The sequence below is a fragment of the Lutjanus erythropterus genome, chromosome 23 (assembly GCF_056507025.1).
Source record: "Lutjanus erythropterus isolate fLutEry1 chromosome 23, fLutEry1.hap2, whole genome shotgun sequence".
Lineage (NCBI taxonomy): Eukaryota > Metazoa > Chordata > Actinopteri > Lutjaniformes > Lutjanidae > Lutjanus > Lutjanus erythropterus.
Window position 1 is genome coordinate 18,279,742 of NC_139339.1, and position 65,555 is coordinate 18,345,296.

General features: G+C 37.7%; 5 protein-coding genes across 7 annotated transcripts; 2 read left to right on the forward strand and 3 right to left on the reverse strand.

Moving 5' to 3' along the window:
* Window positions 1-769: 769 nt before the first annotated feature.
* Window positions 770-42,794, reverse strand: clcn5b (Cl-/H+ antiporter 5b). Of its 3 annotated transcripts, none has more exons than XM_084711876.1 (17): window positions 42,639-42,794; window positions 41,915-42,067; window positions 27,104-27,279; window positions 25,579-25,678; window positions 24,679-24,866; window positions 23,441-23,563; window positions 20,953-21,159; window positions 19,710-19,790; window positions 18,686-18,920; window positions 18,424-18,599; window positions 17,368-17,508; window positions 14,641-14,827; window positions 10,468-10,610; window positions 9,936-10,085; window positions 9,511-9,616; window positions 9,064-9,280; window positions 770-1,974 (listed from the first exon to the last, which is right to left on the reverse strand). In XM_084711876.1, exons 2-17 carry the CDS (start codon window positions 42,054-42,056, stop codon window positions 1,884-1,886), a joined length of 2,463 nt encoding a protein of 820 aa, XP_084568002.1. In that variant the 5' UTR covers window positions 42,057-42,067; window positions 42,639-42,794; the 3' UTR covers window positions 770-1,883. The 3 variants fall into 3 exon arrangements, with proteins under 3 accessions (XP_084568002.1, XP_084568001.1, XP_084568003.1); XM_084711875.1 differs by lacking the exon at window positions 42,639-42,794 and adding an exon at window positions 42,162-42,522; XM_084711877.1 differs by lacking the exons at window positions 41,915-42,067; window positions 42,639-42,794 and adding an exon at window positions 30,511-30,661.
* Window positions 42,795-45,266: 2,472 nt separating this feature from the next.
* LOC146305970 (complement C1q-like protein 3) lies at window positions 45,267-46,775 on the reverse strand. Its single transcript, XM_084711878.1, has 3 exons — window positions 46,563-46,775; window positions 46,238-46,366; window positions 45,267-45,608 (listed from the first exon to the last, which is right to left on the reverse strand). The coding sequence occupies exons 1-3, from the start codon at window positions 46,750-46,752 to the stop codon at window positions 45,328-45,330; spliced, it is 600 nt and encodes a 199-aa protein (XP_084568004.1). The 5' UTR covers window positions 46,753-46,775; the 3' UTR covers window positions 45,267-45,327.
* A 3,903-nt stretch (window positions 46,776-50,678) lies between these two features.
* On the forward strand, window positions 50,679-52,082 carry LOC146305971 (complement C1q-like protein 3). Its single transcript, XM_084711880.1, has 3 exons — window positions 50,679-50,917; window positions 51,104-51,232; window positions 51,749-52,082. Exons 1-3 carry the CDS (start codon window positions 50,698-50,700, stop codon window positions 52,027-52,029), a joined length of 630 nt encoding a protein of 209 aa, XP_084568006.1. The 5' UTR covers window positions 50,679-50,697; the 3' UTR covers window positions 52,030-52,082.
* Window positions 52,083-53,985: 1,903 nt separating this feature from the next.
* Window positions 53,986-55,221, reverse strand: LOC146305972 (complement C1q-like protein 2). The gene is made up of 2 exons (XM_084711884.1): window positions 55,033-55,221; window positions 53,986-54,276 (listed from the first exon to the last, which is right to left on the reverse strand). Exons 1-2 carry the CDS (start codon window positions 55,175-55,177, stop codon window positions 54,008-54,010), a joined length of 414 nt encoding a protein of 137 aa, XP_084568010.1. The 5' UTR covers window positions 55,178-55,221; the 3' UTR covers window positions 53,986-54,007.
* Window positions 55,222-61,380: 6,159 nt separating this feature from the next.
* On the forward strand, window positions 61,381-63,189 carry LOC146305973 (complement C1q-like protein 4). The gene is made up of 3 exons (XM_084711883.1): window positions 61,381-61,617; window positions 62,011-62,139; window positions 62,896-63,189. Exons 1-3 carry the CDS (start codon window positions 61,584-61,586, stop codon window positions 63,165-63,167), a joined length of 435 nt encoding a protein of 144 aa, XP_084568009.1. The 5' UTR covers window positions 61,381-61,583; the 3' UTR covers window positions 63,168-63,189.
* The last annotated feature ends 2,366 nt before the right edge of the window (window positions 63,190-65,555 follow it).

Below are 65,555 nucleotides of genomic sequence, written 5' to 3' on the forward strand. Positions count from 1 at the left end.
GCCAGCCTATGACTGCAGGCCGCATCTGTTTGCAGATAAGGTGGATCACTTTATCTGTCCCCCGAGGTCCTACGAACCAAGAGTTCATTTTTTTCCTGAAACCTCCTTTTCCCCTCAACCGCAGTGTTTTTTTTTCCCCTGGTGGTTTTTCCATTCCACTTCCATGTATGTATTTTTCACTAGTTTTTAATTTCTTACTTTTTCCTTTTCGATTCAATTTGTTTCCAGAGTGGGTTCAGAGTTGTTTTTAGTTTAGTTTTATTTAGTTTTAGTGTTGTTTTTTTAGTTTCAGTATCTTTTTTTCTTCTAATACAGGGCGAGACTTAAGAAGTTCAGAACAATTTGTAAGGGGGCAAGCAAAAAACGTCAGGAAAGTAAATTTCTGACCCACCTGCCCAAGCAGACAAGTGGAAAAAAAACAAAAAAACTTTCAAGTGTTTTGTGCAAATGGCCTCTGACCCTGACTGTTGTGCTGGCACCAAACTGAGTTAAATGCAGAGACTGAATCTCATGTTGTACGTTGCACTCTGTATGTGTGACAGTAAAGTTGACCTTTACCTTTCTTCCTTAGCCCTTGCTACATCCTTCCACCAGGTCTGATGAAAACCAGGGCAGTAGTTTTTCTGCAAGCCTGCTGACAAACAAACAGCACAGAAAACAAACTCTCCTTGATGGAGGTAATAATGAGAGATCTGTTAGAAGCTCTGAGCTTCACAAAATCGGCTTGGAACCAAAATGTAAACACACAGGAAATAACGGACACAAAACATTTAAGTCACTGAAATAATTTAGTGGGACAAACAATTTTACATTTACAGAAATTAAATTATGTGTTATGATTCTCTCTTTTTGTATTTTTTAGCCCTTCCACAGCAGCCAAAAAAACAGCTGAACCCTTCCATAAGGCATGACATGGTTTTTGCAGCATTGTCATTATGTGTGCATGATTTCTGAACAGCTGTTCTGAATATATCTGTTGCCAGTTGGAGGGTCTGCATGGCAGGACAACACTGCATAGTTCCCAGGCTGGAGCCTCACACCTTATTAACAAATCTCAGAGTCTATATGACAAAAAGACTGGCGAGTTCCCAGGCTGTCATGAAGTCTTTATGGAGTGTAAAGTGTGTGTATTAGATCCTCTTCTCACACTCCTGTATGCTTTGCCCTGCGGCTACAGGAAACCTTACAGGAGGAGGGAGGAGTGGCGGGGGAGGTGGCGGAGCATCCATCAGCCCAGCTCGGAGTGCTCTGTCTGGGCTCGCTGTGAGGGCTGGAGGGCAGGCACGGAGCTCCCCAAACCTCTCTTTATCTTCTTCCCTGATGTCATTATTCCTCCTCCTCCTCCTCCTCTTCTCTTGTCAGTATCTATAACAGAGGATTATCTGTTCCCCTCCTCCTTTTAAAGTGTTTTTCTCTCAGGTGTAGCAGAGAAGCGGGACGGCCAATGGAGGATGAGGTTTTTTTCTCCTTGGAGCTACTGATTTTTTCACATTTTTGAAAACAAAGGCAAGTGGAAAAAAACCAAAAGGAGCAGATGTGAAATATTCATTCACTCATTTCTCATGTGTATCTGTCCTTGTCCTTCTGGGCCCTTCTTCTTCTCAAACATGCAGTGTCAGTGAGGATGAGTCATTGTTTCTGAAAGCTTCTTTTTTTTCTCCTCAGTGGTGTAAACGCCTCCATTTTTAAAAAAAAAAAAAAAAAAATCCATTGTTCTCTAGTCGCCTGGGCAGACAGAGCTCGACTTACATGGCTTTCTCTGAACAGTTGAAGAGGTAAAAGGTGCATTTCGTTCATTCTGAGCATACGAGCTGGTGTCTTCTCATCCCCTGGTCTACAGAGGAGAGATGGAAGGATGACGGAGAGGAAAGGATGGAGGAGGTTCAGTTGAAGAGGATAGAGTCGGGGTCTCTGTTGGCAATCTGCGCCATGTGTTTCAGTATGTCCTTTTTAGTGATGATTCCCAGCAGCCTCCTAATGCCACAGAGAGAAAAGAGAGAACATGTCAGGGAAAAGCAGATTCATTTCATACTTTGTTTGCTTCGTCATGGAAAGCCAAAGAAGTGACAGAAAGCAGACGCGCATTGAATTGAGGTTTGGCTTCATGTCTTGACATTGTGGCTGAGTTCAGTTTTATTACCGTCCCAGTAGGAAACTGGATCGCAGCAGGAGATCACAGCAACAAGTAAACAAGAAAGAGTAAACAGAGTGATCACAATGAAGGCAATTACAGCTGACATTTCAATTCCAAATATGCACATGTGCACACTCTGCACAGTTATGAACAAGAGCAGAAACTAATTGATGTTATATAAAGTCATATCTATTTCCTCCAGAGTCCATGAGCTGGCAGCTGGCATAAGATGTGTAGTTGGGCTCCAATGATTGATGTATTTGCACCAAACCATTTCGTTCTGGTGCGCGTAGACTACGTGGTATCTAGATTGGTGCATGTAATACAGAACCAAAAGTCTTGTTTCCATCCAAAGTATCCAGAATGTTTAGTCCCAGGAGCAAATTTTCTTTCTTTTAACTTTACTTGTATTGTTTTTTGACAAAAACACAACAGACAGGGTCGTTGTGGGTTTAGAGAAATGCCTGACATGTAAAATGAAAGTGAAATGAATCTGGGTTATATTGCAGCATCAAAATCTGTGGGTCCTTTGTGTCCATGATTGCCTTTTAAGATCCTAGAAGTCTGTATGATCCATAACTTTGATTTGTGCAAAGCCTGAGGAAGATTTCTGTCATTCATTAATAACTTAAAAGTTGCAAGAGACTCTTTTCTTCAGACATTTTCTGGTTATTACTCTTTTACTACCTGCTCATAGTATTTGTAACTAGTATCCTTGTCCTGCTCTTTCAGCCCAATTGGTAAATTTCCCAAATACTTAACACTGAAATTAAAACAAGCTCTGTGCCAATTATAGATCTGACCTCTGTTACCACATCTATCCAACAAGAAGAACTCCCAGGGGCCACTTTTCAAGGAACTAAAAGGTTCCTTCTGCATGAGCCAACATAAATCAGTCTCAGGAGATGTCCCACTCTACAGGATGAACTGGTACGCAGTCATTTCCAACCCAGCAACCAGCAAACATGGTTGGGTCATAAACCCCAGGGATCCTACAAGTGTAACCACTGTAACCAATGCACTAATTTAATAAAGACCAAGACATTTATGGATGTTACAATGGAAGAACAAAAAGCCATTTTAAGGATAGACTAGCAGAACACAAGTATGCTATTCACACAGGGAATGTAACCTTCCCTAATGCAAAGACATTATCTGGACTTCCGTAACAGTAACCCATCCACAATACAAGTGTTTGACATTGACCACATTGTTATTAAATGTGACAAACAAAGGAAAATTAACCAATGGGAAGCTTGTTGGATTTATAAACTACAGGCTATCAAACATCCAGGCCTTAGTGAGGCCTAGATTTGTTTTTTTGTAAACATCTATTGGTTTTCTGTTTTCTGAAATCATTGCCAGTGTTTGTATTTACTATATTGCTCTATATTGTGGGCTAAAGAACGCCATCTGCTGGAGTGTTTACATGTCCACACTTTCTCTAAACCACATATCCAAGTGGAAGATTCCTTTTGTTGGAAGATGAATATGAAAGGACCTTTTGTTCCATTTGATCTGTTTGACTCCCTGATGAAGGCTTGATGCCAGAATGCATTGGAGTTTGTTTGTTTAATGGTCTAACATGACAATACTGGTATTTCAATTCTTTTAAAAGAGAGTCCCTTAGAGTTTTTTTGTGGTTCCTTCACCCTCTTGTTGGCTCTTTCCACCATGTTCAAAAGACCTGTGAAGCTTAGTTGAATTACCAAAAAAAAAAAGCAATGGCTATTCTTATATACCAGTTTTGCTCTTGATAATACAAAAATAAGGCTCGGACTTCGCCGTCTGTCCATCTCAGTCATTTGTATGCTTTCTTCTGGAACTCCATTTTGATGTGTTGAACCACAATGAATAAAAAAACTGGTTTGCAGCCACAGATTCTTAAAAATGGTGGATGAAATAAAACACTGTGAGTAATCGACCAATCAGAAATGTTCAAGCCCCATGACAAAAGTTCCTGTAGTTTTGGAGAGTACGACCCCACCAGTGTTTTTGGCATTAAGTTTTGGATTTTTATTAAAAGATAAATACAACATACATCAACATACCATTAACAGGAGCAAATAACACGAGTGATGAGAAGAAGACGGCACTGTGAGAATTCACATATTCAGTATTGGTATTTCAATATATCTGACAACACTATTACCCCCCAAGCAAAAACTCCTCAACTGCAGCACAGAGCAAAAAGGAGCAGGATTTAGGAAGGGTCAATTTGGGTTCTTGGTCTGCTGCAACAGTTGAGGAAAAGATAAGAAAGGTGTCTAGATACTCTTACAAACTAACACCCAATCATGAACAACAACAACAACAGCATTGGCACCTTTTGGTTCAATATGATCTGACAAATAAGAAAATAAATTTGTAGACTGCTGACTAATTCCAAGACATTAAGAGAAGACGTAAAACAAAGCTTTAGGAAATAAAAGATGTGGGCTGAAGGAACTGTTAAGTAGGGCCGCCTCAAAGCGAGACTATGTATCTTTTGAAGTATGAAATAACACATTCTTGCTCTTAGAAATGAGATGTTGAATTCATAAGTAATAAAATACATCCTTCCTCTGCTCAACACACTCACATTTCACTGCTGCAGCCTGACTTGGTCTGGTATGATCAGGAGCTTATGGTGGCTAATGTTAACAAACCTCAGATAATTATTCCTGTGTAAATGACAAGTTCTGGTGCTTTGACTCTCACATTACAACAATATTAAATGACAGGTGAATGATATCTGAAGTAGTGTGGGATCATGGGAGTTGTTTTCTCCTTATTGTTAAATGACCACCATTTGTGTTATGTTTAGTCACTTTTGCCAACTTCCTTTCACACTCACTTGTGTTTTCAAGTTATAGCAACTTTTTGTCTCGTTCAAGTGCAGCCTTTTTTTTCTTTTTTTGTGCCTTTATTGCAAACTTCAAAAGTCATGGCAACAAGTGGCTAGCAAGGAAATTCGCTGTTACTTAAATTATGTATATTTCTCTGCTTTTAAAAATGGCTGGAAACATTTGGGATAATGTATGTACACAGCTCAACAAAATATGTGAGATATGTCTCCTGTTTTAGACATTTGAATGCGGAAATGTTACATGTCATAGCCTGTAACTTCATGACTCTTCTCTGCTTGTGCTGCTATAACACTACATTTTACCATTATCCTGTAATGGCTGTTATTTACCAAAAGTTGCATCATGTAGCTCAAAGTTAAAAGTTTTCAAAGAAGAATTCCTTTATTACCACAGACGTGCACTGTAGTTTATTTTGAGTCAATCTAATAAACACTGTCTTGCTGCTGTGAAATATATATACATCTTTCACTTTTTAAGTTTCATATCTTCAATAGGAACCAATGTGTTTTGTGTCTAAGAGCCACAGAAAGATTAAGGATGTCACAAAAGGTTCAGAGATGGACTAACACATTGCCGTTTTTGTTTTTTTTCCACGGGCTATGATGGCAATAACAAAAATATGTAACATTACCACAGCAGCTTTGAGTTATTCGCTCAGGCGTCCTCTTGGACCTCCTTTGCTGACCAAATATCTCACATGCACAAATAATTTGACAGGGCTGATTCATAGACATTTAAGCCAGCAAATGTGAGTTTGATCAGCGTGAATAACAATTATACAGACTAAAAACATGAAACCAGACAAAATGAACACATTCATCAGAATTCTCAAGGCTGTGGGGATGTTTTTGTGGTGTCTGTCATAATTATGTGTTTCATTTCTGAGCAAAACTTTTACAACAGGCCTGTTTTGCAAAATAAATTGTGACTAAATTTAAGCTGACAAAAGAAAAGAACCACCCCTGGCAAGGAGATATGACTCCTGCCAATAAAGCGACCTTGAGCTAAAGATACTAACTAAACTATAGATAGTGTGGGAAAATACCACTGTTGCGAGTCAGAGAGGTGAAATTAAGAGTATCTATCTCACAAGATGACCGCAGATATCATACGCCTCAAGGTCTTTTTTTTCTGAGTGTGTCAAACCATTTTCATTCCCAGACAATGAGTGAAATGCAGACTCTAAAACTTAAAGTGAAAACATAAATCCTTCCTGGTCATGCAGAGAATACGATGACTTTCTTCTTGTTTATTGCCTGAAGCCCAAACCTTCCCTTCACTTCTGCCTTTCCTCCCGTGTTCTCATTTAGCCTAAAGAACATTTGATTCCATGTAAAATGTTCTGTTCATGTCACACATGGATCCACTCTGTTAAAAACCTCGTCCTTCTATTATTGGGTAACTGCCAGCCCATCTGAATCAAATGTGTGAGTGCTGCAGAAGTCATTGTGCCTTTCAGCAGCATTTAGGTCGCCATGTGTGATGGGCAAGGCAGTGAGTGAACTTCAAATTGCTCAGTCATAATTAGATGTTCTGGTGGGGAGCAGCAACTGAATACCCAAGAGGTAAACATGTTGAACTGAACTCGAGGGCACTCTGTGACAGCGGCTCATGTTCATTTTTTCTCCTCCAAGATTTGGATTTGGTTTGAATTATAGTCAATCCATCGAGCCCACTTCACCTGTGGGCTACACAGCCATCAGAGCTGCACCAAGGAACTGTACATGTCCGCTCCAACTGGCAGCAGTTTAAAAAATATGTAAAGCCATTCCACTAATTTAACACGTTAAAGTCCAGTAGTACGTGTTTGAAGTAAGACACTAATTCCAGGAGTTGGGACATTGTGTAAAACATATACTCAACTGATCTGTTTGGGTAATTTTTAAGAAAAAAAAAAAAAAAAACTCTGTTTCCAGCTTCTTAAATGTTAATATTTTCTGGTTTCTTTACTTCTTTATAACAATAAACTGAATATCTTTGGGTTGCGGGCAAAACGAGACATTTGAGGAAGTCATCTTGGACTCTGGGCAACACAGCTTGACATTTTTCACCATTTTCTGATATTTTATGAACCAAAAACAAGTAGCCAATTAATCGAGAAAATGATCGACCAGTTATTTAGTGATGAAAATAACTGTAAGTTGCAGCCCTAGTCTGATGTCCAAAAGAGAGACATCTTTAACAGACAGGAGTGGTGGAAGGAAAGATGATATCAAGTTGCATTATGGGAAGTGTAGGCTCCAGTGGAATGGAGTTGAACTTTTAACCTCTGTGACACTGACTTCGACCATTTGTGCAACTCTCTCTTCCCTCCAACATTTCTTTTCTTTCTTATTAGATTCTTTTTTCTTTTTCCAGTTCCTCTCATCATTTTCTTGCCTCAGTATTTACTTCCTTTTCTGCAAAAGCTCAATCTGCGTAGCCATGCATGACAGCCAAGTTTTCAGTGTCTAAATATAACAACTGTTTAGACCAAGACTGAAAGCTCAACAGCTACAGTGTGTGTCAGGACCAGAAAGCGACAAAGAGAAACCACAAGCTATATCATTACATGAGTGTGAACTACTATCAGCCTGTGTTTGACAGTGTTGCTAACTTACACTGTTTCTGTACACTCATGAAAATATACACAATCCCACTTCCAAATCCCAGAGAGCGGTGTGTTTGAACATGTCAGATCTTCATCTAAACAACTCAAGTGTGTATGTGTGTATTTGCGTGAAAGGCAGCAGGGAAACGAAGCGGAAAAATGTATTCTCACTGGGAGTATCTTCTGTTCTGCTCTGTAATGCAATTCTCCAGTCTGACATTGTTAATTTGTCATCACAAAGGCAGTTAAAAGTCTGACAGATGTTGGCCTTGGTGGAGCTAAAAGCTGTTTTGTGGATGGAGACAATTTCAAACAAAGCGAAAAAAAAGTTTTTGTAAATATCTTTGAGAGCTTAAAGCTTGTTTTCAATACAGCTTTAGTGAGAGTTTTCATCCAGATACAAAGCTCTATATCCTGGTTACGCAGATACTACTCACCCATCAAACAAATTACATCACCATACTATTGTGATTATTTGGGAAATTATTGTGACTTTAAATAAATACCTTACCATTCAATGTTTTTTCTTTATTTATATTTATTCTATTTATTTCTGTTTCTATAATTTTTCTAAATTGTGGACCTACAAGTGAGCAAAAGCTGTTTGTTCTTTGACATTTTAGATTCTTCAAAGTAGCCAACTTTTGCTTTGATGACAGCTTTGCACAATGTTGGTATAATGAACCATTTCTTATGAAGAATAAAGAAAAAAAACAGTGAATGAGAAATGTGTCCCAACTTTTGGGACTGGTACTGTGTGTATGTACTCAATGTGCACTCGACATGCAACTGTGCTACCTGCTGGGCAAGGTCATCATAGAAAAAGAGATTTCTTTTGGGTTTTTACCTGGTTAAATGAAGGCCAGATCAAAGAATAAAGTTCTTTGTAAGGGCAGAATCTATGTCTGAGCTGTCACATGGATCACATTAGATTGACGGTACCAAATGAAGTGGCTGGTGAGAGTATATGAAAGCCCAAAAACCATTACGTTAACAGACAGATGAACCTAGCAGTGTTACAGATACCATGTCTCAAAGAGTCTCTAAAAAGTCCTCTGTAAAGTTTATGGTAATGAGGTCAGTGGCAGTGAAGAGATTTGGGTAAATACACCTGAGGAATTTTCTCTTTTCTCTCTCCTCCCTCCATTAACCGCGCATGTCTTCCTCCTTGCTTTGCCATTAATGCGTGACCTGACAGCAGGATGACCTGAGGCTCTCCTACACACCCATCTGTCAGTCCTTCCGTCCCTCCACAAGCACAATTTCCTGAAGATACCTTACTTAAATACCTACAGGCGTGGGAGCTTTTCCAGTTAATGTATTTGTCCATCTTTCCTCCCATCTATCAGTCCCTTCTTCCTGTCTTTTTTGGTCCTTAATGTAACGTCACAGCAAATGCCACAAATGTTCTTTGGGAGGATTTTCAACCCTGACAGGAGTACATTATAGAATAAATCCTCCTTGAAAAAAAAATCAAGTTTTTTTCTCACCCGTTATGTGTAACCAGACACTGGCGTAGCCCCAGCTTCCTGAATATATCCACAGTGATGTCCATAGGTGTGTGGTCAGTGACCGTGAAGGGGCTCAGGTCCATGATACCTCTGAGGCGGAGGGGCGGCGGAGCATCAGCAGGCTGAGCTGGAGCGTGCTCAGTAAACACCACCTGGGAAGCGCTGACAACACCCTCCTGACGCTTTCGGGCGTTGTCTGATAGGGAAAAGAAAGAAACAAGCAAACAAAGAAAAAAAGTGTAATTACAATTCATACTCAGGGCAAGGGTTCAGCTTTATTACAGCAATATTTTCAAAATAAAAGCCAACTCATACATAAGATTATATAGTCTTACGTGCTATGTCTTAAGCCTTTAGCTGATATTCTTTCCTATTGTGATGGACAGCAGGTATATTTCCATGTACAGTATGAAACACAGTTCTAACCTATTGATATGAGTAGGTCTCTTCTGAGTACAAATCCCACAAGCCTCTGGGACTCCGGAGAGACGACCACAGGGAAGCCACTGTAGTGAGTGCTTTCAACCAAGGCCTGGGGAAAAATAAAATGGGATCTGTTATATATACTATGGTGCAACAACTACAAATCCACAAGAGACAGAATTATTTAGATAATTTAATGTATCAAAAAAATGCTGACAGTTTTATAAGTCATGTTATGTATCTGTTATCTGCACGTTTTGCTTTAGTATAACCACGTGCTTTCTATACTTCTGTGTATTTTATTTATTTTCTGCTCTGCATTCCAGTGTGTTATGATCGGCTGTGTGCCATTGTGTGTGTGTGTGTGTGTGTGTGTGTGTGTGTGTGTGTGTGTGTGTGTGTGTGTGTGTGTGTGTGTGTGTCCACACCTCGACCTCCCCTACAGTCATGCCCTCCTGTGTGAGCACAGCCAGTGCGGGGTCAGACCTCCTGGGCCTCATCACATCCACTGCCAGGCTGCTGTGCTCAAACTCCTCTTTAGGCTCCAGGAACGGGTACCCATTCAGCCTGATGTGAGCCTGCAGAACCATTGAAACGGTTACAGCACATTTGTAAGTGTGTGAGAAAGACTTAGAAGAAGTTGTGTTGCACCATACTGTCAGAAAAGGCTGTCTGATGACAAAGTAATATGGTGAAAACATTCTAAATATAGCGCACATTTAAAATGATAATGATTTTTTTTAGGATGGCCTTTTTATGTGGCTTTATGTGGTTTTGTCCACAGTGCTTCTTCTTCCTCCCTGCTTCTCCGTACAGGATCTGCTACTGATAAGTACCTCATACAACCCCACTTCCAAAAATCAGAACTATCCCTTCAATATAGCAAACAGTTCAGTAATACAGAAATACGCAGTTGTACAGCTACAACAACCACATCACACACGCACGCAGTTACCTCACCTCATAGATTCCCTCTCTTCCGAAAGCATCTGCCACCCATTTGCTGGTCATGGTCGCAGCCATGAGGGGGACGATGTACTCCAGACCACCAGTCAGCTCAAACATGATGACTACCAATGACACAGTCATACGAGTCACACCACCTGGAGGCAGACAGGAGGGGGTAAAATGTTAAAAAAAAGGGAGAAATGATTCATCAGACATTTACATGATAATATTACTATAGTATAATAATAGCGCACACAAAGGATAAATACTAGAGTTATGTCATCATGCTGCCATTTAATAACTGGTTCATCTGGATAGACAAAACAGCTGCAACATTTACTTCCACATAAATGAGTTTTTGAGATTTCTTTATCTGAAGGTTTTATTTTCCCTCGTCTTTTTATATGGAAAAGTTGTAGTTTTGGTCAGTGGTTTCCCTCCGAATCCAATAATAATCATCTTTATGGGTGCAGCCAGAAACCAAAGCTACACTTTCAACTTGACGATATAGCTTCTTCTCCTTCTGCGGCTTTCTTCCTCTAAACAACCAGCTTAAGTCAACTGGACATGAAAGAGTTTCATTGTGAGTGTTAAATGTCCATTTTCAGGGGGATAAAAAGACAAGTTCTCTTTTGTGAGTTGCTCAGTACATCAAAAAACAAAAAAAGGGGGTGATTATATGCTCTCAAAATTGGTCCCTGATGCTGAAAATACGCATTATGTTCACATGATTTGCAGCAAGGGAATGAAGATTACTAAGTAGGTATTGTTCAATATCCTCAAAAAGACTTATCGCTTGTGTTACAATCAATCTTTTCATGCAAAACAGTCTCTTGGCTGTGGTCAGAACTTTTTGTCCCAGTTTCCAGGGTTACTTGCTTTGAGGGATATTTTGGACAATTTGCTGTGGGGTTTTTCTTTAGGTGACCCTAATTTTAAGTGACTAAAATATATTTTGCTGCTGACCCTGTCCACAGCAGTATATTGCTTAGCTTCCATGCTCCTCTCTGTGTCTCCTGACTGGACCATCTACTGTCAGTAAGACACACTGACTACGGATGAGTATTTCATACAGCCTTACTTCAAACAACAACTCAAACTATTCCTTTAAAAGGACGATGGAGAAAAACTCACTGGTAGAAGCTAAAGTTTTCTCAGCCCGATGAGTGTCCGGAGAAAACGCTCACATTATACTGAAGATTCAGATTTAATACCTCATTCCTATTTCAATGTTGTTAACACACTCTTAGAAATAAGGGTTCCAACAGTTCTTTGAAGACTAGGGGTTCCATTAAGAACTTTTTTCATCCAGAACTTTTTTGAAATAAAGTGTACGATAATATAGAGGGATTTTCAGTACAACCTCCTGCGTGGGTTCTAGATAAAACCCTTGGAATATAAAAAAGACTCTCAGTAGAACCCCCTGAACGTGTTCTAGATGAAACTCTTAGAATACAAAAAGGTTCTCGGTAGAACCTCTTAGGTGGGTTCTAGATAAAACCCCCTGGATGCGTTCCAGATAAAACCCTTGAAAAACAAAAAGGTTTTCGGGAGAACCCAGTGTGTGTTTTAAATAAACCTTTAAGAAAAAAAGGTTTATTTAGAAAAAGGTTTTAGATAAGACTCTTTGAATTTGAAAAGGTTTTGGGTTCTAGATAAAACCTTTGGAATATAAAAAGGTTCTCAATAGAACCCCCTGGGTGGGTTCTTGTTAGCACCCTTAGAAAGTGGAAGGATTCTGGATAGAATCTCCAGAGAGGGTTCTGGGTAAAACCATTACACCATAGAAGGGTTCTCTGTAGGGGAATCTGGGTGAAACTTTCCACAGATGGTTCTATGGTCAAATCCTTTATGTAGGGTTCTAAGTAGAACTTTGTGAAATGATTCCAAATGGAACTTTTATAAAAAAGTTCTACCAGGAACTAAAAATGTCTCTTATGGGGACAAGATGAACCCTACATAGTTCCAGTTAGCATCTTTATTTCCAAGAGTGTAGTAATTTGCTCTGGTGAGCTCTCATAAAACAAAAACCCCCAGGACATCACACACACCAACTTAACTGAGTCATAAAACAAGTGCTGATAGAAAGACATAACGACCACAGCCTATAATAAAACCTTTATATATGAAAGAATAATATGATAATAGATAAACAAGGGTTCCCATGAGAAACTATATATATATATATATATATATCAGCACAGTGTCTTAAGGACAAGAGTGATAACAACACATTTATAATTTAGGGATTAAGGCCTCTGGATAACTGTTGTTGCACTTTCACACTCTTTTTGAGAGCTGGAAAATAAAATTATAAACAGACAGACAAATAGTAGAGTTGTAAAGTGAAAACAATCTTCGGCTTTGAGATCTACTCATCGCTGGAAGTGACTGTTGGCTGCTCACATTACATACTACTTTTACGAGAGCAATTATGAAGCACAGAATGTACTGAATGGGGACAAAGAAACACATTAATATATCAGTAACATATTTCAGAAACAAAGAAATCTGACTTAAAACTTTGTCCCAGATCAACTAAACAGACAAATGTGGTTTGTTACCCTGAATGCTCTGAGTAGCTGAAACCCTCCCGTCATGGGAGGAATTCAGTACCCATCTGTTTTCATACAAAACATTTCCTGAGTGTGATGAAACGAGCCAATAATCTGTTTACTGCATTTTGTTTTTAGGCGTTGATGAAGGAACTGGAAGGTAAAAGTGAACACATCATTTTCGTCATCCATCAACACTTAGGAAATAGCCACAGCGAATATGAAAAATACTCTGTTTGGTTTGGCATGTTCTAGTAATCTCACCACAACTTTTAGAATAATGTGTATATTTGTTTCCAATGAGTGGGGTTGTGTCAGGTCTTATCAATACTGTATTGTCTACAGTAGATGAGCAGGAGAAGCAGAGATGGGCGCCAGCATGGAAGATAAGCAAGGTTCTGCTGTGGACAGGGTCAACAACCAAACATATTTTAGCCAAAAAAAAAAAGATAATTAAAGTCATATGTATGAGACAAATATCTATCTTTTCAAACTAACCAGACTCCTTAAGAAAAAACAGCAATCTTACCTCACAGAACATGTGAGTTGCTGGTCTACTGCTGTCAGTTTGTTGTGTTCTTATGTAACTTTTGTCCATTAAAAGGAGAGTACTCACTCACAGAAGTCACACAACAACACAAACTATCAGATTGTGACAGCCGCAGGGCAGCAACTCCTGTGTTCTGCATGGTAAAATTACAAACTTTGCCTATGGAGTTTGGTTGGTTTGGAGACCGCGATATTTGGCTTATATAAGGGTTGGTTTTTCGGAGACAGAAAAAGCTGTCTGATGGCAAAATAATGTGTTGAAAACATTCTTAGTGCACTTTTAGATGGACCTTTTTCAAGTGGCTAAAATAACTTTTGTTGCTTAGCTTTCGTGCTGGGAGCGTGAAACCAACCGTCACTTCTTTTCACACGATATTGTGAAAGCGTACTGCAAATTACCACTTTATTAAAGCATTTCTGTCTATAACCGAGTCCTAAAAACCTAATAAAAACAAAAAACAAGTAAACAAAACCTGCTCATTATAAAATACTTCAAACCAGATGAAATACTCTGTTATTTTTTAAGTCTTTAGGGACTTGAAACTACTTATGGGTCTGGTTTGCAGCGTACTCAAATGGACTGGAGTAGTCCAAATAACCCTCTCCCCACCCACATCCAGCTGCTCCCTGGACATCTGAGACGTTCCCAAATCAAACTGAATGTGTAATCTTAATTCCTCTGGCATGTTGCCAGGTGTATGTGCTCAGAATACCACTATAGGGAACATACAAGATTTTATCTATTCCAGGCTGCTTCTGAATACCTGAGCTCCTTTCACTCTTTTCATGCGCTGAATTAAGGATTTAATTCGACCAATCAAGAGTTGGTGAATGTTGGAAGAGTGGACAGACTACAAAGATGATTTATGTGAGTTTTACATGTGTTTCTGTCGAGTTTAAATGAAGTGTGTTTTATGAGGACTTAATGTGCCAATTAAGCTTGTCTTAGTTTGTTAAGAGAGAGAAACGTAAATCAGTTGGAAAATTTTCACATATTGCACAACCCTGTTAAACTCTACCAATCAGTCTGTTCAAACAAATCAAGTACCAAACCAAACCCTTTCTGTCAAACGCGTCTCACCTAAACATGCGGCGGCTCCAACCATAGCATAGAGCCCCGGCGTGATGCAGTCTGCTCCTGGTGAGCACCACCCTTTGAAGATGAACGAGTCGTGGTTGTAGTAGGCCAGCTGCTCCATGCCGACACCCAGCAGCCTGCCAGCGATGGCTCCCACTGCCATACTGGGGATGAAGAGACCGGAGGGAACCTGGGTGGACAAGAGAAGATATAAGTATATATAATAATAATATATAAGTATAAGCCAGTCATTCTAAGCAAAAATCACTACAACTGCAATTCCAAAAAAGTTGGGGCTTTGTAAAACCTAAGTAAAAGCAGTGATTTGAAAACCATTTTCAACTTGTATTCAATTGAATGCAGTACAAAGCCATCAGGATTTACAGCAACATATGCTGCCATCCAGATCTTTTTCTGAGACGTCCCTGCTTATTTCAGCAAGACAATGCTGAGACACGTGTTACAACGTGGCACCTGAAGTTGTTTATCAAGCAAGAATGAGAAAGATTTTCACTTTCAGAACTTCAACAGTTAGTGTCCTCAGTTCCCAAACTCTTACTGAATGTTGTTAAAAGAAAAAGGTGATGTATCACAGTGGTAAACATGAACCTGTCACAACTTATTCACTTTGAACATTAAATATCTAGTCTTTGTACTATATTCAATTCAAATCTTTGCACTCTGTTTTTATTTCTGTTTTATACAATGTACCAACTTTTTTGGAATTGTAGTTGTACTTGTTTTGATTCTCAAAGTCATTTGGTCACATGTACTATTTGTGAGACTGACACTAACATAGAGAGAGACGCGCAACATGTTTTTTTAAATAGGTACTATTAATTGATAATTCTTGGCTTTTCATGGCCAATAACTTCACATTTGTATTTTAAAAAGAGAGTTCATATGAGTTCACCTGTTTGCAACCATTGTAAGTCTACAATCAGTAATTCAACACATTCTTTGTAGTCATGCAGTAAACTTTATACATATTGTAAAAGCATCTTTCATTGTTTTTCAGAGGCCTTTGGGGAGCACTGGGAACCTCATCCATTCATAGCTATTCCTGGAAGAACCAACTCTCTATCTTTTGCTAAAAATTATGTTTTGTTTGGAATGGTGACTGCAAAAAAGTTGATCTTGTGAGTATGGAAACTGGACTGTACCCATGTATGATTTGTGGCTGGGAGAAATGGCAAACAGACTACATCTGGAGAGACTGAGATTTTATAATGACAATCGAGGAGGTTTGTTCACTCAGATCTGGGACGTTGTACTGAATTTTTTTACAGTAAGGACCAATGTGATTTGTGTCAGATTTCCTAGGCACAATTTGACATGAAGCTCTTTCTTACCAAATTAATGTTAGCTTAGCTCATTAGGCTAACACAAGAAAGACAGTAACAGTGATTAGCTTAAAAAAACCCCAAAAAAACCAAACATATTAGCTCGTATTGGTTCCATGTTGGTTTTGTTCTTGCAACGATTAACCAATTATTAATCGATAATCAAATTAAATATCAATTATTTTGATAACTGATTAATTGGTTTGAGTAATTTTCTAAGAAAAAAGTCAAAATTCTCTGATATCAACTTCTTCAATATGATTTTTGTTGTTTCTTTACTCCTCTATAATAGTAAACTGAATATCTTTAGGTTGTGAGCAAAAAAAGACATTTGAGGATGTCAGTTTGGGCTTTAGGAAACACTGATAGACATTTGTCATCATTTTCTGACATTTTAAAACAAACAACTATTAACTGATTAATCCAGAAAATAATCAACTAATTAACTGACTATGAAAATAATCGTTAGTTGCAGGCCTAGATCAAATGCTATTTTTCCTCAAAACACATTTGAAAACAAGATTGAAGTTAATGAAACGTCACAAAACTAATGTTGACTTTATAACTCCAGTCAGTATTTAAGACTTCAAACTCAACTTAAACTCAAAATCTTGTTTAAGGCATTTTAAGATATTTACAGGCCTAAAATTGAGATCATTGGATTTTAGACTCTAAATGGACCTGTGGAAACCCTGTCTTTTTTAATGTAGGGTATTTTTCAGCAATTATTATTGACCACTTATTCAATGCTTATATACTGCTTATAAATGCTACATAGGAGGATTTACAATAGCATGTTCCTTCTTGACCGCTTACTGATCGCTGTCTGACAGAACAGATAAGACAGAGAAAAATGTAAATTATGCTAAAAACCACGTCCACATGCATTTTTAGCCAAATTACATGAACGTCACTCGTTTTAAAGCTTCTGTAATAAAACAAATATGACATCAGAGAACAATCTGTCTTAATAAATATGTAAACCCAACGCTCAGTAATTTAATCTTCCAGAGAGCCACATGACAGTGAGTCATGCTGCTGTGACTCAGCATATCAACCATGCAAAAAGGCTCCAGAGGTTCGATTACACTTCATCTGAACTGCAAAATGGGCCAGAAGAGCAATTTCAGTCAATGAAACTATGACGCTGCCTCACAGTCTGGTTCCAGACATGTCGGAGAAACGTCCCTGTGGTGATTTCACACGCTATGTTGCTGAGTTCGCCCAAAACGGCGCCTTAATAACAAACCAGCATCAGCCAAAAACACTATATCAATAAGTGCTGTATTTGTAATGTTTCTGTGTGTGTGTGTGTGGGTGTGTGGGTGTGTGTGTGTGTGTGTGTGTGTGTGTGTGTGTGTGTGTGTGTGTGTGTGTTGGGACCAACCTTCATGCCAAAGGTAATCACAGTGATCAGCATCTTGAAAACTAAGGCCAGGGCGAGCTGCCACAGAGCAGTGTACAGCCCCGCTCCTGCTGGACGGTCAGCCAGACTGTTACCTACACCTGTTTCTGATGTGTTGGTTGGCTGGAAAGTATGAAGACAATAGAAGAGACAAAAACAGCAATGTTAAAGGGATAGATCAGATTATTTCAAGTGGAGCTGTATTAAATACTTTTTGATAATCAGTGTATTTTGTCTTTGTTGGTGGATTTAGTTGGCTGAAACCCTCACTCACCTGACTAGTAAGTGTGTTTCTTAGTGTCTATTTGCTTATTGTCAGAATTAGTATTCTAAATTAATGAGCAAGTTCGTGTTTATTTGCCATTAAATCATTTTCTTAGTTTTAAATTGCAGGAAAAAAGAAGAATCTTCAGCAGCCATGGGTTCAACTCCTGCCTACAGCCCTTTGCTGCATGTCATTCCCCATCTCGCTCTCCCCCTTTACCGTGCAGAAAATGGGAGTTGCTGTTCTACCACAGCCTTGATCTGTTAGTTTGTGTGTTACTGTGTGACTTTTTTAAGTAGCTAAAATACATTTTGTTGCTGACCCTGTCTATGTCAGGACACGGCTCACCTTCAGTGCACCACTCTGTGCTTCTACAAACTGGAGCTGTGCACATCATCATTTACTGCAGGTAATACACCGACTATCAATAAGTACCTCAAACAACCCAAAATCAAATTATCTCAACTTTCACTTTAAATGTATAGAGGGATTTAGAACAGAAACAAAACTAAAAAAGTATGCATAAAATACATTTGCCATCACTTAACAGAGTTAAAAAAAAAACATACTTTGTAAATGCACTAATTATCTACAACGTGACACCATTTAATTTTAATCAGATGCTCTAAAGCCCTGCATCTGTTAACTGTGTGGGAATAAAAATGACAAGCCACAATTCTCCCTCCACACAAATAAATCTTTCTCCTCCTTTCACCACACACACACACACACACAGTTTCAACCACCACACACACAGAGAGGCAACAGCTGACCTGTTTGTAGCCACAGAGCTGGGAGGAGTCGAGCAGAGAGCAGTCGTTGAACAGCTCAGAGATGAGCTCGGCTCCACTCATCCTGGTGTAGCTGTTCGGGTAAGCGATCAAGGCGGTCAGAGCGGCCACCACCAGCACCTCGATGACGGGGTAGTGACCCAAACGAGTGGATTTACCTTTAAAAGACATATATACTGGGGTTAGAAATGAAAGGAAAAAGGTTTCATTTAAATCACACAGTCTCCATGACTTCACTACTCACGTCTCCTGCACCAGGCGATGTTGGCCTTAATGAACAGCGCCCCCCAGAGGCCCCCAAATATTCCCAGCAGGATGAAGGGGGCCAGCTCCACCAGGTGCCACGGGGCATGAAACTCCACATAGAACAGCACCAGGCGGCTGTTTCCGAACGGGTTGATGGAGCGCAGAGTGAAGGCTGCGACCAGGGCGGCGAAAAATGACCGCCACAGTGTCTTCAGAGGGAAGTAATAACTGACCTGAAGGGAAGAAAAAGGGAAGAACATACATCAACAACAACAAAAAAAGCTCTATTAGTTAAGACAAACCTGTTTTTCTTTGCTGATATAAATGTGTATAGGGCTGCGACCAGTGATTATTTTCGTTACTGATTAATCTGCCAATCATTTTCTCGATTTGTTGTTCAATTGTTTGGTCCATAAAATGTCAGAAAATGGTGACAAATGAAGATCACTTTTTCCCAAAGACATCCTTAAATGACTTGTTTTGCCCATGACTCAAAGAAATTGAGTTAACTGACACAGACAACTAAAGAAGCCAACTGCGAAATGTTATTGTACATCATTTCACCCAGAAATAAATCATCAGTTGAGTGTGATGTTTGGTTTAAAACTGCTCTCTGAACTGGTCAAAGTAACAGTATCCCCATCCAGAAACTTTCCAGGGACTATAGCTCAGCATGGATTATGTAGATTCTTTTATTTCCCAAACAATCACTGCAAACACATTCTCGTTATTTGTCAGGGAAAGTGATTACAAGCCCGTTCAGATCAGTTTGGTTATCTGGAACTGGTAAAAAAACTGGCACTTGTTCTGACGCGAAAACAACATTCTGTTTGACTTTGCTTTGTGTGCTTCACTGTAATTAAAACAATTCTGTGTGTGTGTTTTTGCATACTTGTGGTGGATTTTTAGGTCACATGTTGCATCAGATATCCTCTGATTAAACAGATGCAGACAATGGGGAATACAAGACAAATGACTGAGACTGTTTAATCAGCAGTCGTCAATAAATAATTGAAACTCACCTCCTCCAGGCTGAACAGGACTCCTCCTATGGGGGCGCCAAAGGCCACAGACACACCAACTGCTGCTGCTGCAGATAACACCTGCAGGCACAAAAAACAAACGTCTGAATACCAATGCCGTTATAATCCAGTCAGGATTTCACCAGTAAAGTCACCAAACCATTTATTAGAAAGAATTTGATTCTGATTTTGTGAACAGATGATCTTTGGTACAGGCAATGTACCAGATAGGTGAGAGAGGGCTAGTCTGATCAAAACCAGTAGCTCAGATCATATACAACCACAGACCAGAGAGTTCACCTTAAACTACATATTTTTCCTCTAAATGTGGTGATATCTATCCACTTTGTTGGTTTTGGTGTGAGTTGCAGAGTTTTATTGGCCATAGAGTTGTCTGCCTTCTTTTGAATCTAATGGAACTAGACAAAAATACAATCATTATTAACCCGAGGACCATGCAGAAGGAAGCGTGCATCTGGTCAAGGAGGAGGGGCCCATGCACGTGACAGCAGGAAATTTTCAGGTTTCAAATTGAGCCATGGCAATCATAAGTTTGGGAATGGCTGACCTAAACGGATAAATACAACTACAGCAGGAAAAATATGTATTTTTGATGAGGGAATGAATTGTCCTTTTAGTATATTCTTGTAATATGAAATTAAAAAATTAAATAAGAATTGATATTTGAAAATTATCTTTCCTCATCAGCTGCTCTTTCTAGGATTTCAGATAATACACTCAAACATCATTCTTTTAAGTCACAGTGACATAAACAAACTAACAGATTGAGGCTGTGCTGAGGCTGAGCTACTCAAGGTAGGTGGTGAAAATATTCTAAATACAGGACAGACTTAAACCGATACTGATATTTAGGTGGATCCTTTTTAAGTGGCTAAAATTCCTTTTGTTGATGACTCTGTTCACAGCAGAGCTTCCATGCTGTTGCCCCTCTCTCCTTCTCTAAACTGGGATTGTACAAGCTGCCACTGACTGTAGCTAATACACTGACTATGGGTCAGTACCATGTCTATATTAACTAGCCATTTAACTCTGTTGTTTGAGAGAAAAACAAAACAAAACTGCAAACATCCACTTTCATTTAAAAGTGACTACCAATACAATAAGACATCTATTTCATGATTATCTCCCTCCTGCTGAAATGCCCCAAACTAGAAGACTGAACCCATAACTAGCAATAAAATCTTATTATTTATCCCCTCCCACCATCTGCTTCTGATCTTACCTCTCGCCGCTTGGCCTCATTCTTGCGGTACTTGGTGAACAGATGACACAATATGTTAGCGCAGCAGCATGCCACGTGCACCAGAGGGCCTTCCTTCCCTAAGCTTAGCCCGGAGGAGACAGCCAAAACCAGGGTGATGGTCTTAATGATCAGGGTCCACTTCCCCAGGTAGCCACGGATGATGAAGCCACTGAGGATGGTTTTAATCTGAGAAAAGACAGAGAGAGAAAGAGTCCATTTGTGCGTGTGTGGATTAGTTTGTGTGTGAAGAGACAATGAGGATGTGTTTGTGATTATGTGTGTGTTTATGTTAGGAAGGGATCGATTTAGATGTGCATGTGTGACAAGGAATGAGAGTGCACAACACTGATGGCAGGGAGGGAGAGAAGTAAGTGTTGTGGTTATTTGTCTTTCAAATAAGCAGTTAATCTTGCGTGCATGAGCCTGTCGACCACTGTCTGACCTTTTATTTAAGACCCATGAAATTAAAGATGAGAGCCGGAGCGAGAGAGAGACAGTTTATGTGTGCAGGGAAGCGCTGTATTTGTGTGTTTTTGTTCTGTATATATGAAATGGGTGAATCAGTTTGGACATGTTTGTGCTTAGTTGGATTTTCCACTTGTATTTCCAGAGTGTAAGCAAATCTTGAGCTTTTCACTTCCTTCGAAATAAAGAATGAAAAAACAGAGATGAAGAGAAAGTAAACACTGACAGCAGGATAACAGAGAGGATGGAGGGGGACTAGGCTGGTTTCTAGAGGCTGTTTACACCTGGTATTAACATGCGTCTTGGGTGATCCGATCACAAGTGAAAAGCTCTGAGTGTATGTTCACACCTGGCGTTACAATGTGTCTCCACATTGTGCTGCGATCCGATCTCACGCAAATAAATGGGGCACAACGTATTCATACAAAGAAAGAAAAAACTTCCTGAAAATCATTTACTGAATCTATAATAAGATACAAATAATTAAGAGTTTGTCAAAAACATTGTTTCACAAAGTTTATAAAATTTCCCATAATTCAACAATTCACAAAACTGCAAGATTTCTTAAGGGAGTCTGGACTTTCTTCTTGCACGACAAAGACGTAGCCTTTATTCACAACAATTGTACTTGTAACATCTGATGTTCACTGTCAATAAAGGGTTGTATTCTTTCATAAATTTACCGTAAATTGTAAAATAAAATGTGACTTTTATGATTTAGAGCAGTGATTCCCAAAGTGTGAGCCATGAAGAACCTGCAGGTGAGCCTTGAGAGGTCATGAAAAATTTTATTTATTTATTTATTTTAAAGTTACAATTTTGAAAGTCTGAAATCACCATAAAATATTTCTTATTAATTTTCTACAATGTAATCAGAACTAATAAATTAAAGCCATAGAAATTTAAATTATATGTTATTTTTCATTTATCTTACCTAGTTTAACAGGCGTTACACTGTATTTGGTGACCTGTCACATTAACACATATCTTATATCTTGTCATTCGTACAATTAGTCTTGTGTGTTCATCAGAGTTCGATTAAAGTCTTGGTGCACAACATTTTCAGATTTCAAATTGCGCCTTAACATTCATAAAATAGGGAAAGGCTGACCTGGAGCCTTTACAGAAAATAAATTATGAGCTACTAAATGATTGTTACCATTCATTCTGTTCTGTTCTTTTTTTTCCCCGTTTGTCTGTATATTTTGTTTAGGGTAGTATTTATTCCTTTGCGTGATCATCTGTTTTGTTTATTTGGGTGTAGGGGGCAGAGAGAAGAGATGAGCGACATGAGGAAACTCCGTGTACTTTGTTATGCTTATATGTTAACATATTGGAGCTGGTTTATGGTACACTCTTCCGTTGTCAAATTCTAGCTCTTTTCAAGAATTTTCAAGCTTTTCCAGCACCTTATAGCTGTGGTAAATTACATATTTATACACAAAGTAACTATTTAAACTCTTCATCATATTACATCAGATGTTATTGTGCTATAAACAACAAAAAAATATATTTAGAAACAGCATTCTACAGAGAGGCGACAAAATAAAGGAAAACACAATTAAGTTTCACGTTTCAAAATTGTAACCTGTCTGTATGTAGACTTGGCATCCTGTTATAACATGGCTCAGCCAATGACTCAGACAATTACTAGACAAATACCTTCAATTTTAATTTATTATGTTTCTTTTTTCCTCAACTTTTTTTTTTGTTAATCTCTTGCAAACAAGCAAGCTGAGTCCTTTTCATTTTGTGTGAAAGGCAAAAGCATTTAGGCTGTCTCTGACTTACTTTATTTCTTAACTAAAGTAATGCATTACTAAAGTGAGCAATAAAGAATTAAATATGTAATGAAAACTAAATGAAGAATGAAATGAAAAGTCAGTGCTTGGCATAAGAAATGTCTGATTAATATGTCAACTGATGCAGAAATACATGAAAAGGAACTCAACACATTGATGTTGCTGTTTTAAATACATTATCACTTGGAGTGCAGTTTTACCTCTGGTATTCCTGAGCCACATGCGTACGGAGCGAAGGCCCTGACCAGCGTGACGGCGAGGAAAGAGAAGAGTAACGCCCAGAAGATGTACATCAAGTAGTTCACTATGTAGGCGAACGCACCCTGCGGAGACACACAAACACACGCATACATATTTAAATAAGCAGATGTCATCATCTTAGTTAATAAGGAGAGCAGAAACATTTAAGTTATAAATTATATTTGATTCATTAACATCCAGGCTCTGCTGTGGCGTTATCTTGTGTCATGACAGCTTATAACCAGTAGATGGAACCAAAGTACTATTACATGATCTGCGGGATGTGAAATGTTAGTGCAAGTGTTTGCATGGCAGTTATTATTTATCTGAATTTATCAGTGAGAGAGCCGGAATGTATATGAAATCATGAAGAGTTTCACTGGCTCTCATGTGTAATCAAAAACTTCAAGCACTGAAGAAAACAGTGAGACACAATAAAACAGGCAGTAGTTCATAATCCTGGATCATGACATGGAATTCATTCAGTTTTCATGCTTTATTTATATGGAGTCATAAGACTGCCATAAAGGATAAATCTGTAAAAGAATAAGAAAACAAATGTTGGAATATAAAAGGGACTAAATAAAAGAATAAATAACTAATTACTTTTTTAAATGGACATATTTATTGCTTTTAAATAACTCACTTTTTTCTGTGTATTTTTTTTTATATTTATTTCTTTTATCCCTTTATTCTTTACTATTTTTATGTATTGCTTTTGCTTTTCCTTACATATTTATTTATTATATTTCCACTATTTACTTATTTATCCATTTAGTTATTCCTCTGAATATGTCACATTTATTTTCTTATTCTTTTACAGATTTATTCTTTTTTATGGCATTCCTATGACTGTAATCATAGGCTTGATATGTAAGCCCATTTCTGCTAATGTGATAGAAAGCCATTATAATGATAAACTTTCTGGAATAACAGCTTAGTATCTTAGTATATACTAAATAATACTTAGTATTTCATAATAATTAGTAACTCCAAATAATAATCAACTACTGGAAATAGTAGATTTTGAGATATTAAAGTTCGTATATCGTATATAGACTTACAACATCTTTTTTCATAGCATTGATGGACATGTGCTTCTTAAGCTTCCATAGCTTAAGACAGCTTGGCTGCTACATGTACAATCAATGGATCTAAGTTTGTACTGTAGCAAAGTTTTTTTTAAATGTCCTCCTACCTCTGATGTCCCCGTTATGAGCTCACCCCAGCTCTGCCACTGTGGACACCGGTCCCTCTCCTGGAACGTTGTCTCACTGGATGTCCAGCAGCAGTGCTCGTGGTTGAACCAGAAGCCAATGAGACAAACTCCATCCTTCATGTCTGTCAGCCAGTGGGCTGCGATGTCGATGCCACCGGCGAGAGCGCCTGGCCGAGAGAAGGACGAGTTCAGGGCAAAAACGACAAAGAAAAACATGCAAGTTTTAACTCTGTTCAAATGCTGCAGAAGCTTTACAGGTTACTTTTACCTATGTGGTTCAAGATGTACCAAGCAAACATCCATCATCAAATGTCACGTGCATCCTTCCTGGTCTAAACTGAACTTTTTGGCTTGCCAGGTGAAAAGAATAAAATGATGGTTGTTGCTAGCATAATGAATACTTGAGCAATATGTCACCCTGCCTATTTTCAGTGCAACATTAGAGCTATTTTGTAGTCCTACACCTGCTGTCTGTCACCACATGGGAATTAACTTTCAGCTGATGCAGGCTACGCAGAAATAAGAGGAGAGCTGTGAACAGGTGTGGACACTGACATTTTATAAAGATTACTATCTCTCATGGAAAAAAAACAGCTACCTGTCTGATAGGTTGAGTTTTATTTCCTCTGCTTCTAAAACTTGCCTCCTTGATACAAATGAGTTGAGAGGAAGTGGGTTTGTGGTAGTCTGCATTCACAGAAATACCTTTTAAAAAAAAATCACCAGCAGAGTGTTTTTTCCAGAAACTATTATCCAAGCCTCTCCAGTTAATTGATAGACATTACCGTCAAGCTGATTAAACTTTGTACCTGCTGCCTCAACTAGGACCAAATATTTACACAGTACATGTGAGCCTGTGCGGCTGAACGTGCATGATACCTGACATGAGTCCCACCAACAGCATGAGCAGCCATCCAGAGAAGGCATCACTGACGCTGTGCAGCAGAGCCACAGTTGACTGACGGCTCTTCTTAGTGATCTGGATGGACACGGAGATGAGATGGATATTAGAAAGTGATTACCATCATCATTATACTGTTTGTTTCATGTAGCACGCCCTCCCCAATGTCTAACCCAGTCTGCGCACATGGCCCTGACCAAGCCTCTCTGGGGATTTTTTTTAACCTCTCCATCACATTTATGTCTATATTAATTTGGATTTTCTGTAAAGATGTACACATCCAATTTTTGTCAGTCACAAACCACTTCCAGTAGATGATGTTTTTATAATTTTTATTATTAGTAGTAGTACTTTGACATGAGGCTAAAGCTTAACTGCAATTTGAAAAGCTTGTGTAGTTTGTGTGATGTAACTTGTGTAATGACATCCATCAAGCATTGTGAGGTGCTGCAAGATTCTGGCTTCACATGCGGTGAAGCTGTGAAGCTGAGAGACAGGGCTGTCTCTCAGCTTCACAGCTTCACCGCACGTGAAGCCACGTGAAGAACATTGGCATAATTTTCCATGATGCACTACTGAGGGTTTGCCATTTTATGTTCCAAAATGCAAAAAGGTTACTGTTTGTTAGTGTTTGTTATGCTTTTGTTTGGAATATGAGGGTTTTGACGGTGGTTTGTGTTGGTAAATGTAATTTTTCTGCTTTTTTATTGTAACACCATGAGTGAGGTGGCTAGTGCAGTGGTATCAAAGCACCGCAGTATGAGATGCATTCCCATCACATTACATGCAAATGCAGTCCTATACCAGATGCATGCCTTACGTCAATATCAGGTCCAGATACCAATATTTGGATCAGATTGGTCCCATCTCAATTTTTTGCAAGTATGTAAGCAAATAAAAATCAGATCAAATAATATGTTGTATATGGTATCAGTGATACTACATTTATATTGCTGCTTCAGTGCTAACTGAAGCTACTATGTTGCCTTGCTCAGAATATATTTATGTACACTGATCTAAGGTAATATACTTTTATTTTCTTCAAACTTTGGCTTCTTTTTTGGCACTTTAACGCTTGAATTTCCCACTGGATACCATAAAGTCAAAACTTGTCATACACTGGCTGTAAAAACAGAGCAGTTTCAGATTATTCAACTATGCAGGAAAACCAATACAGACAAGAGCTGCTAGCAAGAGCCAAGTACATAACCTCAATTCTCCAGTTTCGATGTGTGAATCTGGAGCTATAAATATAAACTCTAAGCAGGACGTGAAGAAGAAGATGGTCTGTTCTGTCAAGAGTGACCGCAAAATGGAGATTAAACTTTTACTAAAAGATTTTTATTGTGTGCTGACTATAACTTTGATACTCAAAAAGAATTATTCACCTTTTCACACTGTAAACAGTTCTTTGTGCTGGATAACTGTGATGTACATAAGATTTTTACATTCTTTCCCTTCTTAAAAAACACACTTCTTCCTCCTCTGCACTCCTCTGCATACCTCTCTGTGTCTGTCGCGGTCCTTGCTCTTCTCTCTGACCCAGTCGATGGTGTTGAAGTCTTCGTAGGTGCCCAATCCGGGCAGTGGGTCCTCCAGTGGGTCCACTAGTTTACTGGGGCCGTTACCGTTCATACCGGCTGCTCTACTGCTGCTGCTGCTGTAGTCCTCATAACCTCCTGGGAGGGAGGGAGAGAAAAGGAGGGAAAGAGGGAGGGACAGCGAGAAAAGGATTTGAGATGCACATTAAACATACTCACACACACAAAACAGCAGCCTTTTGCTTGATACCACGTTGTTCTTACTTTATAATTTGACTGTTTGCATTTTGGTCTATTGTCTTCTGCTATGTTGTGTTTTGGAGTTATTCACATTATATTATTTAAATATTTTGTTTGTGACTTGGATGCTACTTGTGCTTTTTGTGGTCAGAAGAGGTCATCAATGAATGAACAAGACAAGCATGTGACCTCCTTCACACATAGAGAAGCATAAACCTCCAGTAGTGTTTCCCACACATATACTATTGATATATCAGGCCCTGTGTGAACTGATTTCATCATATTTCAACACACACTCATAATAAAATCCACTCTGATGTTTCAATCTGCACAATCATAACTAAGGGTATAGCTGAAGGGCAAATACATTTCAACTAGCTGTTTTTTACGAAGGCAAAGAGTCCTGCAGTGTGAGGCGGTTGTTTTGTTTTGTAATACAAATACAAGAAAAAAATAATCAGATGTGATGAAGAATGAACACACAAGCCTTGACAAAGTGCTAACAGTGGGAAACCTATTATTATTGGTCACTATTGTTACTGAGTGAAGAAAATGGAGAGGCCCATGCACAAAAGAGCAGCAGAAAATATGCATTGTAACCTATTGTTGCGATGTTGATAAAACTACTCATGACAATACTGTATTAATGTGTGTTTCTTCGGGCAAAAACACGCAAAGTTGTGAGATCAGCTGCATTCTCTCAACAAAATGAGCTTAAGCACATGGCAGCGCCTGAGCTACAGTCTGCAACAATTGCCAGACAGCAGCAGCCAATCAGAAACAGCTCCGGACAGAAACAGGAAACAACACAGGAAGTCAAGCCCCTCCTGATTCTAGCTGTATGTAAGCAGCCAACAACAGGTTTGAGTTGAGTCATTATAGGACCAAAACTATCCAGTGCTTCCTTGTTGAGCTATGAGAAAAGAGCAGATACAGAGAGGAGGAACTGACGGAGATCCACATGCGAATGTACATGCTGAATAAAAACACAGTCAGTTATGTTTTCTTACTTGCTAATCAGATTTCAATTTCAGAAAGAAAAACATCACTCAACTATGTTCCTTTCCAATTATGTTGCATTCCTACATCTGGGCCGACCAGTTAGACTGGTTTTAAACACCAAGAATGTCTTTAGTGACATGTCTCTGTCACTAAGACACCAACAAACACAAACACCTACCTTTCTCTGTTACAGCTAAATTAAACCACATTTTGTAATATAGAGTATCTGTGAAGTTAGCAGAACCTTGTATCATTTATTATTTATATTCTTGTTCCTGTTTACATTTACTCTTGTTTCTACTGTTCCTACCATTTATATGTATATATATCTTGCTTGTTTAATTATTATCTATTGCTTTTTATTGATCCTACTTTTCTATATTGCTTTTCCATTTGCTACTGAGTTACAGCTAATTGCCCATTGAAGGAATAATAAAGGATTATCTTATCTTATATATAAAGAAAAAAAAAAAAACAAGCTGAAAAAATATGCACACATTTACATTAGTGCGTCATTTTGTCCTTATTTTTTACAGAGTATTTCTGCAAACATAATGAAGGTATTATAAAATATTTCAGCGGCAACTAAAAATAATACTGCTATAAAAAAAATCTTATGGCATCAGTTGTAAATTTTGAAACGGTATGTGTAATCAAGAAAGCACAGCCTACCGCCTTACCAAACTTTAAGAGTTATTTCTAAAAATTAAAAGAAGACAGGGCTGCTGTTGGCCAAATGCTGCACATTAACATCCATTAATGTCTGGCTGAGAACCTTTGAAATACTGAGCAAAAAGTATTAACTCTCTTCTTATTCTCTCCTGTGGAGCTTTTCTTCAACATCCTGAAAATGGCAGATGAGAGTCATAGTTTCATATCATTATGGCTACCGGCCAAAGAGACAGGAGAAATCACTCATTTTCTTTGGTATAAAGCTTTCAGACTTTCTATCATAATATGAGTCATCTTTTTTACCATAGTAAATTTTCTTGGAGGTCACTCAGAAAACTCTTTGAGTAACTGGATGGGAATGTCTGTTTCTGATTAATCTAGTTGGTTAATCCACTTCTGTATCACATAGAGTATACAAAAATATGTAACACTGCTATTGTCCCTTGTTACATAATTTATCATCATATTCCCCAACCCTATTTGAACCCACAAAATCATAATTTGCCCCCAAATTTTTATCAAGCTTTGTCTGGTTAGATTTCTCTGTTTTCTTCTCAAAGTGAGACTTTGTGCCTTATTCATGAGAGTTGAAAAAGATTCAATAAAGCCTTTTGGATGTACAATCACATAACCCGAACATACAAGATAATAACATGACAGAACAGACACAGGAATTAAAAAAAAAGGAGGGTCACATCTAGCACAAGGACACACAGACACAGAAGCTAACATATATAGCCTAATTAAGAAAAGTAAAGTTCACTTAATTCCAGACACTAGATATTAATTTTAACATATAAAGTGGAAAAAGAAGCACAACAACCAACCACAGAGATCTGTGGTTAACCTTTGTGGTTAAGTCATGGCTGCTATCAAAGGAGACATAAGAGCCTGAGTCAAAACATGCACTGACTAAGAAATGCACCCACACACCCACACACATGGAGATATGAGTGTTTCGAAGTCATTGAGTATCTACTGCTGTAGACTTGTGAGTCAAACAGCTCATACGGCTGTAGACACACAAACCGAGCATCAAAAAATGGTCTATATTTCTCTCACGCAGGCTGCGACACAGAAACATTAACCACATGACTCAGTGCCTGATGGGTCATAAATGCTCTTAATGATTACACTTCCCTGTGTTTAAGTTACACAGGTAAGCAAAACCATAACAAAGATTAATTTAATCTAGACATTTAACACATTTAACAAAAATGCAGGTAGAGGAATCTGCAGTAATGGTGTTGAAGCTCATACTGTACAACTTGTTATTCAAGAAAGACCTGTGTCAGCAGTATCAGGAGGTGACATCAGCCTTTCTTCAAATGCTAACTACATTTAAAACTCACTCACTCTCATTTATGACAGCATGAGAGCAGGGTGCAGACTTTATCAAACAGCATAAAGAAAAATCGGTGCTACAAACAACCTCTTCCTGAGTCTCAAACTCACCATTTTCCACCATAACCTCCTCATCCAGCTGCTTAGTCCAGAACTCCCAGTCCATCTCTCGCTCCTGTCTCCCCCAAAACACCCCACGCTGAGCACCCACAGTCAGTGTAACAACTCAAACTGCAAATCTCTTCCCTCCTCTCAACTCCTCTGGGAAGTAGGCTCCAACAGAGCACTTCCTCATTGGACACAAAGCTCCTGGAAATGAGCAATGATTGGCTAATCCATCTGGGAAGTAGGTGGTGTTTTGCTGAGCTGGTGGGAACTGTTTTTTTTGTAAGTGTTGGTGAGCCTTCTCTGATTGGCTAAGGTGGTTTACTGCGTAAAAATTAGGTCATGTGTGCATCAGATCTTGACCTTTTGAATCCTGTGGCTGTGTGATACACAGTGGTGCACAACAGGGTCAGGCTGTAGGTATATTTACTCTCAATTCAATCCATTCTGGGAAATACAGCCCTTTTGATAACACTGAAAAATACTGGAGAAAATCTGATGTAATATTTGGAAAAAAAAATAATGAACTGCACTTAAACAGATAGTTCAGATTATTTAACATGGGGTTGTATGAGGTACTTAAATAGTAATTTTACCTTGCAAAAACACAGGAGTTGCTGGTCTACTGCTGCCTCGATCAGTTAGTCTGTTTATGTTATAGTGGGATTTTGATCAGACCAAACTATCCTTTCAAAACACAGAAGTCACTCATTAACACAAACTAACATATCAAGGCAGCTGAAGACCAGCAACTCTCGTGTTCATGGGGTTAAAATGACAGATTTCACAGGTTGGTTTGGAGAGAGCTACATTTGGTTTATATAACCACAATTTCCCATCAGAAAAAGCTGTTCCAGGGCAAGGTAAAGTGGTGAAGATAATCTATTTTAAACTTAAACTTGATCTGATTTTTTTTTTACAAGGGTCTTTATTTAAGTGGCTAAACTATGTTGACCCTGTCCACAGCAGTACATTGTTTAGCTTCCTTGCTAGTACTCCTGTCTGCTTCTCTACGCTGGCAGCGTGCTGACCACCATCTACAGTAGAAAATAAACTTGATTATCAATAAGAACCTCATACAACCCCCACATTAAATAATCTGAATAATCTCTTTAACAATCTGGTTTAACAGAATTTCAAAGGCACTTAAAATAACATTTTGGAACTGGACTAAAATGAACCTACACTTATCCTAACCCTGCTATGACCTGAGGAGAAGTGTGTTACTGTACTTCCTCTCAAACAAAGGTCTGAGTTAGACCTCCATGAGATATACAGTGCTGTGTATTTAAAGTAGATATGATTAAACCACTGTCAAATTCTTTTGGCAGTAGTGCTTACATTGAGAAGTAAACTTGGGACTGGACTGTGGCAACTATTTATCCCTTACTTTCTGTCTGATGGCTTGATTTTCCTGGAAAAATTGTCTAAAGCTAAAAGTCAACATTGTAATACAGAGAGAGATAGAATGATGTGATTGAGCTTATACTTGAAAGTAGAACTAAAAAGCCTGTCTACTAGTGCCTTGAGAAAAACTAATGAGTGAAACAGGTTCTTTCAGTTAACTGCAGAAAGTAGGAGGTAGGAGGGGGGTTTCTGGCACAACTTCACCTACTTACAAGGTACACAGAGAAGGAAAAAAGAACAGTCTTCAAGGGTCAAATCTCCAGCAACAGTTGTAGTCAGCTTATGACCTTAAACAACCCTGGTGAAGACCACAAGACAAACTGCCTCAGAATCAAGTTGATCTCAATACTACAATTTAACAGGTTAAAAGCTGGTGCCAAGCAGTCATACGCAGAACCACACAGATATATAAGTGGACCAATATCGACCCAATATTGACCTATCACAGCTTTATCGGTATCAGCATATATGTTGTCTAGCATGTATGAAAACTTCTGAGGGGGGGGGTCTTTCAGGATGTCCCCAACAAAAAGATGGGACAATCTTTTTTTTCCATCCATAAGAAACACAATGACAGAATGCATGACTATTCAGAGAGATGCTGTTGGCTCTTGTTTTGGCACTCCAATGCCGTTTATCAGAAGCCTTTGAAAAATGCCCGTTTTATGATTTATGTTTTTAATCTGCACAATACACAGTTAGAGTGTTACCCACATCCTTTAACGGCACCAAACCATACTCCTGTTTCCAGTATAGCTGAAATACTCACTTGTGCTTCAGCTCATAAACTTTGTCTTTACCTGCTGCCATTTTCTTTCAAGTGCTTTCAAGTGTTGCTGCACATGTGCAACTTTCAACAGAGCTTAGAAAAAATCAAGATGGCTCACTCCTTAGCTACTTCTATCATCAAATCTGACTTTCTAGATTTACTAGCCCGAGGTGGCATTTTACTTGACCCTCCCTACGTCAAGTCTCCTTTGAAACCTCGACCAACTTCCTCCTTTCCTGTTTCCTGTACTTAGATATGCTATGTGCTAGGGTCATTTATGGTGAAAAGAACCAAATATATAGACACATCCTAAGTTAGCTAGGACTTTTTACAAACTTGGCATGTGATTATATACAGACTATGTCACTTTTACAGATCTCCTAGCAACATCTTTTAACTATCTTAAAAATTAGAAAGGGAAAAGTTGAGAAAGTTGACCAAGGTTCCACTGGGTAACAAACTGTTATTGGAGCACAAACCTAAAAGTGGTGGAACTTAGAAAATGTTAATTGGACAATCCTTTTTGTTCAGCCCTGCTATTTTGGTCATAGGTTTCTGTACGCCTAACAAAAACATCTAAAAGCAAAGATCTGTGATAGATAATAGGGGGTCTGTAGTCTAATTTGTGTCAGTTTTAGGGCTCCTTGACATGAATAAGTTTGAGAACTATTGCTAGACTGTGCAGTGCAAGGAGCTGAAGTCTATCCCAGGATACACAGAGGGAGAGGTCGGGTACACATCCCAGGGTTCACAGAGAAACATGAGCATGTTAATGGGAAACTGAGAGTCACTAAAAAGACGCCGCTAACATGGTAGTGCTGAGAAATCTGTGGCACAAGTACAACCAAACCAACTTGCCAAAAGCAAAACAATCCCAGCTACTTTTAATGTGCACAGTGCAAACTGATCCAGCATTAGCACTTCTCAGAAAATGGGTCAGCAACACTGAGTCCCTGGAGCAACTGCTTGTTTCCAGCAAGGGATGTCATGCTGAGCTCAGCACTCACTCTCTGTTTGGTGTGTGTGTGTGTGTGTGTGTGTGTGTGTGTGTGTATGTCCTGAGGGAACAGGACAGACTATAATGTTACATTTCCACAGAATGTCAACACACACTCACTCTTGATTCTTTACAGAAAACTGGAAAATTCGACATGCTCTCTTTGTCATATGACTGCATCGCTGTCTGCCAAAACTTCCACAGTATGTTATCTATTGCGGAATGATTTGCGCACACACACACACACACACACACACACACACACACACACACACACACACACACACACACACACACACAGTCTCCAGTGAGAGTTTGAACTTTGAACTCCTGAGGTCTGGTTGCCATGGGAATTGGCATCTCATGTGACCCCCATGACGCTTAGCGATTACAGGAACATGCTAATGTTGTGGACTGTCATTACTTTGCCAAGCCCAAGATTTTAAATCATATTTACCAGGTCAGAGGAAATTGAATAAAGAAGGAATGTGCGTCTGTGCAAATGATTCAATTAATTTTCATGACCATTTTACATGTGCTGGAAAGAAACCTTAAATACTGTATATGAGGATATGATACAACTGTCCAGCTGGAAAGTTCCAGAGAACTTCACAGAAACCTGGTTCGGACATTACAGGAAAGGACTTCTAAAGAATTTTTATTAAGTCGGGATGTCCTTTCATTGATGTCATGTTGGACTAAATCAAAACATAGTCCAAACTAATGAAAAAAGTTATATTTGTAGTCAGTCATCACAGCTATCTGCAGCGTTTTGTACAGCTGGGAGCCAAATGTGTTTTTTAATCATGAAAATAGGCTATACAATTTTACACTAGGCTGGTTCTACTTATTAAAGTACCAACACAAAAGCATAAAGTTTAAAAAAAAGTGTTGACAACATTACAATAGACACTGAAAATAATTGTTATTTGCAGCCATATTTAAAATGACATCTAGCCCTACACCATAACATACTGTGAAATCCCTACATAGGCGTACACTTCACATGCAAAAGGCGTCTGCATGATGGTTAATCTCATATAAAGCCTCATAAGCATAGTGTAAGATTAAAAGCTCAAGGTTCTCTTCAGTGGTGATGACTCAGTCAGTGTCTGAGTCACACCTTTCAAAGATTAGGTGGTTGTGATCACAGGGCTACACTATCTTTTGTATTATGTACTGTCACTATAGATTAATGTAATTCCAGAGCTCTTATCCTCCATTTGCACCAGTGGGTCATTTTGGACTTGTACTGGTAACTCCTAACTGTATGAATGTGAAGAAAGACATTGCTGTGAAAGGGAGCAAATCCTTTCTTCCTCGCATGGAGGAAGTAGGAATTATTCCTACTACAGACACAAAGCTGTGACAGATTGACAGCTGTTATGAAATTCACAGCTTTCAAACTGTCCCCAGATGACCTTCACTCACTTTCTACAGAGACTGCTGTTAGGAAACAGTTGAAAAATGGTTGCCCTTCCCTTTAACCCATTTTACCCTTCACTCATCTCTTTTTTATTTTCTCCCCTGCACATTTGTCACATGTGACCTGGTGAAGTAATCACTGTGGTATAAAAAAAAAGGGCAAACACATTGAACCCAAAGCCATGATTCATTTCCTGTCAATCATTATATCCTGTTGACTGTCTGATGAAGACAGTTCACTGCCCAAAACAGCAGCAGCAGAGGGGATGTAATGTCAATATAACTAGCAATAAAAACATAATTGACAGTGGCGATAAAGCAACAGGAATGGATTTAAACTAGATAGTCTGCAGTAAAAAGAGCAAAGTAAGCAAACCACAAAACATAAAAGCAACTCATAAAACCAGGAAACATGCAAAAAGAAAATAAAACGAGATTACTGCATTTCCTAATTTGCCCAATATTTTTTTAACCATACAATATCATCTGTTAGTGTTTCTCAATGAAGTTGGTATTTAGTTTCACTTTTCCTTTTTTACTTCTTTTCATGAGGTTGTGTGAGGTCCAGGAGTTGAGTGAAATGTTATTTTCAGGGCTGATACTGATATCAATTATTGGTTATTAAAGAAAACAATAATTTGGAACAGATATACATTTGCAGTAAAAATTAAAATCACATAAACTCCAACAGAAAACTTTGGTGACATGCCTTTAAGCATGTAAAAAAGAAAATAAAAAAAGCATGTTAAAAATTTCTTCTATTGATATACAGTATCTGCTGATATTCTTTATCTAATCCCAAAATGACATCAGGGCACTGAAACAGTAAACTTTCACTGGTATTTTTATTTTTTAAGTATAACTTACTATAAACTAAATCAACACAAATAGAACTTGAATCAAGAAAAGGACAAATATATAAATGTTGCCTAAAAAACAAACAAAAATCTCAAAAAATATATACGGACAATATATACAATACTAATATAGATAGCTGTGCTAGACCAGTGAACTGGCCTATCTGTCTGACTCTAACAAAAAGTGCAGGGAGCTGCCAGCAGCAAAAAGTTAACTGAAATCAGCATGTCTTCAGATTTAGTTACATCCATATAGAGCTGCAACTAATGATCATTTTCATTACTGATTAATGGAATGAATTGATAAGCTATCTTAAGCCTGTAAAATATGATATTGAATATGTAGGCCAGGACATCTCTGTAGCACGACAATATTTAATATTTAATGTAAAATGGTATTTTTACACACATTTCACCTTTAACAAATATTCCGCCTCTTGTGATTTGAAAATTGCACTTGGCCATATTGCGATTTCAGTAAAATTTGGATTAACTGCTCAGCCCTAAAAGGAAACAGAAAATATTTGCATTTGAGAAGCTGAAATCACAGAATCAGGACATTATTCCCTTAAAAAATGACTTAAAATGCAAAATAGTTGGGTATCAATTTCACATGTGACAACTAATTGATTTATCAACTAATAGTCACACTGTACACCATTAAATTACGAAATTAGGCATGAGGCAATAAGTCAGCGTGAGTCAGATGCAATAAACAGCATCTGCAAAGTTTGGTCTGAGAGAATGTTTTTTTTTCTTTTATCATGCACTGTTATCACCTCTTTTCTGTCTTTTTTCCTACAAAAACAAACAAAAAAAAGAAGGCGCAGGCGACGAAGGCAGACAACAAGGACAAGCAGTAACATGCTCACTTCCCTTACAAAGCAAAAGAATTTCACGTGAATAGCGGTCCATCTTCTGATAAACACAAAACTCTACATGCTCCTTTCATCTGATCCCTAAACCTTAGTCGAGAAGGTGCTTTCAACCTTTATTCATCCAGGGGACACAAACAAAACCCTGCTTTATACTGGGGCATTTTGAGCATGACTGCCTTGCTCAAGAGCACCTTCCTTGTACACTTGTTGTTGACAGAGGCATCAAACTACCATGATATTAATCCCAAGCTAGTACTTGGACTAGCAACTCCTCCTAAAACCAAACTCTCCTCTCTAAACACTGGAGGCTAATGAGTCCCTGAGCAACAGTTTTCACAAGACTAAATGATTAAGACTACACTAAGAAGGCTTGCTTGGCAACAAGTTCAAGTGTGCACTAATGAGCAGTTAGTTTATCCAGTAGCACTCACCTCAAGAGGGAAAGAAAAGCAAGAAGTGTGTGTTGAAATACTAAAAAGGCAGGAAACAAAATGCAAACTAAGATGTTAATCTAAAGGGTCAAATAAGGTGGTTTTGCTGCCTTATATATCAGCTATCCAATACTATCAGCCTGATTATAGCCTGTCACATCTATATATCAGTCTAAATCAGTATCTGCATTTATGTGTCTGATGTGTGCATATATGAAAAGTTTTTGTTGTTTTTAATAGAACATTATGCTGTTTTTATTTGCTAGCTTTATAAGTAGCATTTCATGTATATTTGATCTCTTTTCATAATTCAAGTTTAATATAGTTCTATTTGTGTGGAGTTTTCTTTTATTTCTAGTTGTTTATGAATATTAAAAATCAGTGAACGTTTACTGTGTCAGTGTCCTGATTTCATTTTGGACAATAAAGTTTATTGTTAAACTGGAAAGAATCCTGCCTCCAGGGGGGTTTCTGCACCTTTTCCAAATTAAAATTCAAGCACTTTTCAAGCCTTTTCAAGGTGCATTTCTATCCTCAAAATGACTGGGGTCTATTTTATTTATTTATCTGAAGCTGAAGCTGAAATTATGTTTCATGTTCGCATACTACAGAAGGGTAAAGAAAAACATAATAAGGTTACATGGTGGTGCCTGTCTGTAAGTAAGGTATACGTTTGCCCTACAGTGTGAATTTGCTGACTGGTAGAGACCTCACCGCGTCATAATAAATTACACCAAAACACTGCAAGAAACAGAGCATTGCCAAATTTTGAAGTAGCAAACTAAGCTAAACAGTTATAGTATCAGCCCAAAAAATCCAGTTTATTCACTAATATCTGCACAGACACCTTTTCAACCTACATCTACCATCACAGAGAAAACCACCAGTTTTTTGGCCGTCACTCCAAACTTTAATCACGCCTCCTGATTTCCCTGGAGCTTGACACACAATAAGCCGAGCAGCAAAGCACACACACAAACCTTGCAACTCCAGTTCTGCTGATTCTCCTGTTTCTACTTTAACTAAACCACCACACAGACACAGACTCTCTCTGGGTTATGATTTTCCTTCACAAACCACCATGAAATTGTAAAAAATACACGGTTGTCAGTTTTAAAATGAGACTGCGTTTCTTCACTCCCCCACAGAGCTGACACAGTGGAAACACATGGTCCAAACCCACAGAAGCTGCATCCATTGAAAGAAAACCTCGTCTCCAGACTTTCTTCCTGTTGGCACGGTCTTGTCTCTCAGTTTCAACTAGTGGGTAGGGTGTGAGGTTAGTGATGTCACAGTGACATCAGTAGTAACCAGGCAGCTGAGATCACTGTAAATCTGAGATCACTGTATAAAAGAAGGAATCTGAACATTAATTTTAGTTGCAGCTCAGGCTGCAACTAATAATTATTTTCATATCCGATTAATTGGTCAATTTTTTCCTTGACTTGATTAATAGTTGTTTGTTTTAAAATGTCAGGCAACGGTGAAAAAAAGTCAGTAAGTGTTTCTCAAAGCCCAAGATAATGTCCTCAGCTGTGCTGTCTCACTTACAACCCAAGATATTCAGTTTACTGTCATACAGAAGTAAAGAAACCAGAAAATATTAACATTTAAGAGGCTGAACATTTGGACTTTTTATCTTTAAAAAATACTTGAACTGATTTATCGATGATCAAAACAGTTTAATAGCAGGGTTTGTGATGAAACTATGAAGGGGTTTGTGATGAAACCATTACAGCATAGCAGTTTTTGGACTGATATATCTTTCTGTTTAGATGATAGAAGGAAGACCAATAACAATGATGTGATGCACCAATATTGCCAGGTTTATAGCTACAGCTAGCACTAGTGTAAACTGAAAGCATGTTATCCTGCTTTATTGTTTTGTTAACTTCTGGAAGAATGTGTTCTTCTGCAAAACAAAAAAATCCTGCAATGTTTTTAAGGAATCAGAATCATTTTGAGGAGAACCAACATAACATTTAAACTTCTCCACAGCACATTTTGACCATAATACATCTGCAGGAGGTTAAGAGGGTTGTTAATCTATATCAATGACTCAGTAATAGTCTTGCCAGAACTGCAGACTTTTTAAAAAAAACAAAGCCTAAAAACCTCTTCTCTCAAGCCAAAAATGTAAATGACCTCTCTAGCTTACACAGACGCTTCTCTTGGATCTCTGATCTAATTGACTATCTTGAGGCATCACTAAGCTGTGCTGCAGAGGTCTTTCAATGACGCCATGACGACATAAGCAAAGCAGTCATCAGTTCTGAAAAATGAACGATAAATCTCTTCTCTGTTCCTTGTTTGGAGTTAGTTGTACTAACAGAGACTCACTGACGTTAAGATGATGTTAGGCAGCCCTGGCCCTGATGTCACAGCTGCTGCCACAAACACTACTAATACTATAACTCACATTAATGGTTGTTTTCATGTTCTGATGTGAAGTCAGACCAACATACATCAAATCACATTGATACAGTGTGTGTGTGTTTGTGTGTGTGTGTGTGTGTATGAGAGAGTGACCGAATAGTCACTTAGTAACTGATTATTCAGATGTGTGACTGCAACTGGCTAAAATCATGTGACACACACTCATTGTCCCTGGTGATTACAGAGATAAATCTGAGGTTAGCCATTTAGCCACACTAGCATTTGCACAGCAAGGAAAAGAGGCCTCAAATCTTTCACAGCAGGATCAAAGGAAGCCAAGTTTTATGATGATTTCTTTGTTTAAAGAAATCATTACTGCTACTTAGATTTGATTCAGGATGTATTCAACCAAATCGGTCATATAAAACAGATGGATAAGGTGGCAAAATAAGATCGGTGTCGCCTGATGTTTTTGGTGATTGTTTTGTTTTTGGAAGGGATTTATATGAAACCTTTGACTTCCTTCCTTCCCTGCACCCTCTTCTATTAAAATTCTACTGTTGTAAATCTTTTACCACAATGTCTTTTCATTGTGCAAATAAATCAGAGTAAAAGGGACAAGTTACTGTTTACACACCAAGTTCAATAGTATTTGGCAAAGCCAAAGCAGAACGTACTGTTAAATTAACCCTGTTAAAAATTCATTTGTAAGACAATCTACTGCACAAACAAGCTGGCCACTGCAAGGATAAAACATTTGACGCAAGATTTGAAATTTTTAGGGGGGCATTTTTAGACAGTGGGCCAAGAGTAGCCAAGAAATGAGGGGAGGTGAGGTATGACATGAAGCTCAATAAGGGATGTTGCGATTACATGATCAGCGCCTTAAACTTCTTGGTCATCCTAGATTTGACTAACAGCGCAACTTATTAATTTCCCTGACTTCTAATAGTTTGTAGACATTCCTAATGTCCTCAAAGGATTTCATTTTGGCTGCTTGAGTTGTTTAATTTATTTTAAACAACTGAATATAGGTTGTCAAAAGTATCAATACGTCAATACTTTTCCAGCTTTTTAGGCAATACAATATTCCTGAATTATAGTATCAGAGGTAACAACATTATTTAAAAAAAAATCAAAGTGCTCATTCAAGACCTCAGTTCAGCTTTTATTGCCCTGCCTGAAATCTGGCTTTAGATGGTGTTGAACAACATTTTCAAAAACATTCTCCTATTCTGTGTACCTGAGACCTGTGTTTTCTGTTTGCTGTGGTATTGAGTAACATTGTTTCAAACTAGTATTATGCCAAAGTTTAAAATTTTGGTCCGTTTTATGGTGTTTTGATGGTATCCTCATACTGTCTGTGCAAAAATCACAAAAATGTTTCCACTTCCACGTTGAATATTTTCCTGAATGGCTGAAAAAGACAACCTGGGAATGGGAAATTTAAATTTGAATTTAATATTATTATTAATTATTCTGATGATGAAATTTCAGCCAATAAATAATATAATGCTGTAGTTATTTTAAACATTTCCAGTATGTTGTCCCAATGTCTCAACCACTTTTTGGAAATGTGACGTTTTATCAATGTTGCAGCAACATCATTACATAAAGTACAGGAAATGTCATGCAGAGGATGTTGAACACATGTAACAAAAATACCATAGAAAACCTGCAACGTTGTAACATTTCAACAATTTAGCAGCAACGTAATTTGCTACTATTATGTTGCTACATGCTACTTCATACTTTCTTTCCACTACATTATAGAGGGAAAGAGGACTGCAACTAAAAATTGTTGTCATTATCGATTTATCTGGTTAGACACAGCCCGAAGTCAATTCATTGTTTGGTCTATAATTTGTCAAAGAAAAAAAAAACTGTGAAAAATGCTCATCATGATTTCCAAGAGCCCAAAGTAATGTGAAATGGCTTCTTTTCTCCGACAAACAGTCAAACACCCAAAGAAAATTCATTGACTGTCATAAATGATAAAGAAAGGCAGCAAATCTTTACTTTTCAAAAGAAGGACGCTGCACAATTTTTGACAGTTTTGCTTGAAAAATGACGGCTTTATTTACCAATTAGTTACTTTTAGGATTAATATTTAACACATTGGAGGTTTTTAAAATTCAACAAACCAGTAGTTTCCAAAACTTTTAAGCATCTGATGTCTTGTTGATTCTTGGGCAGTTGTTAAATTAAGTGAAACCCCTAATCCACCTGTAACTGGACCTCATCACAACAACATCTGGCTGTGCAGGTACCTGAGTTGAGAGGAGGCACGTCGTCCGTGGAGGAGAAGTCCAGTGTGGCTCCTGCGATGTCCACCATATCATCATCATCGTCGTCACTTGAGTGATGATGAAGACCGTCAAAGCTCCCGGTTCGGTATCCGGGGTTTTCCATGCTGTCAAATCCTGTTTACAACAAGACAAGAAGAAGAAAAAGGAGAGGAGAGTTAATCTAAGAGCCACAGCTTCTGGGATCCACACACTCACATGTCAGCTATACCTCTGTCACTGTATGCTGCATATTTTCTGTACACTCTCGACCAAAACTCTGACATTGTCACCGATAAGACCCTCTGAAAATCATAAAACAGCTCGCAGTAAGTGTCGCTGAGCTGTGGAGAAACGCACACGCAACTGCTGCTTCATCGTATACAGTAATGACAGCGCATCTCCAGTTACAGGGAAGTTTTCGCAATCATTTCCGCACTTTTTTTTTCCGCATTTGAATATGACTCCGTGGTTAGACCTGAAACCAGAAAAACAAACGCCTCGCGGTGACAAACACAGCTACGTTACTGGGGCCGAAGAAAAGCAGCTTATTAGCCTCCCGCTCGAGCTTAAACGTTCACGTCCACGTCTTGCTGACGCTCACCAGTTGACAAAATATAACCTTCACCGCGCGCGAGCATACTTTCATTCGTGCATATTTCTCTAGCTAAATAAAGAAGGAAAATGCTAACTCAAGGCCTGACTTTACCTGTGGAAGAGTGAGAAAGAAAAGCAGCCGTGCAGCTACATAGATATTAAAATGAACTAGATATTGTACGCAAAGATGGCGCCCATTCAGTCCAGTGAGAGTTGGTCGCCTGGCGCATAAGCTGAAGAAGCTGTCTAGCCTCCAGTCTTAATTCCTGGTTGTGGGGCCCACTGAATATGCGTAGTAGAGTTCTACCCCCCCCCGCGACTTCCCACTTTGCCCATAAACATTGCGTAGATGTCACGTATTTTTAAAATAGCTTTTTTTCGGCTCTAGGAAAGCTTTACAAATATTAAACACCCATGGACCAAAAATTCACAACAGAAAGAGTCAAAACTGACCTTGTTTGCAGCTCAAGGCGTCCTGTCAACAGTTTTACAGATGTTTCTCTTACAATGGGAAAATGTTTTAGGGGCCGGTGGCGAATTTTCTCTGCAATACCGCGAGTGTCCACAGGGGGGAAATGGCGGTAGTGCGGCGCGACGGTGCCCTATCTAACTCTATCATAAAATTTATGTGTCCGGCTCACCGAAGAAGTCTTGTGACTCGGATTTGCCCCCACCGCCGCCGTCTCCAACTGAAGGCTGCTTGTGTCAACAGTGGCCAATGTAAACTTAACGGCTGCTGCTCCTCAAAAAGCCTGCGTCATTCTCCGTCCCAGACAATGACTGCTGAATGAACGAATGACTTTTTTAATGGAGGTGTCCTAAACGAGGCCACGGAGGAAATAATAAAATTGTGTAAAATTGTCCCGACTACGTGTTGTTTTCGCCACTTAAAACAGCAACCAGGCTACTCAAGTTAGCTAAAATTAGCGGACTGCAACTTCCGTTTAGGCATATTATTGTGGATCACGGTTTTATAATCAGTTTAATCACATTTCTGCCAATGTGACGGAAAAATATCCGTTAAATCTATACTAAATCATCATATTTTGAGATACCCAGTCGTTATTTTAAAACAGTAGGCCTAAGTCATTATTTTGAGAAAGACTGTCATTATGGTGACTTGCAGTGTCTTTTTTCATCACATTGGCAGAAATTGGCTTCCACACATCTATATTTTATATTATGTGACACCTACTTTAAATTTTGTGTACTGAACATCGTTCCTCTGTTTGCGACACAGAATTTGCCCTTTTTACTTTGAAGGGCAAGTAGCTCAATTTCCGGTTTAACTGACTTATCACAGCTAGTTTGACACGACCATCTGTGTGTCAGGAAACTAAATCGAGGAAAGAGCTATCGCCCTTTCTGCATCTGGGTCAGTGGAGCAGTTCGACTAATCGGTCATCAATAGAAGAATTTGTCATGATAAACATAACTCGAGAAAATATAAAGATGAAAACAAGAACGCAAATCAAGAAGCACAAATAGACAATATAAAATATCATTCACAAGAGATGTAAAATAGCCTTTTGGCAAATTCCGGCAGTTTTTTATCATGTGTATTTAATATATATAATTTGAACTGCCTCTCTAAGTAAACAAAATAACGTGAAAAATATTATTCAAAGGGCATACAAAGTGTTGTGGGTAGGCCTGTAAGAGTTAGTGTCTGTGTTCTGGGCCTCAATATGAGGCTGGCTGACTTTTCATATATAAACTTTTTACTTTAAAAAGTAATGAAAATGGTCCATAAGAAAGATATTTTTCCATGTGAAAATGTGTTTTATAGGATTTTTAAAATATTTTTATATAGTGTTACTGTTTTGTTTCTGAGTAAAACATGTTTTACTTAGGTTACAAGTGTCTTTTGCACCAAGGATTTGCTTTTATTTGGAACATGAATGTCAGTTGCCAAGAATCTGAATTTATATCTACTATTAATGTGTTCTATTAACTCATGCAGGATAGACCGTTTGGATTGAGATTGAAAACAGTTAAAGGGCGACACCTTGTGGTCATCTGTAAAAAATAAAATCAGGGCCCTTAGTACATTTACCCAAGTGTTATAGCAGCTGACAGGCACGGACGGGGTGAGGTTCACTACTTTGTGAAAAACTACGTGGGCAAATAGTCCCACAGTTTGAGAGCGATTTTTTCAACAAAAAACTGCAGGAATTTGGGGATTTCACCATCTTAGAATTAGACATTAATTCACATCTGACAGGTCATGAAAGGGACATAAACCATGCAGAGACAGTGATATGATCAATAGCAAGCAGCTGTTTTTATAACAGTTCATTACAGTTAAACATAATGCACACATTTCAATGAGCTCAATACATTTCTCACTTTAATGTATCACTATTTGCTTGTTTCATGTCCATGTGGTCATTTAGTTTTCTAATATCAGAACTGCTTTTTTCAAATCTTGACAAATGAATAAACACCATGTGTGTAAAAAAAACCTTTCAGTCAGAATCAACATAACATTGCAGATATAAAAATCAGAGTTAAGTCTTTATTCAGTAAAATAATCACATTTTTAATATTTTTGATTAAAAACAAAAAAAAATCAATTATCACAAGAAAGCTGTCAGCTTTATGACATAAAACAGTAAAGTTCACAGTGAGATCTCAACTTCAGCTGATTTATATCTGTCTTTCTGATTTAAAGTTTAATGGTAATGAATGGATAATTAATTTGACATTTACAGAGAGATGTATTAAAAGTATAATTGATTGATTGATTGATTGATTCTTTAATCCATTCCCAACAAGAAGAATTCTGAATTCATCCATTCTCACATTTGAGTGACCAAAAAACCATTGAAAGTCGTATGGCAGCGAGATCCCCAAACATGTGTATTTGCAGCCAGGCGCACATACACTTGGTCTCCTCGCTGCAGCTGCAGGAACACTGCGTTTCCTCCATTATCAGCTGTGTCAGAGTCTGACTTGTGATCATGGGCCTTGACTATGAGCTCGTTGTTCTTGTACAATAACAGCTCTGACTTACGTTCTCCTCCAGCATGATAGAAGATGGAAAAGTAATAAACACCTGCAACAGGTGCAGCAAAGATACCTGTGGAAACAAACAAGGTGTTGGTCATATTTTTTCTTCTTTTTTTGAAATTATAATTGAGAACCCAAATGACAGATCATCAGCAGTGATCACTTTCTATTCTTTGTTCACTACACTACTGTGTACTGTATTCAGTTCAATATAGGTTGAACATTTTTTGCAGATCATTGCGTTCTGTTTTTATTCAAGGTTTACACAAGTTCAAGTTTTTAGAATTGGCAGACAGACAGTCCATATTTTCTGTAATCTTTATTACATGTCTTTGTTAAATACTCAATTCTGATTGGTCAATTGCAGCATGTCTCAGGTCTATAATTTCTATATAGCAGGCCTTTACTATGAACACAGTTCTGATCATAGACTCTGTAGAAACAATAAAATCATTGTTCAATCACCAAAATCATTTTTAAATTAATATCTTGTGTCACTTAAATGTGTGCCAAATCCTTTTTTTTGGTAAGTCACCATGTAATAAGTGAGATAATATACAGTGAGCAGGTCATTTTTGTGAAATAAAGCCCTTCAGGATGATACATTATCCCTTACTAAAGTTTTATTGTAGTAGTTTTTTATACTTGATAGCCTTTTTGCACCACAGAGGCAAACATGTAGGTGACTGTGAGTTTTACCTGTGGATTGACCGTAGGCATTACCGATGTTTGTAATCACTCTTCTGTAGACCAAAGTTGTGTCTGTGTTGAAAGGTCCAATGGCTCCAGTCCCACCTGCTGCTGCACTGAATATCACCTTGGTTGTCTCTGTGCAAAACAAAGTATTGTGATCACATTATTCTGTAAAGTATATCCAGAGTACTCTCATGAAAAAAAAGAGCATGAGTTGTTTCTATGTGACATTGACACCATTTTTTGTTGTTCAGTTAGGATTAATCATTTTTATTACAATACACAAAATGCTTAATGAATTCTTCAGTAGAATCTTTAAATTTCACTTTACCTTTGTTCCTCAGTTCCAGAATATCTTTTTCACAGTCATTCATCCTGGCTTCCATAGTTTGGAGTTTGTCTGTCATGGCTGCGACCCCTCTCACGAGATCACGGTCAGTCTGCGTCTCTATTTCAGTATCATCCTGCGCCAAAGTCAAGCTGCAAAACAGCAAAACAAACCATAACATGGTGAAATTCATCCTCCAAGTTGATTCAAGATCGCTGTCACCTAAACTCTGACTGATGTGATCCCTCTGGCTGCTTTTATGTTGTTCAATAATGACGTGGTTTTATTATATGACGTGCTGTGTTACGCGCATTGAGGTATCTCGTGTTGGTGACGCCTCTTTTACCAGTTCAGCAGTTTTAATGGGAAGTGGTTGGACCAGAGGTTGCGCTAGACTTTTTCGTTGTCTGTCATTTTGACTGACAGGGTCATAAAAATCCTGTCATAATCAATTTTTACCCGTCACTTTAATTTTTAAAATGATAATAATGACATATTCAATAGCATTTAATTTTCATTCATTTTTAATTAATATTCAGTCCAAACAAGCTGAACTCTGTACTCCCTCCTGACCTCCTTGCTGCCACTTGCTCGCTCCATAGTTGCTGTGGGCTGATTACTTATTTGTCCTTCATCTTCCACTGCATCAGTCCCTCTTTTTTCACCTCTTTTATCAAGACCATCAACGTTATTGGGCTTTTTGAAGAAACTTCGGACACTCGGCTGCCGTGACTTTTTTTCCGAGTGAAGCCAAAATGTGGTTAAGTACCCTCTAAAGTACCTTTCTGATGGACACAAAGTGTTAAAGTACCCTCTCAAGTGCCCCTCTGGTGCACAAAACATGATTAAGTATGCACTAGAGCACCTCTGGTGGACAAAATGTGGTAAAGTACGTTCTATAGTACCCTTCTGGAGGGCAACACATAAATAAGTACCCTCTACAATACCTTTAAAGTACACTATGGTGCCCTTCCTGTAGAGAAAACACAATGCAGGCTATATACTAGAAAATGATTTTGCCTCTATGTGCCTTTAAATAGGTAAATAATTTCTTACGTGTTTTTATTACAGAGTGGTTGTTGCACAATTAAACTTTTTTAATCTAAACCAGGAACTGAACCTGTTTCTTCTTAACACTCACACTTCTCAACTCCTACAGAGAAGTGTTCCTAACCAGAAGTGGGTTACAAGAACAGTTACAGCCGCCACTCTTCTTAGAAGACTCTCCACCAGATTTTGGTTTGTGTCTGTGTCGGATTTCTGAGAGATAAGAAAAAAGGGGAAGTGCTGCACAGGGTCAAAAAAGTATTACTGGCAAAACAAAAATGATAAAAATCTGTGAAAAAAAAATCAGTGCTCTTTTAAGGTTGGGGCCAAAGATACGATAAAAATAAAAATAAAGACTGACTGTTCAACTTGCTGATCAGAAATGTGATAGGTACTGAATGGCAGTCTGAAATGACCCGAGGCACTCTGATAATAAACTTAAAAACCCTTTAATCTCTGTTCGTATGTCTTTTACACCATTTTGTTGATAGGAGATGTTTATGTGCTACACTCTTCAGCAGTTGTTGGTCTTATATAGCCCAGGTGCCATCATGTGATGTTAAAAGTGTCTGAGCTCTTTATGACCCGTTCTAAATTCTCAGTGTTTGTTCTTGGAGCGTTTCACTCAGCATCTGCAGTTTCAGGGTAAAATGGATTAACACACAAGCTAGAATTCCTTAAAATGTTGTTGGAGACTGTCCAGAATCAGACTCTCTTTCTGTCACGGTCACATCCTGCATTTCATTCTTATGTATGTTCTCTCTCACACATTCAGCTGAATACACTACAAAGACAAGATATTTAATGTTCAAACTGATAAACTTTATTATTTTTTATATAAATATACACTCATTCTGAATTTAATGCCTCCAACACGTTTCAGATAAGTTGTGACAGGATCATGTTTATCACTGTGATACATCACTTTTTCTTTTAACAAACTCAGCAAGTGTTTGGGAAATAAAGACACTAATTGTTGGTGTTTTAAAGTGAAATTCCTTCTCAGTCTTGTTTGATTTAGGTGCTCAACAGTCTGGAGTCTCTGTTGTTGTATTTTGTGCTTCATAATGCACCACACATTTTCAATGGGAGACAGATCTGGACTGCAGGCAGGTCAGTTTAGTACCTGAACTCTTTTACTGTGAAGCTACACTGATGTAACACCTGCAGAATGTGTCTTGACATTGTCTTACTGAAATAAACAGGGACGTCTCTGAAAAAGACGTTGTCTGGATGGCAGCATATGTTGCTCCAAAGCCTGTATGGACCTTTCAGCATTAATGTGACAGTTACCCATGATGCCATGGGCACTAACACAAACTCATACCATCACAGATGCTGTCTTTTGAAGTTTGTGCTGGAAACAATCTGGATGGTCCTTTTCCTCTTTAGCCTGGAGGACATGACGTCCATGATTTCTAAGAACAATCTGAAATGTGGACTCATCAGACCACAGAACACTTTCACTTTGTGTCAGTTCATCTCAGATGAGCTTTCTGGGTATTTTCACAGTCTTTTGTTGTTTCTGTCCCAACTTCTTTGAAACATGTTGAAGGCATCATTCTCAGAGTGAGTGAATATTACAAAACACAATGACGTTTACCAGTTCAAACAAGAAACTAACAAAGAAAAGAAAAGAAAAGAAAAGAAAAGAAAAGAAAAGAAAAGAAAAGAAAAGAAAAGAAAAGAACTACCCTCTAAAGTGTCCCTCTGATGGACAAAGTATAGAAAAGGCCCTTTTTTAAATTTTTTATATTCGTGTAAATGTAATGTACTTTGTTTTGTTATCTATATGCAAACTAAAGTCACAGCAAAATAAATCCATGTAAGTTGTGTTTTATTACACTCACACTTCTCAGCTCCTACAGAGTCTACAGAGAAGTGTTCCTAACCAGAAGTGGGTTACAAGAACAGTTACAGCCGCCACTCTTCTAAGAATACTGTGCACCAGATTTTGTTTTGTGTCTGTGTCAGACAAAAACACATTTTTGAGAGGTAACAAAAAAGGGGAAGTGCTGCACAGGGTCAAAAAAGTATTACTGGCAAAACAAAACATGATAAAAATCAGTGAAAAAAAATCAGGTGCTCTTCAAGGATGGAGCCAAAGTTTTTTAAACGAAAACAAAACAAACACTGGCTGTTCAACTTTCTGATGATAAAAATGTTCGAAGACGTGCAGAATGTGTCTTGATATTGTCTTGCTGAAATAAGCAGGGACGTCTCTGAAAAAGACATTGTCTGGATGGCAGCATGTGTCGCTCCAAAGCTTTTATGGACCTTTCAGCATTAATGGAGCTGTAGTGCTGTAGTGTTAGTGCTGCTAACAATCTGGATGGTACTTTTCCTCTTTAGCCTGGAGGAGACAATGTCCATGATTTTTGAAAACAATGTGAAATGTGGACTCGTCAGACCACAGCACACTTTGTGTCAGTCCATCTCAGATGAGCTCAGAGACGTCTGCAGTGTTTTTAGATGTTGATATATGTCTTTCTCTTTTCATGGTAGAGTCTTAACTTACATTTGTAGATGCAGCAACAAACTGTGTTTACTGACAACAATTTTCCAAGAGTTCCTGAACTTATGTAGTATCCTTTATACAACTATGTGGGTTGTTATTGCAGTTTTTAATGCAGTGTTGAATGAGGGGTCAAAGGTCACAGACATTCAGTGTTGCTTTTCAGTCTTGCCCCTTGATTTCCTGAATCTTTTGTGATAACATCATTAAAAGGATTCTAAATGGTGAAATCCCTAAATTCCTGCAATGTTGTGTTGAGAAACATCCTTTTTATACTGATTCATTTGCCCACACAGTTTTTTGTGGTGGTGAATCTCACCCCATCCATGCTTGTGAAAGACTGAGCCTTTTGACGATGTCTCTGTTGGACCCAGTCATGATAAAGTCACTTGTTAATTATTATTTCCTTATTGCTCATTCAATGAGATAGATAACAGATACTTTAGAAAAACATAATAAAGTCACATCAAAGAGGATGTTAAAAATTAACTGGTGATTATTGAACAACATAAAAGCAGCCAGATGGATCACATCAGTCAGAGTTTAGGTGACAGCGATCTTGAATCAGCTTGGAAGATGAATTTCACCATTTTATGGTTTGTTTTGCTGTTTTGCAGCTTGACTTTGGCGCAGGATGATGGTTTTGCGAATGAAACAGAGACAAATATTGAAACACAGTCATGCTTTCCTATGTGTGATGTCCTGAGAGAGCTTGGTGCCATGAGAGACAAAGTGGGAGCAATGGAAACCAGGCTGAAGGACAGTGAAAAACAGATTATGGAACTGAGAAACAGAGGTAAAGTGAAATTTAAAGATTTTATTGAAGAATCCATCAAGCATATTGGGTATTGTGACAATAATGATTCATTGATTTGAAACAATTCCTCCTAACTACATGACAGTAGTCAGTTTCACATTTTCATGAGAGTACTCTGGAAATACTTTACAGAATAATGTGATCACAATACTTTGTTTTACACAGAGAGAACCAAGGTGATATTCAGTGCAGCAGCAGGTGGGACTGGAGCCATTGGACCTTTCAACAGACACACAACTTTAATCTACAGAAGAGTGATTACAAACATCGGTAATGCCTACAGTCCATCCACAGGTAAGGCTCATAGTCACTTGCATGTCTTTTCTTTTAACAACACTCAGTAAGTTTTTGTGAACTGAGGACACTAATTGTTGAAGCTTTGAAAGTGAAATTCTTTCTCATTCTTGCTTGATACACGACTTCAGGTGCTCAACACTCTGGGGTCTCTGTTGTTGTATTTTGTGCTTCATAATGCACCACACATTTTCAATGGGAGACAGATCTGGACTGCAGGCAGGTCAGTTTAGTACCTGAACTCTTTTACTGTGAAGCTACACTGATGGAACACGTGCAGAATGTGTCGTGACATCATCTTGCTGAAATAAGCAGGGATGTCTCTGAAAGCATGAGCTGAAGCATTTATGTGGCAATGGGCACTAACACACCCCTATACCTATATTCTAAGAAACTGTCAGTATGTCAGTGTGTCATGTGTATGTCAATAAAAGAAAAGAAAGGACAGTGCTCACTGCTGATGATTTGTGATTTGGTTTCTCAAAAAAAAACAAAACACCTTGTTTGTTTCCACAGGTATCTTTGCTGCACCTGTTGCAGGTGTTTATTACTTTTCCATCTTCTATCATGCTGGAGGAGAACACCAGGCAATGCTGTTATTGTACAAGAACAATGAGCTCATAGTCATGACCCATGATCACAAGTCAGACTCTGACACAGCTGATAATGGAGGAAACACAGTGTTCCTGCAGCTGCAGCGAGGAGACCAAGTGTATGTGCGCCTGGCTGCAAATACACATGTTTGGGGCTCCAATCATCATACGACTTTCAATGGTTTTTTGGTCACTCAAATGTGAGAATGGATGAATTCAAAATTATTTTTGTTGGGAATGGATTAAAGAATCAATCAATCAATTATACTTTTAACATATCTCTCTATAAATTATTCATTTACTGCCATTAAACTTTAAAATCAGCTTGTAAAGAAGACTTGCACAAAAATAAATCTGCTGAGTTTGACTTCTCACTGTGAACTTTACTGCTTTATGTCATTAAGACTGACAGCTTTGTTGTGAAAATGGACATTTAGAGTTTTAATCAAAGTTCAAAAAGATTTTAAAAAGTGAATGATTATTTAATATTTTATATAGTGAAATGTGCTCTTTCATTGAATAAGGACTGAAATCTGATTGTATGTTTTGTTATTTAAATCGTTGAAATAATTCTGACTGAAGAATTTTACTGCACATATGGTATTGTTTGTTTGTTAAGATTAAAAAAAAAAAAACTTTTCAAAATTAGATGACCTGATACAGGAGCCACATAGACAGACAGGAAACAAACGTTTATAAATTACAGTGAGAAATGTATCAGTGTAAATGAGATGTGTGCTGTATGAGTAACTGTATTAAACTGTAATAAAAACAACTGACTGATATTGGTCGTATTGGCATCTCTGCACGGTCCTTTTTATGTCCCTGACTTAATGATATCAGATATGAATTGATATCAATTAATTATAATTGATTGCTATAATTTCAGGTCAAAGCAGTTTGACCGTTTCATAAACAAGCCATAAAATGAGACACACATTCACAGATGGTCACAACTGTTAAACTTAAATTCTAGTGATTTCCCCCAAATAACTTGATTTCTTGTGTAATTTGCTACAATACCCCCTGAAACACATGAATAAAAAAGTTGATAAACAGTGCTGGATTTAGTATTCACTTAAGAGAAGACTGAAGTAAGATGGGATTCATCAAATTTGTTAGGATTTACTGCTGTAAGACCAAATTGGGAAAGATCCTATCTTACACTATTTCTGTCGTCTGTGATATGGCCCCTGATGGTCAGTTCCTAAGAAATGTATATAACACAAGCATCCTTACCTCCCAAAATCTTGAACAAACTCTCTTTATATCATAGGCCTAATCGGTAATTATATCAGCAAAAGATAATGGCAAAAAGATGCCTGCATATGATCTATAAGTGAAGCTGGAAAACAGTGACAGTAACTAGACGTAAATCCAGTTCAAGATATCTTCAACCGCCTCTTAATTCAAGACATCTACATTGTATTTTTTAGATATCTTAAATTGAGTTTTACCAAGTCGGAATAACACTGTAGATATCTTGAACTGAAATTACACCGAGTCAAAATCATGTTGTAGATATTTCTAACTGGAATTATGACTCGTCGTAATTCAGATGTCTGCAATGTGAGTTGTGGATATCTGCAACTTAATTATGACTATCTGTAATGATGAACCCCATACACATGAATGGGGAAAGAGACGTCATTGTCCTAGTAAGAACGACGTTGTGGATATCTGAAATTTTATTTTTGAATAGGAAGAACTGAATCATGGATATCTGCAATACATATCCAGCCTAGCAATTAAATGTTAAAACGGCTTGCCAAAAAAACTGTGTGTGCTGGATTAGGACTTGACAAAACTCCACTGCAGGCCAAGTCATCTGTAGATGATTGGCGTTGCTTTCCAAGGAAACAAAACAGCTTTTACTGTAATTCTGAATGTTGCACCTCTGCAGAAAACGTGTGCGGTGTTTAAACATTTGAGAAAACTGCAAAAGTATACGCAGTATCTTATGCACAAAGCTGATATGTGAGCCTGAGGTTGGTATGAGAGGAAAGCGCACAGAGAAAATGAAAGAGTTGATCCTCTGTGGACTATTTTCATAATATTTCATGACATGGAACAGTAAATGACACAGTCAAGACTCACTGGACAGATGCTTTAATATCTTTTATTTGTCTGTATCTGTTATCATCTAAATTGATCTCATTGATCTCAGGTCAAATTCTCAAATTTAACAGACCAGATAACCACTGAAGGAGGTGTTGCGCTCGGCCCAAACATGAGAACCGGAGATCATGCGCACGTACACTTGGTCTCCTTTCTGCAGCTCCAGGAACGCTGCGTTTCCTCCGTTATCAGCAGCGTCACCTGACTGTTGATCAAAGGCCCCCATAGTGAACTCACAGTTCTTCATCAGTTCCAGCCGCGCTTTGTGTTTTCCTCCAGCATGATAGAAGAAGGTGAAGTAATAAACACCTGCAACAGGTGCAACAAAGACACCTGTGGAAACAAAAGAGCATTTTGTCAGATTTATGGGTCTCTGAAAGATTTTGAAAAACCTAAACAGAATAAAACTCTTTCTTTTGCCGTAAAGATTTTCTAAATGAGTGGATCAACTTCAAAATAAATGAACAAAACAAACAAAAGTTGCCAATTAAAGTCATTGTATTGCCTTTATAAACACTGAATAAACATGCTGACAGTGGTTCACTGAATACGACGTAACACATATGGAGTTTTCACATCAGTGTTTGTGTTCTTTAAGTTGTTGCTGCAAAAATATTCTGATCATGTCCGTCTTTAAAACTGCATTAAAGACTTTATATAGACAGAAAATCTTCATAAGAAGCTGATAAACACCCACTTCACACTAACTCTGCACCAGTGTGACTGTCTTATAAGTCATTATAAAACAATTGTTTTTGTTTTACAGCATTATGAATAGCTATGGATGCATATAACTATAATTATGCATTGCTTTAAGCACAGTATAATGCATTATGTATGCACGTCTATAATGTACTGTAATTCATTCATTGAATTTCAATTAATTGAAATAGCTTAAGTGTTACCTAATATTGATCACTGGATTTTTATTATATTATCATGTAAACCTCAAACCTTCAAAAACTGATTCATGCTGCACAGTCACAGTATATTCATTACTGTTAGTTAGTTTGTAAAATGTCTCAACAATTCTCAAATCAATCAATCAGCACAGGTGACCATGAGTGTGGCTGCATGTGATGTATTTACCTGTACAGGGGTTGTAGGCGTCACCAATGTTGGTCACCACGTGGTTGTAAACCAGAGTTTTGTCTGAGCAGAATGGTCCATGGGCTCCACCATACTCTGTCACTGCACTGAACACCACGCAGGTTTTCTCTATAAAACAAAACATTGATAAAATAATATTTTGTCAAAGCATATATTCTATTTATCTTGTGTGTTTCATCACATTACAGACTTTACTTAAAGAGCAACTTGTAGGTTGAATTTTGGTATATAGATTAAATCTTTAGCTGTTGTTGGTCAGCTCTAGAACAGCCTGTTTATTACCATTGATTTATTATTTAATGTATCATCACATTTTCATTTTCTACAACATTTTCCCACACATGAATTAACCGAGGACATTGACCTAAAAGTTTGCTGTTTAATAAATTCATCATTAAAATCTTGAAGTGTCATTGTACCTGGTGGTGGACACAACATACACACATGGTTTGTGTTGGGATGGTCCGTCTCCAAAGTTGTGATTCTTTGGATCCCTGTGGCTGCTTTTATATTGTTGGATCAGTGATGTGTTGTCACCTTGCCCCACCCTGCCCCCTGTGTTACCCACTTCTCAGAGATGGGTGAACAAGTTCTCAGGAAAACATGGGCCTGCCTGCCTCTGTGGGCCAACCTATTTGACTGGTGTGCAGTTGTGTCACCAGGTGTTGACAGGTGTTGATGTCTCTCGACTCATTTCTGAAGACATTCTGGATGACTTACTGACAGCAATTTTGCAACAGCAGAGACAATGTCAGTGATAACATGAAGGGCAGTTGACTGAACATATATGTTATAAAGAACTTGGTTGTGAAATGTGACAGTCATGAGTCAAGAACTCCATGCTAAACTTCAAAAATTTAAAACTAAATTAATTAATTGGCTGCCAGTTTTGTTTGAAGAGTGATGCCCCAGAGTGAATTCTGCTATTTAATATAAATACTGACAATTTCTGTCTGTGTAACTAACGTCAGTGTTTGGTCTGTGCAGCTAACATTAGCATTGGGCGGTGTGGCTCAAGCATTATCATCTTTCCTGTAAATTATATGTTGAGACAAGATAACAGCAACATTTCCACCTAAGACTTTTTTTTTCAAGAGATAATGAATTGCCAGCTGCCAAATAACTTTCACTGAGACCAGACTTGTGAAGTGTTGTAAAGTGTGCTCACTGCATACAGCAGTATATTGTTATTTATTATTACATGTATTTTTAAATTGTATTCCTACTTGTAATGCCCATCTTTTACAAAATGTAACAATAATCTGATTTCGTCTTTTTTTTCCTGTCCATGTGGACCCCCCATACTATATTTTTGTACATTGTCAAGTTATTTAGTCCAAGAGCTGTTATGTTAAAAAAACAATAAAAATAAAGTCGAAAAAAATATATCGATTTTTTGTCAAATTACTCCTTTTTTAAAAAAGTAAAAAGCTGTCAGGCTCCTGCATCTCCATGATGGGGATCATTTTGCCATAATAACCTGCTCACTGTGAAACCAACAGTTAATAATGATAATCATAAGGAGCAGGGGTGTGAATATGAAGGAGTTTATGGAGATATAAAGGGGCTAGTTTATGAAGGGTCTTAAAGGTGAGGAGTACAGTCTTGAAGTCCATACGATGTTTGAAGGACAGGAGTGATGTGCTCCATGGAGGGAGTTAGTAAAATAATACGAGCAGCTGATTTCTGGACCAGTGGAAGTTAATGGAGGCACATGTGTGGGAGACCAGAGAGAAGGGATTCTTCTTCACTTCTTCTTCATTGTTTAAAGGGGCAGTTTAATGCAAAATCAGATATTTTTTGTCTTTTAACTCTTATGTTCTTTGTGTGTTTTTTCGTCTTGTTATGTAGTTTTTATCTTGTATAATCCTTGCACCTTTTTTGACCTTTGTCTTGTTATTATTATATCAGTGTGTTTTGTTTTTCAGGGCCCGACCCATGCTTTATAGGAAGATGAAGAAATGTCAATTCCTGAGAACTGTGTGTGTGTTGGGGGGGGGGGGGGGGGGGACACAGCTTACTGATATGATCAGAACTGTTTGCAACAAGATCTCCTTAACGATAACAGAAACCAGAAACTTTATCTGGCATGCTTCATCTGCAACAATCCACAAGTCTGTGCAAATTGAATTTGGTTTCAAATTGCTTAAACCCCCATTATTTTGTGAATACAGAAAAGAGAGTACTTTTGACCCACTGCTTTTGAGAAATTTGACCCACTCATTTTGAAACCTTTAAGAGAAAAGGAGGATTTTCCCCTTTAGGTTTTTCAAAGCCTTTCATGCATCCATACATCTGACAAATCTGACAAGTATTACTTCACCTTCTTCTATCATGCCAGAGGAAAAAATCCAACGCAGCTGAAACTGATGAAGAACTGTGGATTCATTGTGAGGACCTCTGATCACCGGTCAGGCTGCGACACTGCTGATAACGGAGGAAACGCAGCGTTCCTGGAGCTGCAGAAAGGAGACCAGGTGTACATGTGCATAAAAACAGGTTCTTATGTTTGACAGCCGAGCGCAGCACCTCCTTCAGTTATCTGGTCTGTCAAATCTGAGAATTCAACATGAGATCAACAATGCATCTGTTATGTTATCATTAAAATTTAAATTTAGATGATAACAGATACAGACAAATAAAAGATATCATTAAAACATCTGTCCAATGAGTTTTGACCGTTCACTTACTGTTTCATGTCATGAAAGTGACAAAGTATTAATATAGTCCACAGAGGATGTCAGTCCATATGTCAGATTTGGCCATAAGCTATATCATGTACAAAATAATGTAATTTTGTTAAAATGGTGCTGAATAATCATCTCCTCCAAAACCAATATGATATTATTTAGTCCATGTAAGTAATATAATTTACATCAAAGTAAATATTCTAAATGTAGCATCGGCCTAAAGGGCCCGACCCATACTTTACAGGAAAATGAAGAAATTTCATCAACACCACCAATTCTTGAGAACTGGGTGAAGTTATCCAGTGGCTCTTGAGAAATAAGTCAAGCAAAATAAATAAACACCTGGTGACACAACTGCACACCAGTCAAACAGGTAGGTGCTTTTTCCTGAAAACCTTTTCACCCAATGGGGTAATGCTGTGGGTGGGTGTTGGGGTAGGGGGAAACCTAAGAAAAGAGAAATGTGATGATACATTAAATAATAAATCAATGGCAAAAAATAGGCTGTTCTAGAGCTGACCAACAACAGCTAAAGATGTTGTTCAACAGTGTTTGAGAGTTCCAATAATGTTTGTTGGAACCAAAAGAAGGGATTGTCTGATCAAAATGAATATTTTGTGGAACGGATATAATCTCATCCATAGGACATATTATGCCCCCGACAGGCTGCACAGAATAAAGCCTCAGTGTTCTTAGTTCTGCCCAGGATGTAAAACTGGAACACTGATACATACTGTATGTTTGGACCTGCCTAAATCTTAGTGTGCTTGAAAACATTACAGGAATTACCTTTGCATCAGACCTAAGAATAACTCTACTGGGTGAGACATCTATAATAAAATTCAATAGAAACAAACTTAAATTTATTAGAACTGCTCTCATAACAGCCAACAAGTGTACAGCCCTACACTGGAAAGATGCACAACCACCTTGTTAGGTGGTCTAGTGAATTACCAACATGTATTCCAAATGAAAAAATAATGTATAACCTGAAGGACAAGCCTGAGGACTTTGACAAGATATGGGAAGGCTTTCCAATATTTCTAATGACAGAGTCCATAACATAGTTAATATTGATTCCAATTATGATGTGGATGTCAGATATGTCTGTTTTATATTTGTTTCATTTAATTTCTTTATTTTTCAATCCATAATGTTTTCAATTAAATGGATACACAAGGGATGTTATGTATTTCCTACCTGCAACTATTTGTTTGTTTCTCTATGTTTGTTTGTTTGTTTGTTTTGGGTTTTTTTTTTTTGTTTTTGTTCTGATCAGGTATATGTCCTGACAGATTTTAGGATGTACCTGAAGAAGTGGGTGGGAGGGAGATGATGTGTGTGGTTTTGATTGGAGGGGGGTCCATGTGGACTCCCATACTATATTTTTGTACATTGCCAAGTTATTTAGCCCAAGGGCTGTTATGTTATAAAAACCAATAAACATAAAGTTGAAAAATATATATAGATTTTTTTTTGTCAAATTACTCCATTTTTAAAAAAGAAATAAATAAATAAAAGCTGTCAGACTCTTACATCACCATGATGGGGATCATTTTGCCCATTTTTTTTTTTTTTTTTTTTTTGTGTGTGTGTGTGTGTGTGTGTGTGTGTGTGTGTGTGTGTGTATGAACATGAATGCTCAGTGCTGTGAAGTGAGAGCGATGGACGGAGATGGTTGATTTTGTGTAGATGAAAGTATGCAGACTGAATGACATAGTTGTAACAAAGACAACCTCAGTTTTATCAGTTTTGGAAAGTTGTGTGAGACACAACTTTAAAACCTTAAAACTGGGACAAATCATGTTCCACCATTTTTTTTAAAATGATTAACAATAACACTTTTTTGTTGTTGTTGAAAATGTATTCTTTGACGGGGCTTTCTTGTTGTTTTGTCCTTTATGTGGGTTTTTCGTCGTTACATCTTTTTGTCTTAATATGTATTTTATGTTATTTTTTTGTCTTGGTACATCTTACGTTGTTTTTTTGTCCTGTTACATTTTGTCACATCTTTTCCATTTTGTTATGTCTTTTTTGTCTTCTTACGTCATAAGTTGTGTTTGTGTTGTGTTTCATCTTATTACATCTTTTTTGTCTTGTTGCATGTTTGTGTCATTTTTGATCTTACATCTTTATGTTGTTCATGTCTTGTTAGGTTTTTTTGTCTTATTACGTAATTTTTCATCTTTTTGTCTCTTTTTCATTGATATTTGTCTTTTTTCATCTTTATGTTGTTTTGTGTCTTGTTTTTTGTCTTAATGCATTTTTTTTTATCTTGTTGACTTGTTATGTCTATTTTGTTTTGTTACATCTTTTTCATATTGTTATGACTTTTATCGTGTTTTCCATTTTGTTGTCTTTTTTGGGTAGTTATGTCTTTTTTGTTCTTTTACAACTTTTTTGTCTTGTTACATATTTTATGTAAAAAGTCTCATTTTATGTCTTTTAATTTTTTTGTCTTGTCATGTCTTTTTACATTGTTTTTAATCTTGTTATGTCTTTTTTATCTTGTTTGCTCACTTTTGTCTTGTTACGTATTAGATGTCATTTTTCAATTTGTTCTCTTTTACATTGTTTTGTCTTTTTTTGTCTTGTTGCATCTTTTACATTTTGAAAAATGTAAGGAGTATAAAGTACAGATATCTGTGTTAAAATAGAAGAATAGAAATTAAAAGTTTGTCAGAAAATTAAATCCTCTTTTAAAGTACAGACAGGGGCAGAACTGCCATGTCTGCAGGTAATGAAGTTGCATTAGGAGCCCCGAGCACAAGCCTCTAATCATTCACTGAACAGATCCGGGTCATAATCTTCACCAGAAAACATTATATTCTGCAACATATATCATGCTGCCAGTTACTAACACACAATATATGCAGTTAGTATGGATGGTATTTGTGGTACTTATTCAGTCAAGACACTTTGGTTACGGTGCAACATAGTTGCTGTCATTCACCAAATAAAAGACTTTACAATAACACAAAAGAAGCTTTACATATACAAGCTTATAGTTTATTGACTCATACATTGATGTAACTTTTCTAAATTAAGTTTAAATAAGTCTTAAAGGGCGATTTCATGTTCAAGACTGTACAAAGAGTGGCTGCGTGGAAATACTGTGTTATGCGCGATACTACTGTGAGGGAAAATCAACAGAGTTAGTGAGTGAAATGTCAAGTTAGCAAGTGAGACACAAACAACATGCAAACACAAGAAGAAGACAGAATCAAAAGAAGCAGGAGAGAAAGAAACAGCAGCTTCCAAAAATAGTTTTCTTTCAGAAAGTTTCAGAAAGACGAGCAGCACAAGTTGTTCCCATGGATGTAATAAGGAGACCTGCACCTATGATGTATTTATTATTTATTTGACAAATAATCCACCAACATACTTATGTTTTTGTTGATTTGCAAATGCAAACATGTAGCTGTGTTTTCTAGCACATTAAAAAAAAAACAGAGCAGACCAAAACATTTAACGAATTATAAATCCTTGAAGAATATTTTTCACCCCAAAATTGAATTAGTGTTAGTATTAATATTCTTCGCAAATTTTCAGCACATATGAGTTGTCAAGAATGGGTGATTAGTATGTCCTTCCTCTAGGTACAGTTGTTGCTCAATGCCTGATTACAGATAACACCTGGTGACGCATCTGAATTCACTCCTACTGTAAGTGGGACCAACCCAAGCTTTCCTGAGAAATGTCTGAAGTTAAATAAGAAGGTGACAACACATCACTGATCCAACAATATAAAAGCAGCCACAGGGATCCAAAGAATCACAACTTTGGAGACGGACTGAAGAGAAGCACAACAACAGCCTGCCTGCCATCCCAACACGAACCATGTGTGAGCCGTACGTTGTGTGTCCACCACCAGGTACAATGACACTTCAAGATTTTAATGACGAATTTATTAAACAGCAACTTTTAGGTCAATGTCCTCGGTTAATTCATGTGTGGGAAAATGAGAATGTGATGATACATTAAATAATAAATCAGTGGTGATAAACAGGCTGTTCTAGAGCTGACCAACAACAGCTAAAGATGTAGTTTAACTTCACAGTGTTCAAGAGTTTCAATAATGTTTGTTGGAACCAAAAGAAGGGATTGTCTGATGATGGTCAGAGATACTGACAACAGTTTAATCTATATACCAAAATTCAACCTACAAGTTGATCTTTAAGTAAAGTCTGTAATGTGATGAAATACACAGAATAAATAGAATATATGCTTTGACAAAATATTATTTTATCAATGTTTTGTTTTATAGAGAAAACCTGCGTGGCGTTCAGTGCAGTGGCAGAGTATGGTGGAGCCCATGGACCATTCTGCTCAGACAAAACTCTGGTTTACAACCACGTGGTGACCAACATTGGTGACGCCTACAACCACTGTACAGGTAAATACATCACATGCAGCCACACTCATGGTCACCTGTGCTGATTGATTGATTTGAGTATTGTTGAGACATTTTACAAACTAACTAACAGTAATGAATATACTGTGACTGTGCAGCATGAATCAGTTTTTGAAGGTTTTAGGTTTACATGATAATATAATAAAAATCCAGTGATCAATATTAGGTAACACTTAAGCTATTTCAATTAATTGAAATTCAATGAATGAATTACAGTACATTATAGACGTGCATACATAATGCATTATACTGTGCTTAAAGCAATGCATAATTATAGTTATATGCATCCATAGCTATTCATAATGCTGTAAAACAAAAACAATTGTTTTATAATGACTTATAAGACAGTCACACTGGTGCAGAGTTAGTGTGAAGTGGCTGTTTATCAGCTTTTTATGAAGATTTTCTGTCTATATAAAGTCTTTAATGCAGTTTTAAAGACAGACATGATTAGACATGATGTTTTTGCAGCAACAACTTAAAGAACACAAACACTGATGTGAAAACTCCATATGTGTTACGTCGTATTCAGTGAACCACTGTCAGCATGTTTATTCAGTGTTTATAAAGGCAATACAATGACTTTAATTTGCAACTTTTGTTTGTTTTGTTCATTTATTTTGAATTTGATCCACTCATTTAGAAAATCTGAGGCAAAAGAAAGAGTTTTTTTCTGTTAAGGTTTTTCAAAGCCTTTCAGACCCATAAATCTGACAAAATGCTCTTTTGTTTCCACAGGTGTCTTTGTTGCACCTGTTGCAGGTGTTTATTACTTCACCTTCTTCTATCATGCCTTAGGAAAACACAGAGCGCGGCTGGAACTGATGAAGAACTGTGACTTCACTGTGAGGGCCTCTGATCACCAGTCAAGCTCTGACACTGCTGATAACGGAGGAAACGCAGTGTTCCTGGAGCTGCAGAAAGGAGACCAAGTGTACGTGCGCATGATCTCCGGTTCTCATGTTTGGGCCGAGCGCAACACCTCCTTCAGTGGTTATCTGGTCTGTTAAATTTGAGAATTTGACCTGAGATCAATGAGATCAATTTAGATGATAACAGATACAGACAAATAAAATATATTAAAACATCTGTCCAGTGAGTCTTGACTGTGTCATTTACTGTTCCATGTCATGAAATATTATGAAAATAGTCCACAGAGGATCAACTCTTTCATTTTCTCTGTGAGCTTTTGTCTCATACCAACCTCAAGCTCACTTATCAGTTTTGTTTGTTTGATATTATTTAGTCCATGTAAGTAGTATATTTTACATCTAAGCAAATATTGCAAATGTAACATCGACCTTATCCAAATAATAGTTATTTAGGTGACTAAAATTTGTTTTGTTGCACTTTAAGTACAGTACTTGAGTAAATGTAATTAGTCAGTTTTCAACACTGTCAAATCAAATGCACACATCAATTAGTTGTAATAAGTAGCGAAAACTTCAAGTACACTTCAAGTTTAAACTTTACTGAACATGAAATCATTGTTTTTTATCCTTAGAACTAATCTGTTCTGTCCTGTAAGAAAAAGTTGAGAAAATGTATCATTTCAAAGCCATTGCCTTCACTAGAGTTTTGAAGTCAAACTTAAACTTTCAAAACTTTGAGGAAGTTTTGAAACTTTAAAAGTTTTGAAACTTTAAAAGTTTTGAAATAAACTAAATAAAGTTTTGCCAACCTATAATCTTTCATTCACATCATTTAGTTTTCTTCTTTAGATAAAATTGAATCTTGTGATTTTCAGAAACCAGCCAAAATATCGTAATTTAAAAACTGTTCACTTTGAACTATGACTCTCTCAACAAGACATTATCAGATGGTAAAACTTTTTTAAAACTTGAGTTGGGCTCAAAACTCAAATCTACTGAATTATGATGCCATGAAGTTTTCTCAACTTTTTCGTCTTTACAGTGTGTTAATTTGTTGCAATGAGAGGCGTGAATGAAAATTTGGAATTTGCTGCCGAAATTTAATGATAAAGATCCAGACACCTTCTTTTGTAAGTTTGAGCGGCGGACAGACACCAGAAACTGGCCTGATCAGGACCGCACTTAAACACTACAGTGTGCTGGTAAAGCCCAAGAGGCGTCTGCACCTTTAACATCTGAAGACTGTAAAGCCTATGCTAAGGTAAAAGCAGCAGTCCTGAAGGCTTATGAATTGGTGCCTGAGGCCTATAGGCAACGTTTTACGAAGCAGAGAAAAATCCAACAAGCAAACCCATGTGGACTTTGCAAGGGATTTAGTTTCACAGTTCAGTGGTCAGTGTTTCCTCATTTGAAGAGTTGTGTAGTCTAGTTGTTCTTGAGCAGTTTAAACAGTCTGTACCTCGCTATACTGCCACATACATCAATGTATGTGAAGTAAAGATGCAGCTGCTGATGAAGCAGTTCTTGAGGATCAATGTAGTGACATATTGGTGATCACAAACAAAAGTACTTGTGGGAAAATTGAGATATCTGTGCCTAATTCTCTTAGAAACTGTAGTTTAGAATAAATACAGGGTTAGTAATAGCAGAAGTAGCAGCAGCACTAGCAACAGTTGCAGGCTATGGCCACTAGAGGCAGCCGAGCCTCCTCTCTCCTCTTGAGACGGTTGACGTTGACGCAGACTTGTACGTAAGGAAGGAGTAGTCTCTCTCCAAGATGGCGGCGACCATAGACAACAGCAATGCTGTACAGGCGACAAAGAAAAAGCACCTTGGGATCCCTGAAGCTGTTTGTGTATATAAACTTTTTATTTTAAAAGGTTGGATGTGAGGATTTTGAAAATATTAAAAGTACTAAAAAGTAACATTTTGTTCTTAACTTGTTTAAAATTGGAAACTTAGACATGGAATGAGACAAAACTTTACAGAATAGGGTTTAATCAAAATTTGGTTTAGTACGGAAAATTACGTGAAATTTAATGCTGAGGAAGGAAAGGTCTCTGTGAGCCCAGCTGAAGTGTGGTGTCTTGCAAAGACAGAAACTCGACATGGTGTGAACCTTCAAGATAGGCTTTGATAGCTATGTGGGTTAAATGAAATAGAAAAAACAAAACAAAACACTGAAGTAATGAAAATGGTCCATAAGAAAGATATTTTTCCATGTGAAAATGTGTTTTATAGGATTTTTAAAATATTTTTATATAGTGTTACTGTTTTGTTTCTGAGTAAAACATGTTTTACTTAGGTTACAAGTGTCTTTTGCACCAAGGATTTGCTTTTATTTGGAACATGAATGTCAGTTGCCAAGAATCTGAATTTATATCTACTATTAATGTGTTCTATTAACTCATGCAGGATAGACCGTTTGGATTGAGATTGAAAACAGTTAAAGGGCGACACCTTGTGGTCTTCTGTAAAAAATAAAATCAGGGCCCTTAATACATTTACCCAAGTGTTATAGCAGCT

Excerpts from the sequence above, each read along its gene's own strand:
- clcn5b (XM_084711875.1), bottom strand. The coding sequence starts at position 42,216 with ATGTCAGAGTTTTGGTCGAGAGTGTACAGAAAATATGCAGCATACAGT. Across the intron at positions 24,867-25,578 it reads GTTGGTGGGACTCATGTCAG|GCGCTCTCGCCGGTGGCATC; the intron begins GTATCATGCACG and ends TCTCTCGGCCAG. Across the intron at positions 9,281-9,510 it reads AGACCTACTCATATCAATAG|ACAACGCCCGAAAGCGTCAG; the intron begins GTTAGAACTGTG and ends TTTCCCTATCAG.
- LOC146305970 (XM_084711878.1), bottom strand. The coding sequence starts at position 46,752 with ATGAATTTCACCATGTTATGGTTTGTTTTGCTGTTTTGCAGCTTGACT. Across the intron at positions 46,367-46,562 it reads TCTGGAACTGAGGAACAAAG|AGACAACCAAGGTGATATTC; the intron begins GTAAAGTGAAAT and ends TGTTTTGCACAG. Across the intron at positions 45,609-46,237 it reads TGCCTACGGTCAATCCACAG|GTATCTTTGCTGCACCTGTT; the intron begins GTAAAACTCACA and ends TTGTTTCCACAG.
- LOC146305971 (XM_084711880.1), top strand. The coding sequence starts at position 50,698 with ATGAATTTCACCATTTTATGGTTTGTTTTGCTGTTTTGCAGCTTGACT. Across the intron at positions 50,918-51,103 it reads TATGGAACTGAGAAACAGAG|AGAGAACCAAGGTGATATTC; the intron begins GTAAAGTGAAAT and ends TGTTTTACACAG. Across the intron at positions 51,233-51,748 it reads TGCCTACAGTCCATCCACAG|GTATCTTTGCTGCACCTGTT; the intron begins GTAAGGCTCATA and ends TTGTTTCCACAG.
- LOC146305972 (XM_084711884.1), bottom strand. The coding sequence starts at position 55,177 with ATGTTTTGTTTTATAGAGAAAACCTGCGTGGTGTTCAGTGCAGTGACA. Across the intron at positions 54,277-55,032 it reads CGCCTACAACCCCTGTACAG|GTGTCTTTGTTGCACCTGTT; the intron begins GTAAATACATCA and ends TTGTTTCCACAG.
- LOC146305973 (XM_084711883.1), top strand. The coding sequence starts at position 61,584 with ATGTGTGAGCCGTACGTTGTGTGTCCACCACCAG. Across the intron at positions 61,618-62,010 it reads CGTTGTGTGTCCACCACCAG|AGAAAACCTGCGTGGCGTTC; the intron begins GTACAATGACAC and ends TTTGTTTTATAG. Across the intron at positions 62,140-62,895 it reads CGCCTACAACCACTGTACAG|GTGTCTTTGTTGCACCTGTT; the intron begins GTAAATACATCA and ends TTGTTTCCACAG.